Source organism: Larimichthys crocea, chromosome XIII (assembly GCF_000972845.2).
Source record: "Larimichthys crocea isolate SSNF chromosome XIII, L_crocea_2.0, whole genome shotgun sequence".
Taxonomy (NCBI): Eukaryota; Metazoa; Chordata; class Actinopteri; family Sciaenidae; genus Larimichthys; species Larimichthys crocea.
Genome location: NC_040023.1, coordinates 2103953 through 2175840, shown reverse-complemented (window position 1 = coordinate 2175840; position 71888 = coordinate 2103953). Strand labels below are relative to the sequence as shown.

Genomic DNA, 71888 nt, shown 5'->3' with positions numbered 1-71888 from the left:
AAATCATCCTTCATGGACAGCAGTGCTAACTCTCTCTACAAATGAGATGAAACATTACTCCAGTTTAAGTGTATGATTACACTCTCAGGAGCCTTCACAGCTGATATTAAAGGCTTGAGGCAAGTCAAACAAGTAATTTTCTACATTCCTACTCATGTGTCTTGTCTTCTATTTCTATTTCTGTATTTAAAACATAGATGAAGTAAATGATATGGAAGCTAATTTGTCAGATTTGACTATTAAAGGAATCCTGTTAGGGTGAAAAGTTTGATTTATGGTGACCGGACATCAAGTTTTGCTTGACACAGCTCAGCATTTCGACCTTTTGTCCTGCTCCCAGTGTACAGACTGAGACAATGCCACAACATTCTGCACTAGCGACTTTAATTAGTTGTAATTTAACATGGTCAACAGTAAAAATATTGCCAGAAGCACATTGTGGCCCTGAACCTTCGAGCATGTGAACACACAGCCTTGTTTTGAAGTTTTCACTCCTCCGTGTGTTGGATTTCACTTTGGCCGGGATTTCTTCGAATGGCTGTGTAGTACACTAAGTCACTAGCTCGCCATTGGTCAGGTTATGTGAAACCTGTCATTCACAGCGGCTGAGCTGTCTATCAAGCGCTGGAAGTTGGAACCAACAGTCACCCACAGACTGAACAAGCAACCAAACTAGGGTGAAAGGGTCTCTGGAGCAGGCAGATGGCAGTCTTTTAACCTGACCCAGCTCTTAAAAGCTAATGCACACTGCTAGTCAGAGGGGTGGTCTGCACTAGAAGGACAGAGATCTCTCTAATTAAAACAGTTTTAGGTTACAGAAGTCCATGCCTTAGTTGGTCCGTTAAAACACAAGTGCAGTATGTGTGCCCATGTGTTTCTGTATATGTGTGTGTCCAAAGCCCTTTGGTCCTATGTGCGTCCCACCCCAACACCACACACAGGATTCCTGACATTCCTGTAGGAAGAAATTACAGCACTCTGGGAACGTTCACCAGCCTGTTCATGGCATATGGTGGCCAAATGATCAGGACAAAGTAGGGCACCAAAACACACACAGAAAAGCCAAGGACACCATGTACGCTATGCAGCACTGATGAGCATGTGTATGTAATTATACAGGAGAATTAAAAGAAAAAGCACATTGTGCTGCTGCATGCATGCGCGCGCACACACACACACACACACACACACACACACAGAGCCTACTGAGTGAGAAAGAAGCTGATGTACTAAATGCAGCAGGAGTTGGACGTCTGATCCCAATTTACAAAGAGGTATGGCATGACACACATAGGCACACATAAAGGACAGTCTGGGACACAAGCTCATGTGATGCCAGGGTTCATGAGTGGGACAGGGTTCAGGGTGACATAGAGGGGGGAGACACACACAGTTGGAAAAGACCAAGCTGCAATATATTGTAAGCCTTTTTTCCCAGCAGACATTTTGACTCAACATACTGTAGTAGGAAAAGCACAGGTGCTACATAACACGACACTTAACACTAACCATGGCTCTCTGTAACAATGTGAGTGAGCCAGCAAGGACAATAACAGAAACCAGGACAGATAAATAAAATCCAGCCATCATTCACTGTATCATTTACATCTGTGTTTTCTTACTGTAGCAAGTTGAAATGCTTTACTGATGGCCACAGGTGGATAATTTTAACTTTACAACATGTAGAAATGTGACATGTGTGTCTGAGTAATTATACTTTCAGTTATGATTTAAAAAAAAAAAATGTGGAATGATAAAAACCAGATTCAGAGGAGCTATTGAAAGTTGGCAAACACATTATAGCCATGCTAGCGGCACAGTTGTAGGGATGACAATTCACCACTTTGGTCCAGACTGAAACATCTTAACAAATACTCTAAGGATTTCTATGGAAGTTTATATGGACTTTCATAGGATAAATCCCACTGACAGCATAAATGTCACCCCGTAGGTTCCTGAAGAGCCATTTTCAAGCTCAGTGTGGTGGTTCTGGTCACCACCATCTTGACAGTCTTCCCTCTTCCACCTCCCGGCTAATTTTTGAAAATCGGCAACGTGCATTAAATTAGCTAGAGCAACCAAAACTGTTTTTGTTCCAGGCTGTAAATAAGTTTTTTTCTGCTGTGAAGTTGGACATTTTAACACTTATGGAGACCGATTCATTCTATAGCCAGCCTCAAGTGGATGTTTGAGGAACTGCATTATTTTGTCTTCACTTTACAGCCACGGAGGTCGCCACTTCTTAAACCCTAATGGCTTTGGCGATCCTCTTCTAGTGCCACCAACAGGCTGAGATTTGTTGTTTTGATTGAAATACGCCATGAAATTTGGCAGACTCCAACTTTAGGATTAATTGCGATAAGTGTTGCTTAACTTTTCCTTTGAAGCCATCATTAGATCAGAACTACAGTACATTGGTTTATAATTAAATAAGAAATAAACTAATGACATTTCCATCAGGCTAACCTGTTCCTCATATTTATTATTAATAACCAAATGTAACCATGCCAACGTGCCAAACTAACACCTACGTACACCTGCCAATCATCAGCAAGTTAAAACTGTGTCTATAACCTCACAGAGGCGCTAGCATGGCTACAGACTCTTAATCATGTTCACCTCTTCAGCACTTGGCTCTAAGCAGAGGAAGTAGTGAAGAATCATTGGTTCAGCTGTCAATGGCAAGTCTGGCTCTTTCTGGACGGGTTGCAAATTTCCAATTAGTGAGTTTCTATGCTATGATTTACTTCAAGTGGTTTTACTTAAAACCAATATTTCATCAAAGCCAAAAATATCCTCTATCCTCTTAATTTTGGGGAATAGGAAGGTTTTGTCTCTTGTGATTAAGGCTGATAAGCCGGCTGGAGTTTTACATAAAAACGTAGCCTAGTGCAGCTTTAAGAGGATAATGATGGTATCATTGGCATTCCTCTCCCTCCTCCCGTTGCTGGCTTGGCCCACACTGCACTGCTGGCTTCAGTCAGAGAAGCCAGAGGACATATAGCATGAAAATGTTTTCTCCTCCCTCTCTTCTACCAACTGTGACTTTGAATGTAGATGAACTGCTGCAGTACTCTGGCTAGCATCTAACGACAAAACCCACCATACAACCGTGGCCAATTCATTCCTGTAAGATCCCAGAATACACTGAATGAGTGCTCTCTGTCCCTGGCCACGACAACCTGCAATCATCGATCTCTGACAGCCGTCTAGAGGTCAGAGAAGAGAGCTGGATGTTCAGGTTTTCAAGGGCAAAGTGCAATCCTTCATACGCTGTAAACACACTATAGTTATATTTACCAGAAAAACACACATTTTGCACAATTATCTTTTTGCTATGGTTTTACGCAATGTATGAGCCACGACATATGCTTTTTATACAGACCTGGGACCATTTCTTGCAGGAAGCAAGTGTTTTTCTTTTGGACAATAGTAGTGAGGTCTTGGATTTCAATTCCCAAGATAGAAACGAATGAGTAATCCTCTGTTAACAATCATTACTGAGGTGCAAGTTACTAAACTTTAAATAATAACCAACTCAATGAATTAACTGAAGCAAATGAGGGCACACAATAAAATTCCTAATAAAGATTGTGAGCAAAGCATTAAATCTGGTACAGTATATTAGCTAGTGTACATGCAATCAACACCATGCTATGCATTGTAGTCATCAGATCATAAAAAAGAAAGGGCTGGCATAAATGAAGGGCATGAAATCGGAGCCAGGCCGTATACAGCACGTCCCGCACATCTGTAGTGCACAATGAGAATGAAACAGTAGCCGGGTGTATTTGCCACTTGCTTTTTTCACTCAAGTAATCAATCAGACGTCTTTTCGTTCTCGTTTATACTGTTCAGTAAAATAGATGCTTTTTTCCCCGACACAGCTCTCATAAGTCTCATCTTGCATGTAAATTAACACAATGGAGTGCTATTAAGTGATGCATGATATGATATCAACATGGCGTCAAACCTACAGACACTGGCATTTGCTAAAAAGGTCAGTAACTACATTACATTTACGTCTCTCACAACTTGGAGATAAAATTGTTCAAGGTGAGGATTCGTTCGTATAGTGATAGTAATGCTTGTAAAAAGTTTTCAGCATTGCTTTCTGGTATATTAAGTCTGCAGTCATTGTGACAAATTGGTATCTCTTCCACGTTAATATAAGAAACAATGATTGTGAAATGACAGTTAGCTATTCAAAAAAAACTTTTGCACTTGTTAGTGTTTGTACCACAGATGTTTTGGACCACCGGGAAGATGGGGTTTTCAGTCCTGAGGCGCTGGGGTGAATGCTGATGAGGAGCAAAGCTGGGCAAGCGGGCGATAAGACCAAAAGGGGATGTTGACGGAAGAAACTAAGATAAGAAAATGCCAAGAAGCCGTCGGACAGAAGTAAATCTGGGACTGACTTTTAGTTGCTGGCGAGAGCCTCGTGAAATGAACAGCTGAAAGACAGACGCCAAGCTTGGTTTCTTCTTGTTGCACTAGCATAGTAGCTGGCTGTCATGTCTTATTTGTTGCACTTGCCTGATGTTTGGCTGTTAGCAAAAGTTGTTGACTAGCTAATTTCTGATTATAAGTAATATAATCATAACAAATACACGCGCACAGCTGTCCACTCTGAAATTTGTGGTGCTAAATTGCAAAAATACTAGTGACTACGCAATGTTGTTTTAACAAAAAGAATGTGAAGGATCTACCACAATCTGTCGAAAACCTCCTCTAATCACTTAGGGACCGTCTGTAGTGTCACTGCCTGTATGAACCTGCAACTCTTCTTCTACTATCTGCACCCCTTCTCCAAAGACCTATGGCTTACTTACTATAAATAAAACCATAAACTAACCTCTGCCTGCCAGTGGCCTGACCTACAGGCATATATAAACACCCCATTCACGTGAGGCAATATTTAATACTCTCACCACCACACATCAACAGACAACTAAACTACCAACCAAAGAGAGAAAAAAGTAAAGAGGCCAGAGAGAGAGAGCAAGAATTTACAACCTCTCCTCTCCTCAAGCTGGCAGCTTTCCAAAAGGATACCCAAGATTTTCCACGACGGCTGAAGGGATTTCTGGGAATATATTGAGAGCAAGCTAACACATGTGTGTGTAGGTAAAGGGAGGCGGGGTGGGCTGGTAGAAAAGTGCTGAGCAGTGCTAAAAAAAAGGAGGTGGGGGTGGTGCTTTTAACACTTGTCTATAACCTCTCCATCTGGAGAGCAGAGCCTGCAGTGATGAAGGGAGAAAATGTCCTAAATGTTGATGGAGAACTGGGCCTGCAAATACATATTGGCAGTCCAAAGATTTCATAAAGAAAGGCATAAAAACATGTTAAATGTGGATTGAACCTTGCCATCCATAACATAAGGAGTCCATAAAGAGATCTGGCAATTCTTTCATACAAATCCCTGAATACATGTGACATAGGTTGAATGAGGAGAAGAGAGGAAAGTTACCATGGTGATGTGGCAAATTTTGACTGGCCGGGCGCTGAAAGCCTGGGACAATCAGTTCCTCGCGAGTGGAAGTGCGGTCCATGCTTTCCTGTCAAAAGCAGAGAAAAGAAAGACTTTTTAAAAAAAAAAAAAAAAAAGGGGGGTGAAGACCATCCAGTAAAAACCACAAAGTGGGTTTAAGACGCCAGATATGTTAATGAGGGTTTATTTTCACAGAGTTCAGAGGGTTGGACAAAGGGTGGGCTCGTGTCTCTGCTCTCGAGGAACGTCAAGCCTCAAGTTCAGAGACCCGTGACACTTTGACGTCTGTGGCACTGTGAATTTATGACCCGCTGCCCTTGGTGTCTCACTGTGTCTGTGTGTGTGTGTGTGTGTGTGTGTGTGTTAGCCTCTCTCTCACTCTCTCACACACCAAAAACCACAAACTTGCACACATAGAGATGGCTAAAGTACACACATTCTTTACACAAGTATGAATACTTGTACTACAGAGACGACTCAGACGAACTGATTCTACTTCTTTACTTAAATAGAAGACAGGCTCTACAATGTACACAAAGTATAAAAGTAAAAAGTTACTCTCTTGGTTTCTTTGAAAAAGCTTTCCCTGAGCTTTTGTTGTCATGTTATGTCATGTGTGATATGCAATAAAATCCAAATAGTTGTGTAAAAATATTGGGTGTAAAAGTGAAAAGTTAAATAAAGTACAGAAACCTGAAAAAACAACATAACTACGGTAACAAAGTATCTATACTTGAATACTTTCCACTTTCAAGCTCTCACTTATGAAACGCACATCAGGTACTGATTTTTGTAAAAACATATCAGTCATTAAGAGCAAAAACATACCAGCTCAGGCACACTTATACAATCTCACACGTCTGGAGATACACACACAAGCTGCCAAGTTCCTCACACATTGTCTAATTTGAAGCAGCCTTGAGGCAGGAAAGCTGCAGAGGAGAAAGACAGGGAAAAAAGCCAAAGAAATTTTTAATCTTCCCTTTTCTAGGAAAAAGAAGAACGCGGAAGCATTTCTTCCAGGAACTGCTCGTGGCCAGGGGTCCTGTTGTGCATGTATGCACATACACACACGTTCAGCAGCTCCCTTCAGTGCTTCGAAAACATCCATAAATGCCCAGAGTAAGATTTATAGCTCTGAGAAGAAGCAGCCAAAAGCTTTCCAAGGAAGGCAACTTGGCTGCAGGGCCTGTGGGCTGACAAAGAAATGCTGCAGGCTTCAGCTAGAGCTAACCAGCTAGAGATACAACTTCACTAAAACACTCTCTAATGTACAGTTTATCTTGCAGAGCATGTAAGAGAAATCTAAGCATGCAAGAACAATTAGCTTTACTTATTACTCCTCCTCAAACAGATGAGAACTTCTTAAACCCTGCTGCATCCACTGGTAGGTCCCTTTAAGCACTGTTCAGATCCAGAAACCTACTCAGATGACCTACACTCAATACTAAATGCATCCTGTCTAGATACAGACAGAGCACTCAAGCTGCTTCTGCTGCTCTGCTGACGTCTCGCATATAGAGTGTTGGATGAGAAGATCAATAACACCCTCATATCTGTCTATTGAGTGCGAACACTACAGTCAGCACCAGGAGCACAGAAACTGGAAACAGGGAGAAGCAGCTAGTCTGACAGTGCAAAAATAAATTTAAATAAGCAAAAAGATGTTTGGACACATCTTCTCATACAAATCATTTTAATTAGGTTTAGGTCAGGTGATTGTGGATGCCAGGTCATCTGATGCAGCAATCCATCACTTTCCCTCTGGGTGAAATAGCTCTTACATAACCTGGGGGTGTATTTGGGGTCATTGTCATGTTGAAAAACAAATGATGATCCCACTAAGCTCAAAACAGATGGGATGGCATGTCGATGCAGAATGCTTGTGCTAGCAATGTTGGTCAAGTGTGCCTTGAATTTTGAATAAATCACCAACAGTGTCACCAGCAAAGCACCTCCACATCATCACATGTCCTCCTCCATGCTTCAAGGTGGGAACCACACATGTAGGTACCGTCTGTTCACCTTCTCTCAAAAAGATATGGCCATCTGAACCAAAAATCTCAAATCTGGCACATCAGACCAAAGTACAGACTTCCACTGGTCCAATGTCCATTCCTTGTGTTTCTTGTTCCAAGAAGGTCTTTTCTTCTTCTTGGTTTCTTTGCAGTAATCCGACCATGAAGGCCTGATTCATGCAGTCATCTTTGAACAGTTGATGTTGACTTGTGTCTGCTAGTCGAACTCTGTGAAGCATTTATGTGGACTCTGAGAGGTATCTTCTTCATAATAGAAGTTACTACTTATACTTATATTTAATGTACGCCATAAAGATACAGAAAGAGCAACTTCAGTGAAGAGTTGGTACAAGCACAGAGAGAATAAGTATGAGCTTAGTTTCTGCATTTCAAGAAACTTAAGAACAAAATTCCTCATTTAAGTGGTAAAATGTTACTTTTGGTCAACATTACGGCCATAAAATCTGTGTCTGTCATTCTTCTTTCAGCACTGTCAGCACTGGTTTTGGATTGCCTTTTTTTTGGACATAAGAGTGTAACTGTGTAGACTGTGTGTGAGTTGGAGGCAGTACAGTGTCCTACTTCTAGTAACAGATATCAGTAGCAGCAGTGTTAATATATAGCTACAAGTAAACCCAGGGAAAATCCCCCTCCCCTCAGCAGCACTTGTGCAGTAAAAGAGTCAGCTTTAACGGCTACATTCCCCATAAAAACCTCATTGTGAATTCCCGATAATGCACTTTCCCTGACTCTATAATCTGAAGAGAGTGTGCTGATGGTGCCTCAATGGTCAACCAGGTCCTGAAGTGACAAATGTGGAAGACATAACTCACTTTCTTAAAAGTTACTTAAAAGTAGGCATTGGTTTCTCAGGAAAAACTTTTTCCAGATGTGGGTTGTTTTGTGCAATGAGTCAATAATTGGAAACTGCATTCTTGACATTACTAGTCTAAAGGGTGCAGGACATAAAGGTAGTTTGCTTGTAGTTGTATGACCTCCAGTCAGTCATTGAGTCTTGTGTTTTAATTTTCACATCAGCATCATTCAACCAATCTTGCTAAATGAATTTCTACGACACCTTGAACTTGTTGGTTTCATTAAAGTTCATTAAGGTCACAGAACATTTTAAGATTCAAAGGACTGTATTTAAGTGGAGTGAGGTCAATATACACCTGATAGTCATGTATCTCCATTAGCAATGAAGTCTCCTCCTGCTTACTCTTTTCTTCTGGACAATTGCTTTCTTTGAATCTCTGTCCTCCTGTAGTGATGTGATCATTCCCATAATGAATGAAGAGTCGTCTCCTGTGCTTTTCTTGGATTTGAGTGAGCTATTTCTCGTCCTGGAGTCCAATACTATGCTGCTTGGAGTCAGCAGCATTTGTAGTAGGAAATGTTAGGCCTGGAGTTTTCAGCTTGACAGACTATGATTGCTCTCATCCATGGATAGTCATGACTACTTTTGACATGTCTTTCATCATGGGCAAACGTCTCCCCTTTCGCCCTCGCAGCCCACAGCATTAACATCTAGGCATTTCAGAATACTTTCTCTCCGAGCATTATAGGCTACGGTTCCTCGAAAGCACAAGCACGAAACTGAGCATGCCAATTGACGTGGCGACCGCTGCGTGCAGCTGCTGAACCCTTACCCCTCTGAACATAAGAAATAAGTGTAGCCCATGTTTTCAGGCAAGACAGACATGTTCAGGGCTGCAGGTATAAATACTGACGTTCAGTATGCTGTTAAACGATTCATTCATTCCACTTTCCTGACTGACGGGTTAAACTCAGCTGAATCTGTGGCTTCTTAGTGCTCTGCAGTTCATGTGTGTGCACTTACATACATACATACTCAAGGAGATGGACGGGGGGAAAAGAGAGAAAGAAGACTTGCTGGCTGTTTTCTCTGAGACATCTCTGGCACAGATCCAAAGTTCTCACTGAGATAGACAGACGTGCAGGCGTGCACGCGCACACACACACACACACACACACACACACACACACACACACACACACACACACACACACACACACACACACACAGGGCTGGAACGCCGCCCAGATTTCCAAACATCCCTGCCGTTATGTATAGCGTTATGTAAGTATGCCGAAAAGAGGGCTCATTTGCACCCTATCTATGCACACTAAACCTACAGTCACTGCCTACAGAGAGACTCCATGGGGTGTATGTGTGTATGTGCCATGCTGTGTCATGTCAACTGCCAAGCTTTACATAACACACGCACACACACACAGAGCGCAATGTTGTAACCCACTTCTCTCCCTCTAACTATCAAACTCTGTTTTTTCTCCGCTAGATGCAGGGTGGAGGAATGTTGTTTTCTATGGGGATTCAATTCACTATTCACTGCAGTCTTACTGGTGCAAAACCCTTTCCTGGAAGCTAACATGAACCAATCCAACTTCATGTCAGCTCAACAGGGGCTCAGCGGTCCCACGGTTGGGTTAGCATGGAGCTGCATTTTTCTACCTCCACTAAGACGAATAAGGCAGCTGAGGCTACGTCACCTACATCGTCCCATCGGTCCCAGTAAGACGTCATACCATCAATCCCATGCTTTCAGGCCTGTCACACAACAAAGCCCACAGTTTGTTATTGTTGTTTGTTTAGCGCTCTATTTATAGACCTCCACGATGCACTTTAGCCAAATTCTTTAGGTTACTGGAGGGTTGGAGAGGAGAAAATCCAAGCTGAGAAACAAAGGGCTCATTCTGCAGGAGCTGGACAGTGGAAGTGGGTCTGTTGTGTTGCAGAGACGCCATATTTCACCTAACTAGGCTGGGAGTCATTCACTGTGAAGCAAATAGACTCAGAGCCACTGTACACATGATGATACACAGAGAAGTTTAATAACTAAACTTGTTAGAAATTATGTCTAACTACAGTCTTTCCCCAACCCATAACCCAAACCTAAAGATAATGAAGCTGTACTAATTGATATTTTTAAAATAAACTTAATGAATAAGTGCAACATGAACAGTTTTAAACTAAAATATCATCAGCTCTTCAGTTCTCTTCCACGCTATAAAGCTTTTTTTGCACCTTTTAGCTCATAGTTTTGGTGTTTCAGCCCACAAATGTAACGTTTCGCACTGCTCAGCAGGAAGCTGAGGGGTTTTTTGGCAGAAAATCTCTGATAATACTGCAATATATACTATAAGTCCAGTACAGATAAAGTTAGTAGCTAGCTTGTAAAGACAGGAGAGCATTTAGGACCAGATGATGTTCTTAGAGGAGCTGGAGGAAGCCAAAACAGAGCAAAAAGATGGAGAATATTGTTTTTTCAGGTTGTTCTACCTCTTTTTTTAACAACACAAATCTTATTTTTAAGCTAAGATAGTCAACAGCTAAGTTTGACAACAGCTAACTTACAGCTAAGTTATTAAACAGCTAAGTTAGTCAACAGCTAAGTTAGTCAACAGCTAAGTTAGTCAACAGCTAACTTACAGCTAAGTTAGTCAACAGCTAAGTTTGTCAACAGCTAATTTACAGGTAAGTTATTAAACAGCTAAGTTTGTCAACAGCTAAGTTTGTCAACAGCTAAGTTAGTCAACAGCTAACTTACAGCTAAGTTAGTCAACAGCTAAGTAGCATGTAGCATCACAGAGACCAGAACCATAACCGGAGTCTGAACCAGAATACTAAAATATCAAAATACCTCACCTGGTAGTTTGAGTGACGTAAGAAGTAGTCAGGACATCCCGCTAAGGCCATGGTGTTCCTTCAGTGTTCCCTCTGTAGGGAATTACACCTTCTAGTCTCACCAGCACCCTGCACATGAAGGAAGGACACAACAACACAGAAAACACACTAAATGAAACAAACTGAACGATAAAGAGAAAAGTAACGAGGTAAATCAACAAAATTGACAAGGTGAGTGTTGTGATCCGTGCTGGCGCCACGCAACCACTTTGTAAAATAGGCATCTATTTAGTACGTCTAAAGACAAAAACCCAACAGGCCTCTGTCTTTGCCCAAGAGAGAAAAGCAAAGCCTGCATGTGCGAATGAATGTGCACGCATGGATGAACATGTGCACACCGAATCCAATGTAAACACTGCCATTGTGTACGACACACACACACACACACACACACACACACACACACACACACACACACACACACACACACACATAAGTCAGTTCCCAAACAAAGCCTGGGGCTTAAGACTAAATAAGAAACCCTTTCCAAGCTTGAAACACATGACTACTCACCACCTGCAGACTGCTGTGGAAGGCAGAAAGGGGGGTGAAGACAAGGGGGGGAGAGCCTTTCTGAAGGAACTTGAAATAGGAGTCAGCTATTGCCACTGCATTGTGCAGCATTATCTGCTGTGAGTACGCAGGAGGAAGTTGGGGATACACACACTGCAATACATTTCAAGCTGTTCAGCATTAAGTCTTGTGTCGCTCGGAGCATTAAAAACTACAGGATCTCTGTGCAATGTTGCAGAGAGGAACATTTCGGAAGAGCGTTAAACAACAATTATCTAACTTGTAGTTGTAGCTACACCCCAAGAATTCAATCTAACCACTTAAATATGAGGATACATGGATTCCCTGGCTTGGAATCATATTTCTATCTCTACTTGCTTCATTGTTTTGGCTAGAAAATCCTCTCCCTTGCCTGTTTGGTGTGGAAATCCCAGATCACCATCTAAAATCCAAATCGACTGTTCCTTCCCTTTAACAACTCCTATCTGCCCACCCAGTTTCATGGAAAGCTGTGATTTCATTTTAGAGATGCAGCTTGTAAAAAAAAAACAAAAAAAACATGTCAAGGAAAACACAAATGCCACACACACACACAAGCAGGAAGAAATTACTTGTTAAGATGGACATTTCTGCAGCCCACATACAAATTTTAGGGAAGTGCTGCAACCGATACTGCTTCCAACAAAGCTGAATCCACACACACACAGACACACACACTGAACTCTACATCTCTCTCACTAAATAGCTCCTCTCACTCTTTGACTCTGCTGGTTTCCCTTCACTTTCTCTCCCAGCATGTCTCCATTGTACAGGTCATTATATAACAGATATCAGATGGTTCAAACAATATCTCTTCCTCCTCCTACTCCTCCTCCTCCACCTCCTCCCTTCTGCCTCTGCCTCTCCCTCTCTTTTCACCCCACTAATTACTGTTTCCACTGGGGCTCTGCTATCTTTAGGTCGCTCTGCTGACTGAGAATCTGTGTCTAAATGTGTGTGTGTGTGCGTGTGTGTGCACAGTTGCACTAGCGTTGAAAAGACAGCCTCTCTCCGTTGCTGATAATTGTACACTTCTTTTTTTTTTTTTTTGCAGCCGGTTTTATATCTTCACACGTTCTTGCATAGGCTTATGTGTTTACAGCAATCAAACTGCTGGCCAAAAGGGCAAGCGGGGCTGATTGTATGTGTGGCTAATAAGCCTGAAAGCAAAGCCAAAGCTCCAACTGCTTGACATTTGCTGACATTTGTGGTTCCTCCTGCAGAGAAAGGGAGTAATTCAGCTTTACTGGTCATACAGAGAGATCTAGAGAATTAAATGGGGCAGGGAGCAACTTAATAATGTCACACGTGTGTGTGTGTGTGTGCGTGTGTGTGTGTGTGTGTGTGTGTGTGTGTGTGTGTGTGTGTCACTTCAAGTACAAATAAGCCAGTACTCTATGTCAGTAATCCGCTGACATAGAGTGGATTTCAGTAGCAGTTTTTTTTTTTTTGTTATTATTGACTCAATTTTCTCACTAAGAAAACACAAGTACTGGTATACGATCCATCTGCACCTGTACCTTACACACAGTAGTATAGTTCTGCCATCCAGAGCCTCTTAAAGGCCTTAATGTTACCTGATCCTAAACAGACCTATAGTCTTCCTTATGCACCAGGAAGGAAGAAGGAAGTCTAGCAGCGTGCAGAGCTTAGCCTACATTAAGTCAGAGCTAACGAAGCTTTATGACAGACCATCAGCACACACACACACATATATATATATCTATATATATATCTATATATATATATATATATATATATGTATATATATATATGCAGATATTCCTCTACGTGCTGTGGGTTCAGATAACTCCCTTACAAAGTAGCAATTAGTGGAAGAAACCCAAGTACAGTTACAGTGAGGAGATGAAACAGTCCCTGCAGATCAAGTCTTTAAAAACTCAAGCATGGCTGCAGGGATGTTAGAAATAGTTAGATGTTACAATAATCATAATGTCAACAACAACATGTATTCCTCCACAAATGCATGCTCAAATGTCAGTCTCTTCATTTGCAACATTACCTGACAGACTTCTACATCAGAAAAGTGACTTTGGAGCTCATTTCACGGCTTACAAGTATCACTTAAGTCAATGAAAGCGTTAGTAAATTAAGTTAAAGACGCCTCCTCTGCATCCCTGTGCATGAAGAATAAGATCCTAAAGTATCCTAAAGGAAGAATGTTTGACATCGAGTTAAACCATATGCGTGTCATGCTGTTTTTCCAAACAAATAACAGAAGCGCTTACGGCAATCAAAGGGCAGGACGCAGCTCAAGAATCGTGTCCAGGACGCACGACGGAGCAGCACCCGGCGCGCTTCGACTGTCCTCGTCTGGATCTCCACACAAACTGCTTTCCCCCAAAAAACTCTGTCCGCTGTTCTGTTGTCTTCACCTTGTCCCCCCCCCCTCACACACCCACCCACCCCTCAACACCAACACCACCACCTCCACCGCCACCCCCCAAAACCCCAACCCCAACCCACCCCTCCAAAGTGCTTTCCTTTGCACATGTACGCACACGTAAAAACGCACGCTCGCACACACACACAAACACACACACGTAAACACGCATGCACTGATCGCAACCCGCACTTTTTTTCGACCAGCTGACTCCTCTCGCTCACACACGCACACACACACACACACACACACACACACACACACACACACTGAAGGAAACCTCCTCTCTCCGCCCCGCCCTGTTCACATCAGCACACTGTAAAAAAAAAAAAACAATTTTTTGTGCAAGCTGCTGATCAATGCGCAAAAGCTACTGTTTAGTAAAAACTGTAAGAAAATAATAAACCATCGTCTCACTTTATGAGGCTGCCATCGTTTTATTTGGAAAAGATTTCCCCTTTTTTAAGACGTAAAATAACTTTGAAGGTTGACATTTTTTGCAGTGTGTTCAAGACCTGTGTTTAACCCCTTCAAGTTAAAAAAAAAAAAAAGCAGGCCTCCCTCTCCTGAGCTAAAGTGACACAGTCATTAGTGTCATCCATCCATCTGGTGTCACTGCTGCAGGTGTACAGTATGTACGCGCACCGTAGAGCCCGCAGCATATGTCCTTTATGTCAAAGAAGTGTGAAAAACAACCAAACCCAGAGACAGCCGAATAAAAAATGAAGTGCGATAAGGTCATGACAGGGTACCATAAACAGACTGTAATGGGATTTTTTTTTAAACTATGACGCACTATAAACAAACAGAAGCCAACAGATAATGGCATTTGGCCTTCAGGCATAAAGGTAAAAGTTTAATGAAAAACTACCACTGATGAGTGACTTTGTGTCCTGCCTAGACCTCGAGAAGATATGCTACTTAGAAGGTGTGCAGACCTTTCCTGAAGGTCAAATTAAACAACCTGTTCCTCTCAGTCCATAGCAGCCAATCTAAATTTAACGTTATATACTTTTTTATCCTACAGTAAGAAAGTTTCCTACAGTACTCCAGGGACAACATACCTATGGCTTGTAAATGTGGCTAGTGGGAGGGGAGGGATGTGGGTGTTTTTATCACTCTGCAAAATTTGTGTATGTGTGATTAAAATTCAATAAAAATATCTGAGAGAAACCAACTACTAAACACTAGTACGGCATGAACAGACCACTGACTGAGTATAAAGAATGGACGGCATATGTGTGAAGCTGTATGTAGGCAGTCCAGCCTCTTCCGCCTACAGGCTAACCTAAAAATCAGCACAGACGTGGCCCTGAGGCATGCCAAATGATGCCCGGGTGCAGAAACAAACCAAATTTAACGGCACCAACCTGTCAAACAAAGCGCACGCTGTTATTATGCATAACTTTACGCCTTGATGTTATTTGAATGAGTGAGTTATATAAAAATTCAGACTCAGTACAGTTGTCATGAACAGGTAAATTAGTTATAGAGACTGTTTTCTTGTAACACCCTGTAAACATGTTTATTTCTTCTGTGAAGTTCGACATTTTAACATGGGGGCTTATGAAGATTGCCTCATTCTGCAGCCAGCCTCAAGTGGACGTTTGTGGAACTGCAGTTTTTGGTACCATTGGCTTCATCTACAGAAGTTGGCGCTTGCATAGATGTCTAAACTTTATTTAATAGCTTTCTTTGCCCTGCCAAGAGAAAAATATAATGAGAAACATTCAATAATTTATTTAATTATTTATTCATTTACTGGCCTAAAAATAGAAGAATTTATAGAGCATTTAAAAGTACAAAAATACTGGAATGAGCCCATAAAATATATTAGTGTTTAACCAGCAGCAATAAAAACAATAAAAGATTTATTCATTGATTTACTGGCAGAAACTGTGTCTAAATCAAGCAGCAACCTCTGTAGATGTGAAGTGAAGCCAAACTGGATGTGCCATAAAACTGCAGTTCCTCAAACGTCCACTTGAGGCTGGCTACAGAACGAGAAAATCTCCATAAGCCCCCATGTTAAAATGCCCAACTTCACAGCAGAATAATATGTTTACAGCCTGGTACAAAAAACTGTTTTGGTCTCTATAGCTAATTTCCATCCTCAAGACAACTATACCAAGTCTGATTTTTTATATAACTCAGCTGTTAAGTGTTCACTTTGATTGACAAGTAAGTGTCATTACGGATGGCTTGTTTGAGCACCCAGGCATTATTCAGCCCGTCTCAGGTCCACCGATAATCTACGTCTCTGACGATTTATAGATTAGCCGAGAGGCGTAAGAGGCAGTACTGTTAAGACACCGATGGTCCGAGCCACAGCTCTTCAAAAACCTACGTGTAATGTATTTTACTGGTCATTCTGAATTCTCTTGTTTGAATTTAAATGTTATGTATATTTGGCCTGAACATTATGCAATACCATAAACTCCTGAAAGTGAAAAATGTTAAAGCAGCGCGCGTACAGTTTCATAGTGTCCACCAACACTATGCAGGTATGTTGGTTCTAATGCAGTTTATTTTATGGCCTGCAGTTTACAGGCCATAAATTGTATACACTATGTCAGATAATCCTTGACACCTCCTCCCCTTTCACCTATCCATCGTCCAGCGGTCATTCACAAACTCAGGTTTCACCCACTCACAGGTTAACTAAACCCTTCACATTATCTACTTTCAGGCCCACAGTATGTAGACACATGTTGGGGCTGACAGCAGATAAGAAGGAGGCCTCATCCAGTAAGCAGAGAGGATACTTTATTTGAACTCAGCTAGACATTTCAAGGTTAGATGTTTTTAAAGGTCCTCTGCCACGCAGATAGCCCAGCAACAGTCAGGATGGAGCAATATCTAACCAACTGTTTCGGTCTAGGTCCCGCAAACACCCCCCTCTCCTTCTGATACATGTGTAAGCCTGCCAAAATCACACATTAGCCTGCACATACATGAGCCCAAGGCTACATGTATGCAAGGCTTCTACAGTTTCCAAGGAAAAAGTCTGCTCTGTAAATAGGTCAAAGGTACAGGCTATTTCCAGAATCGGCGCTCCACGTAGGCCTTTGTTTACAAAACCAACACCAGGAGGTACACTAGAAAAACACATGGAGCATCGAACCCCTTAAGCATCACATGGGAGTGTTTATACTCAGTTACAGAACTTGGCAGAGCTTCGCTGACATCTGTAGCACTTCTGTAGCGTTTGTACTCATTAAAGTACTGACTGTGATTACACATCCGATTGAACATTTAAATCAGTGTGTGATTCGTCTTTTTAGGTTCAATTGCACTTGCAGTAGCTTGGTGTTTACGGCAGCTGGAGCAGACAGTATCTTCACGTCAGTCCAGTGAAGTCTCAAAGCAACTGGTTATGAGAAAGCCTTAAAGTCGAACACAGAGCTTTAGCATTGCAAGGATGTGTATTGTTATGGATCATACAGTACAAGAACTCAAGACTTTTTGTCCATCGTCTTTGAAAGTACCAAGACAAGAGGATAATATGGACATTGTGTACTTTTCAAACATGTCGTCTTTGTATTTCTACATCAGTGCCTACATCCAGATGCACACAAGGAGGGTAAGAGCATGCCACCGAGAAACAGTCCCTCCTTTTGCCACATTTTATTTCACCCAGGCTCTCTCGCTGCCTTTGTGCCTGCCTCATCTTCCCACCTGTTCCACCTCCTCAACTGCATCTCATTCCCTAATCAGCAACAAACTACATGTGCCAGCCCAAATTCTTTGTTCCTTGGAAGTTGGTTCTGGTTGGACTGGTAAGTAATATAAGCTGGCTGATTTGTCTTGCAGTGTTGCTCTTGCTTGATGTTTGGCTGTTAGCAAACTTACTGACTTGGCTCTGGTTGGTTCTTCCTTGTGTTTCTTTGTTCTCGACCATCTGTCAGCCGAACTTGGACCTGACATTTCCTGTGAGCCGTTTTGCCTGTCATTCTGCTGAATGCTCATTAAACTACCCGTTCTGTCTTTGTCTCTGTCTGTCAGCATTTAAGTCCTGCTGCAGTTATAGAAACACTATGTAGAAATTGTTTTTTTTTGCAATTAAGAAAAACATCAAGTTGCAACAACACAGGACATTAGCAGCCAGCTAATATTACTTACTATTCCAACAGCAAGAAGCCCAGTTTAACATCTCTCTTTAGATTTTTACGAAGCTCTCGCCAACGACTAAAAGTCAGTCCCAGATCGAATCTCGTCCAGTGGCCTATTACTTGGTCACTCCCTCCTTTTCTCTTCCTGGCTTCCTCTGTCATTGTCCCCTTGAAATTTCTCACCTCTGTCATTATGTCCATAGACACTGCTGATCCCAGTTACAATGCCTACTTGCCCAGCTCAGGTTCTGGCACAAAACTGAGCTGAGCTAACATTAGCTCATCAGCTATAGGTTGCAGCAGTATACAGTATCCATCATCGTACCTGGAGCACAAAGTAAGGTTTACAGGGCACAAAGTATGAATGACGGAGTTTCCATTCACCTGATTATATATAATAGCATCTAAATTGTTTTACAGTCAGCACTGGGATTCATTGCAACTGTTTTCAACTCTATAAAATCAAGCTGCTGATCTCCATCAGTGAAGAAAATGCTACCTTTCAAGTTTACAAAATGAGTAAAACTAAATAACTCCCCTACATGGACACAATCCTGTACCGATTTCCTCTTATTCCCAGCAACATTAAACTACTCGACCACACATGTTGCAATTATTTGGAAGAGGTCAAGAAGTCAACCAGACCCTTTTAAATATGCGAAACAAAGTGCAGATTGCTACAATTTCCATCTTAAATGATTTACTTTGGGTATGAGTCATCTCAAGGACAAACCGCTGTATATTTCTGCCAAGAAGGTTTTGGGAGTTTCACTGCAGCGTCACCTGTTTGCATAAATATCCAGTGTCAGTATCATGAAGAGCAGTTGAAAGTATCCAGCTGAACTGGCAGATCTTTTAACTTTGTCCGAGTAGATTTTATGAATGTCTGAAGTCTCAAAGATTCAAACTTAAAACCCTGTGTGTTAGTCGATACCGGTGCACAAGCTTTTAAGATATGAGAACCTCCAACACTTCAAAGCACAGTCACTTCTAAGAAAGCCAACAAACTTTAAAGGCTCAGGCCTGGTTTGGTCCGATGACCGGCGAGTCCCACTGCTCTGTTTGTTTGCATTCATAGGCTAAGTGTAATAGAGTTACGCAATCAGCAACAGAAACAGCTTGACGCTTCCCACTGAAATGGGTCAGACGCACAAACACACGGACTAGCACAGTGTTTTGAAAACACAGGAGAAGCGTGGCTGTTACATAAAAATTCCACTGACCCTTGTTGGGAAATAGTTAGGCATCCCAGATGTGGTGGAGTCTGTCGAGGCCTTCGGAGGTCAACGACATACACGCAACACCACCGCCACCACCGTGGGCTAAATTGTCTTCAGTTGTAAATACAGTGTACAGTATGCTTACATGGGATGCATAACAGGATAGGAGTGACATCAAAGCCTTGCTCTGTCTGAGTGTGTTTTTTGATGTGTGAGACAATTAAAATGCCGTGAATGGTTGGGTCACAAACTCGGGTGTGTTGTGACCGTTTTGAAACCTCAGAGAGCTCCGAAGTAAACAAAACCGAGTCCAGCCACACAGAACTAGGTCACCCTGACATTGTGTGTCCGTGTGTCATCTCTTCCACGGTACGACATGTGTGCTCAGTGCATGTTTTGTAGGTTATTCATTGTGTTTGTGGGCGTGGACAAAGTGTCTGTGGTTGGGTGGTCCGAGAGCTGTTGTTGACAACCTACTGTTTTTTTATTGATGTTCACGTCTGCGCTGGAATGCTGCTACTTTTCCAAGTATAATATCACACAGAGGTGGGGTTTAGTCCAGAGAGATGGAAGAAGTGAATGATAGAACAAAGACCTGCATGAGGTAAGATGATTAGTTGCTTTTTAGCTGCGCTAGTGGTGCTGCTCTAGGCACGGCAAAGCAGTCTGTCAGTCCAGACAGAAATATCTCAACAACTACTGGACAGATTGGCTTGAAATTTTCACGTCCCTCTCTGGGTGAATTGTAATAACTCTGGCAATTCCATTTACTTAACATAATTTATTTTGTGGGGCATTTTATGCCTTTATTAGGTAGTGATAAGTTGAGAGAGTACACTTCAAATAAAGTACACTGTGTACACTAAGTACACTATGTACATAGTGAGCTTATTTCAGTAGGGTAATGTCTCAGTTTGCGTACAGCGGTTGCACTTACCAGAAATGACGAACATTTTACAGCTTTTTCTTTTTTGCCAAATTGCCAGGTGGTGCATTAGCAACAGCATTTGATCACCAAAATATAAAACATGTGTACAGCTTACATTTGTATATTGTGATCTTCACCACAACTGCTTCAGATCCAACAGCTTCCTCTCTTTCCCTTACATTGTGTAGCCAAATTGGCGACCATTGAGGGCGGAAAGCGTCCAGCTGCACCATCCTCCAGGTACTCACAGTACACCGCATTTTGCTATAATTGATGTATGCAAATTGAGACACAGCACATCTGGATGCTGGAACTTGACCCCAGGTCAAAATTTTTATTTGTTCAATACATTAATACTTCAGACACACAGAAATAATTCCCATCAGCCTCATTCGTACTTTATCTTCAGCTCTTATTAGCCAATGTTAGCATGCCAACATGGTGTTTTTATTAAGAATCTTTTCAACCAGGCCAATTTGGGTGCTAGACTAGATCAGACTTAGCAGCTAGACTAAATACTTTTGCTCCAGCACATAGAATTAATTAAAGACCAAAAGTCCTGATATCAAGGAGTGTTGATCAATTATTTTTTCTTGTAGTGGACTGCCTGGGTAGGAAGAAAAGCAAATTTTCACCTAGCAACATCAACACATGCTCACCCCAAATAGCAAATGACTGCACATACTTTATCTGTAAAGTAGTTAGCAAACTCAACATGAACTTTTCCCTCTGTTATTTTATTTCTTTTTGTCTCTGTATGTTATGAAACAGATACATGAAGGCTGCATGTTTGTGATGCTCCAGGTAAATTTGCAAAAATTTTGTTCATCCATCATAAAGGCAATTCATATAACTTTGTTTTGGCTAGTAGTTATTTTAAGTCATGTATGCTATGCCAAAACACCTATGCAATATATTTTTTAAATGCCTATACTTGATTATTTTTATCGGACATTTCCAACGTTCTTTCAAAGTTTATGTTCAGAAAAGAGATACTGTGGGGTGTCGTTTAGCTCCGTTGGTAGCCGCCCCATGTACGAAGGCTCAGTCTTTGCCACGTCAGCCCAGAGTTTGAATCCGACCTGTGGCTCTTTCCCGCTCTCTCCCCACATTCCTGTCACTCTTCAGCATTTCAACAAAAAAAAGAAAGAAAGAGATATTGTATAGTGTAAATTTCCCTAAATTTAGCCAAATTTTGATCAGTTGATTGCTTCCCAAAACATAAATGGATTCCTCTGATCCAAACTTTTAAACTGTTTGTCTAAAAAATTCCAGCTCCCATTAATCCCTTCACACCTTGTTAATCGTTAAATCTAAATTAGTAACAAAATAATTTGTTTCTGTCTCTTGCCTCATGGGATTGGGATATAATTAGGCTTCTACATTACAAATTTAAATCTTATTAAGAGCTTGGAACACTGTGTCGGGATACAGAGATTGTTCGTGGTCGTGATAAGCCCTGAACTACTTGTACACACACACTGGCTGATTTCTTTTCTTTTTTTTTTTATTGTTGACTTGTTTCGAAAGACTTAATGACGTTTATAACCTAGATTATTGCATGTACACTCATGTACAGCATGTACACTCTGTGTATGTGTGTGTGTGTCTGAAATGTGCACTGGCCCCAACTCCCCTCCAAAGTCGCTTAGAGTGAGTTTGGAGATCAAAGTCGAAGCTGTAGATTAATCCACGTAACAGGAGCTTTTCCACTAATAACAGAACATTCTTTTCACTCTGGCTGCCTGGTACGTCAGTGCCACCGAGCCTCTACAGTCACGGCAACATGGCCCTCAAACCTGATCGCTGGAAGAGTACATTTAACCACAGCAACATAATACTGTACGTCCACACAATGGGGACTACCAAGTGTTATCAAGCACTGAAAACTCAACACTGTTTTCAGAGATCATTCACAAGCCTCACCTTTGTGCAACATGTAAATGATTTCATAAAGTTTACAATAGTTACAGCGATGTTTTGTCTGCTTTAAAAGTAAAATATAGCCTGCTATATTGCTTAAATCATGGTAAAATAGCCGATTGAATTCCCACTAGAATCATACGCATTTCAAGTACAACTTTTTGTGGATATTTTACTATTATGTTTAGTCATTTAGCTGACGCTTTTACCCAAAGCCAAGTCCAGTTGTTGGTAGTGTTGGAGATACATTAAAAATACATTCAGGGTTTTTTTTAAAGGTAGAGAGGGACGACCCTGATCTGTTAGGACCTGGTAGGAGGTTCCACCAACAGAGAACAACAGATGAGCAAAGTTTGGATTGCCCTGAGCGTACGGGTGGCAGAGCCAGGCATTGTTCATTGGAGGAGGTAACATATGCCTGTAGAAGGGTATCAGTGTGCAGGCTTGGAGGCCCATCGGGAAGGTGTTACAGTAATCGGGTCACAGGATGTCAAGGGTAGGGTAGCATGTTGAGTCAGGTAGGCCCTGATTGTCCAGAATGTCCTGTGCTTGATTCACAGGGCCAGAAAGTCCAGGGTCACCACTCCAGTAAATGGTCCTGATTCACTTTCCAAGTCAAAACCAACTGACTCAAAGTCATTAATCACCAAGTAGTTAGTATACTATATGTACAGAAGTAATGACGACATTGAAAAAGGTTATATTTAATATTTTATAATGAACTTTATATCAATTAAAGCAACATTAAATGAATTTATTGGCCTCTCCGGGGCAGTAAAAACAAACTGTAAGTACACAATGACATCATCTTTAATCTTAAATCATGTCTCCTAATTCACTCTTCTTCAGCTCCTGAGGCAAATATCTGTCTCTTAATGGTCCACTATGTTTACTAGCTTTTCAATAAATTAAAGCAGAATTTGCTAGTGATCGTAAAACCAAACAAGGTAAAAAGGCTAAAAAGCTTCGAGCTGGAGGTTGTTGGAGACGCGGGTTATAATTCTCTGTGGGTTTATCACTATCAGTGACCTATCTGATCCAGTGGTCTATGTGCCCTGGTATGTTATTCTGGTGACACAATTATAATCCTATGAAACTGATGATCTGTGTGCTTTGCGCATCGCAGCCCATTCTTTTGTTTACCACAGAGAGATAGAGAATAATTGATCTCGCTCAGAATGCTTAAAAGTTAACTGGGTGAGGCCTGGGTAAAGTGAAACATCCGCATTTACTACCACACTCACTTTGAGACCTGCATATTTCCAACCTAACATCTCTCTGCCGGAAGCAGTGTGCAGAAGTTATTCCCTATCAAACAGAGAAATCATTTGCAATGGTATCACACAGAGCAGGCCTGTGTTTTGTCTCAGTGAAATGCCTCGGCCGTTGCCAGGCAGATGTTTGGGTTGGATCGCCGTGTGGTGGAACGCCACCCTTCCATCTGGCTCACGCTCTGTAGGCTACAGGAATAGAGTACTGAAAAAGCAAGGGGACACAACTCCCCTTTCAATAGCGATAGCATGATAGAGGAATGTTCTTCCTGCACCTGCAAGTCTTTTCTTTTATGAGCGCACCAGAAGAAAAAAAAAGGAAAAAGACTTGAGCAATAATCATTTGAGGAATTTAATTTTGCCTCGGCTAAATCACTTGGAATGTTTGCATTGCACCTCAGAAACTGGGTCTGTCCCGCCACCGGGGATTTTCATTATGAGCAGGGCAAATGAATCCTGAGAGTGAGGCAGGCATGAAAAACCCGTCTTGATGAGTGAAAGAGAAATACAACAAACACTCAGCGAAGAGTGTAAATGAGATTTTAAGGGTGATAAACTAGCTGTATATTTCTATATTAATCCTCTGATCTAATCTAATTAGGCGCTCACATTCTTAGACAATGAATCTGCATTACAACAGATTGCTATCGTATCTAACTGCTCAATAGTCATTGATAAAGGATACAAATCAACAGTTTGACAGAGCGATACAATCATTTAACACTGTATACCCAGAGCCAGCTCCAACTGTGGATAAAACATGCCATGCCACTGGAAATGCTGCTGTGTAATTGCAGATTCCTGATATATTAAGCTGCTGTGAAACAGATTAAAGTATTCTTAGGTTATGCAAAGACTTTCCCCTGTGCACCAGGCAGGCAGGCAGTTCCCTCCCATCATGCCCTGTCTCCCTCTTTAAGTATCAGCTATCTGCTGCCAAAAGGCTGACTGGATATTAATAGCAACACTCACAGAATCTAAACCACATTTGTTTAGGTCAAGGCTGAGCTTCAGCGTCCATTAAACAATACAGAGAAACTCAAACGAGTCTGGCAGCGTAAAGAAGAGGAATGAGAGATAAACTAAACAGAACTCCGATGTTTCAACTGCTTCAGATGGAAAAGTCGATTGAGGAGGTTAATCGTTTAAACTTGGTGACGGTGAGTGCACTGTACAAACTTGACAGCAAACTTGGAGTCTGAGGCTGATGAACACCAGCCAAAGCCAGAGTCAGGGTTGCTTGCAGCAGGAAGATCAACTCGGAGAAGCCAAAACCTTTTTGAGCGATTGAATCTCCAGTGACCTCCGTTAGATCAGAGACATTTATCATTTTGTACCAGATTTAACAGCTTTTTCACGTCAGCTATTAGTTTCTAATCACGTCTCTGTTATCCAGCGTGCGGTCTTGCCAACAATAAGTGTATAAATATTTTTCATTATGCTGTAAAACTGACTGTTTATGCTGAAAGAGTTGTGACTGTAAACTTCAGAGCTATAAACCAAACTAAGAGATAGTTAGTGGGGTGATACATAGATGTAAAACAGTGACATCTAGTGCACAGGCCTTAGCCGACATGAAAAATGAATTTGTGCATATCAAATTTCAGCTACATCAACAATCTGAGTCAAGTCAGGTTGTGTGACAGTAACTCTCTTGATGTATTGAAGGAGCTGTTGTTTCTGTGAGGATATCTGAGCTAACTGCTGACCCAGAGCTGAGCATCTCATTGGGAAATGGCACATACCTTGACCACAAGGCGGTCATACAACCTTCGCAATGCAGCCCAACAGTCACCGCTTTGATTTTGTTACAGAGTAATTTCGAAGAGGGACTTTCCGTTTAAGGTGGCGTGGAAAGGTCAAACAGGAGCAATCTTGGAGAGCATGATGTAACATGTAAGACTGTGAGTTTATCCCAGCCAACCATGACTGGATGACCGGTACCGAACCCTGCTGACAAGGTCCAGAACATTCCCTTTTAAAAGTCAAGCCTCATTTTTCTCAGAACAGCGGGAACAAAATCCAACAGGAAGAGGGGGGAAGGAGGAGAGGAGTGGAGAGGTGTGTGTGTGTGTGTGTGTGTGTGTGTGTGTGTGTGTGTGTGTGTGTGTGTGTGTGTGTGTGTGTGTTCAAGTGTGTGCATGACAGAGAGTCTGTTCTGCAGGGCTGAGTCTGAACTTCTAGTATCTCTGGGACTGGCACTGGACCAAATTCTTACACATCTGTCCAGAATCTGAAGACAAAAAGAGAGGGAGGAGGGGAAGAGTGTGCAAAATAAATACAGATACAGTGTGTACGTGTGTGTTGAGGTGACTAGAGATAAATAAGTATCTAATAGCTTGAGACATCCTGATCCTGTGATGGCTCGTTTCACATAATAACATAGAAACACTGTACTGTACACAGCCCCCAAAGCAAGCAAAAGCTGCTTACATGCACACACACATCCACACGTGTTGAGTATCTGTGGTGAACAGGGTTAAGTAAACAGTAGAGTTGATAACCCTGAGGTTACCCCGGCCACTCTGATTGGCTTATCTCTTCATGATGGCTTCGAAAACCCTGGCTGTCAGCCAACAGAAACAGGGTGGAGAACACTCTGCCCCAATCAATGGCAAGAAAACATGTTGTGCTGAGACACAGGAAAGGAGTGAACCCGCGAGGAGTCTGACATCTTGAGGTCTCGGTTGCTGTATAGCAGGTATGAGCTGTCTGTCATGACTCAAACAAAAGGTAGACAGACAACGTTAGCACACTGACAACCTTATGAGGTTGTGTTTACTGCTTGTTGGTCGCCACAAATCAATCAGTGCAGCTGTGTTACATGCTACATTCGTTCAGCATAGGAGATTAATTCACATCACTTTCCTTATAAAAGGACAGCTGACAAAGGTTTAAGAGAGGTAAAACTAATTAAAGACTCAATTAAACGCAGTCTGTACACGCTGTAATCAACTAAAACAAGTGAAAACACCTTTGGGAGTATACTACAGGTGTATTAGACCTTTAAATATATCGCTACCTACTTATGTCAATTGACCTTTTTTATGGTTGCCATTTTGACCTGTCGTAGCAGGAGAAGCACAGGTGTAACTAATAACATTACTTTACTTTTAACTGTCCCATTAATCCATGATGGTGAGCCAGCATGCATGATACCAGGGCACATCTCAATGGATTTCAACCGTCATTAATGTTATTTATTACACCTGTGCTCTTCCTGCTACAGCATATTAAAATGTCTGTAATGAGAAAGGCCTGTTTCCCCGTGGAGATCGATTAATCATTATGTTATATGCTGTGCAATAGGTTCTCAAGTTTAAGTTTTATAAATGTGAACCCCTCCTGGGTTCTTTAGATACATTTTTTACAGCTGTCTTTATGGGCCCAGTGTGTAAGACCTACAGTATGCTGTGTCACAACTTGAATACTTCTGTTAGTACACTTCTATGTAGTACACTGTGTACACTATGTAGTCCCTGGCATAGTGCGCCAATTTCAGCAAGGTAGTGTTGTCTCAATTTGACAATTTTACTGCTTCTTGCAACTGGACAGAGCATTAGTACCAACGTTTGACTACCAAAATACAAATTTGTGTACGTGTGTGTCTGTTTATGTATGTATGTATGTATGTATATATATATATATATATATCACCAGAACCGCTTCGGCTTTCTTCAGTTGCCATTTTCACAATGGCAATTGTCCATCTCATTCCTCTAGGTAGCCAAAGTGATGACCATTGCACGAGAAGTATCCAGCCTGCCACACTCAGTTTTTTTGACTGTTACGAGTGCATCAGCCGGGTACTCACAGTACACTGCATTTTACAACAATTGACAGTGTGACCGCACATATGGTTTATACTGAGTTTATACTGAGTTTAACTGCGTGGCCCACAACTTTACTGTTTTGGTTCACTCTCATTGTCACTCGCATCCCTTTCTGACCTCAGTGGACAGCTGTTTCCAGTGAAAAGGCTCTAGAAACACTACCTCATCAGCACCAAACAGCAGACATACACAACTTCGCAACTATGGTAAACACTGCGCAAAATGTAGCAGCTGAAAAGCTGGATATTTCACTCATAAGTTTGGAGTATCTAACAATAGAGCTGCAAGGAGAGCGGTTATTGAACTTACATTCATCAGGTGGACAGAAACACAACTCCAAATGACTATAAATTGCTGTGATGATGTGTAAAAAAAGAAATTGTTTATAAGATCTAATGAAATTAAAGAGAAATCTAATGCGGGGATCAAGGTCTATTCTCGGGTTAGTCTGTGTGTAAATGCAGCCAACAGTAGTGTGGGTTACTTTTAGAGCACAGGAGGAGAGAGCCTTATTGCACCTCCTGTAAATGCATCAGCTGGCCTCAAACCCGAGTAAAAATCTAGTGAAAAGTCATTATTCTGCTGTCCAGGCCTGAGCTGTTTTTATTGGAGGTAAGGTCTTGGTAGCAAGCTCTGGTGTCGGTTTAATGAGTGGTGTGCTTCGGCCCGAGAATGTAGGGGAAAGGCCACAATGTCCCTTTACGGAAAGGTCAAATTTAAAACTGCGAGTGTATGTGTGTGTGAACACAACCATACCTCGAATCAGCGTACCCTCTCCTCTCTGTTTGATATGAACTGTTATGAGAAGTAAACATTATATTATATAGAATACGAGGACGGTTTTAAAGGGGACAAACATACAAATTAATCCCTTGCTGTAAAAATAAAATTACTCACACATCTTTTTATTTGACAGCACGCATCTCTGTTGCAGGGGGGGAAGTGGGGAACTGCACACATTAGTGCATTTGAAAGTGATTTTACTGGCAAAGCTGTCGTGGAGCTGCATAGCTCCGAGCAGCTCCATGTACGCTGCACACACACACCAAGCAATTTTGTCAAAGTGAGCCCCTAAATATAGCCACTGCACAGTGTTATTATCACAGCAGGGGTGGTGCTCTGTTATCTCTCACCCTTCACTCCCATTGTTTTACTACTTCAGCAGATGACAGCTTCACTAGGACCGGGGCCCATTTGCTCTGTATATGGTGTGTTATGTAAGACCTGCACTGACGCTGGTTAGTTTGCTGTATTTTCCACTTTATAAATTATTTCATGTCAGGTTTTATGTGCCAGAGAGTGAGAGAGAGAGAAAAAAAATCTGCTCCCACTTTGTGCTACAGCCACACTCATATGTCTCACATTGTTCTTTTTATTTGTGTTTATCCTGGTGACAAGAATAGAGTTGGCCCTGAAGGGCAGGCTGGCCAACCATGACGCATGAAAACAATAAGGGTTTTACACAGGAAACAAAACTCCTTCAGCGTCTCTGTGATGCCAAAGGGACTGAGCGTGAGAATGGACATGCATGTGGTACACATGCAAATACACGAGTGCAGTGCAGTGCTGAATACACAAGACACACATACAGTCTTCATTAGAGACCATAAAAGCAACAGCTGGACTCTGATTGGTGGGGATGTCCTGGATTGTCCTGGACACACACACACACACACACACACACACACACACACACACAGGGAGCATTGTGTTATTTCCCTTTCTTTGTTACAGTGCAGCGACATGAAAATGTCCATCAAGGGCCTGCTGAGTCACCTATTCAGTACTGGCCATAATGGGATGGGAAGTGCTGGTCTGATGGCATCGAAATCTCTCGAACCCCCCGCTGCACTGCTGCCTGGCCTGGGATTGCCTGACAGTCTGGATGAGTGGCTGCAGAAAGATGCAACAACATGGCACACATGCACACACACACACACAAATATTCATTCAGAAAAAGTTATTGTTAACAAACGCCGGATGTGTGTACCAAGCACTGGCCTGTTTCAGCATGTCCCAAAAACAAATAACTTAGTTTGATACTCTTTTTGTGACACACACACACACACACATGCACAAAACACAGTTCTCTGGTTCTCAGTGTTTACACCCAAACAAACATACTGTTGATTGGGTGGTCAGAGGGATTTGTACATACCAGGAAGAGCTTAGCATTAGAGCTACAAAAAGTACTGTACACAAAGAGTAGCAGACTACTGCTTCTGCACTGACCCACATACAGCACGGGATCTGAAGTCATGGCTTCCTTCACGGCAAAATACATTTTTATAAAAGGTTTTATTGTAATAACATCTCAGAAACGCAGTGCAATGGGTCACAGGGATAATAAAGTGTTTGGTTTGTGCTTGGGAAATACACTCATATGCTTTGTTGGCAAGATTTCTCTCGTGTATCTACCAGCCGTAGTTGGTTTGGTAGTTGACTGGAAACTGCAGTTAGCCCAGCAGAGATGGGAACAAAACCAGCACCTCTAAAGCTTATTATTCACATATCCCAGTTTTATCTTTATATGTAATCCATATAAACACTTGCACTTACATGCTGGCATACTACTCGGCTTGTAAAAGTGACTTCCTGGAGTCTTGTCGTCATTGGAGTAAAACAGTAAAGACACTTATTGCTCCTTCACTTGAGTACATGAATAACAAAATACATTTTTTCAATTAAATCTGCATCAAATTGTTACAACTTTAGCTACTGTTTGTAATAATATCATCACAGAAACATTATTATTGGCTATGCTTATGTACACTCAGAGAAAAAGTGTATATAGACAGCTCAGTTATGTGTTTATTTGATGTATGGCATTCAGGGTACCGTCAGCCTGTGATACCTGACTGCACGACTGATGCTATGGCCAGCGTTTGCAATGATGCTCGCTCACAGATAAACCAGAGAATTAGAAAGGAGAACAGATACAGAGTAAAAGTTCCTGTTACCAAATGACCAACAATGTAATGTCATTGTTTGTGCTAAAAGTTGCAAACATAGCTGCTAATTAATTTACCATAACTTATCTTGTTGGCATCTGTATGACTTCAATACAGAGAGCCCTCCTAGCAGCTTTCAAAGCTTTCATGGATCCGTTATTGTGTGTTGTAATGGTACATGCAATATGTGCACACATGTAGATAAGCAAAAGTGCATTCTGCAGGTCACCTGGTAGAGCGTGTACCATATATCAAGGCTGAGTCTTTATTGCAGTGGTGTGAACATGGCAACTGTCCTTTGCTGCATTAAGTTCTCTCCCCGTTTCTGTGTTCCTACTGTCACTGTGAAATAAAGCAAAATGCCAAAAAGGCATATTTTAAAAAGTGCATTTTGGGGTGCCCTGGTAGCTCACCTGGTAGAGGGTGCGCCCCATGTACAAAGGCCAAGGCATTGCTGCAGTTACGATGATTTGTTGCATGCCATCTCGCCTCTCTCTCTCTCCCTACTTTCCTATCTATCTTCAACTATCCTGTATAAATAAATGGCCAAATATTTCGTGCATAAACTGCATTTTCTAGCACTCAAACCACTCAAACATTAGCACACTAAAAGAGCAACAACGGATGTCGTGCTTTGTGGCATCTCATGTGGGATCAGTCTTGATTTCAGAGGTGCAACAAAAACTGAACATTATAACCTTTATGAGTTTATCGCACGACTGTTGTGTTAGATTTGTTTTAGCTGGGTGTACATAATGAACTGGCAACGGTCTCTTACACATTAAGAACTAAATGACCTCAAGAAAAAGTAGTTTTGTTGGGAGGATGAGACAATTAATCATACTGTAGCTACACCCTCATATATGAGTGTAGTGATGACGATGTGTGTTAATTATCTGAGCATCTGTTTCACTTACAAACGCGCTTTAATGCATTATAGGGTGATTAAACAAAGCCTACGTTAGATCAGAGATGATTTGTCAAACAAGCATGACTCAGATTTTCCAGACATGAAACACCAAGGGCAACCTCACTGAAAATATTACAGCCTAACTGCAACCATCTGTGCATGTTTGTGTGTGTGCACGCAAGTGTGATGCAGCATTCATCGTGTGTGTGCACACTGTATGTTTGAGAGACCTACTGAGGCTGGTTCTTATATTTCTGCCTGTTCAAACAAAGATTAGAGCTGTGAATTACATAAGGTTTAAAGAAAAATTAACATTCCACCTCCTGAACGTCACCAAGTGCCCGTGTTTTCATCAGATCAGGCTGAGAGGTCAGACAGGATTTCCCCCATCGGTAGCAGTTGGCTACACAAATATAGACCTGAAAACAAACATGTTATTGGAGAGAGGGTCACAGGAAAAGCTGGACAAAGCGTCTATGACGTAGCAGCTGAAAATAAATCGCATTTCTCATCACTCACCAGACGTTTCCTGAAGAATGGCATTTTGTTTGGTTCTCAAGACTTCTGATTCAGAAATGACCTTTCTCGGCAAAAATTAACAAACAAGTACAGACTGGCCTATGTAATGAGACACGAGTGTGATGAAATCTGGTGTTAATTAAGTGGTGGATATTAAACTAATCCAAATTTGTCCTGGTTGAGTTTTTGCCCTGACCACAGTCAGCCAGAAAGTATATTTCCACCAGGACTGACCGATGACAGATGAAGGTGAATTATTTTCTCTTCCTGTTGCACTATTATTCCAGTCTTTCCTTTAAAAGATGGGAAGTTATTCTGCAGACTGCAGCATGTTTCCTGTCTTTGTTTGGTTTGAAAGAAGCAGCCGGGTCTGTCAGAGGTGAACATGGAAGTAGAAGTCACCTATGAAGTGGAGTCGTAGGGTCACAACAAAACAACTAGTGCACAGTGTAGTCATAACTTATCTTAACATCCAGAGTGATGAGAAGATGGTGCTGTTATTGTCTTACATTCTTTGAACTCTACCACTGAAGACTGAAATTATTTTGATGATTTGGAGCTCATAGCTGAACTGAACATGCTTGTGCTGCCATCTAGTGTCGTTTCTTCACCACTGAGACAAACCCACTGGAGGAAAAATACAAGACGAAATCACCATAGAGACTAAACCCCTCATTAGATGTGTTTGGGAGAGAGATTTGAGTTATGTATTTGATGAACATGATAAGAAGATTAAATCTGCTGTTACTGTAATATAGTTCATATTGTTAATCTCACAGATGTTTTTGTTCTGTTCAGTACTTTTTATTTTAGGGATCTGTAAAGGGTTAGATGCTCTTGCCCTTTGCTCACTTCTAAGAAAGACACTTGTTTCTGTTCCTGTGTTTGGGTTTGGTCATGAAACTAATGAAGTTTGAAAATAGATTGTATCTATTTCTCTTCCTCTTTTATAGTGCTGATGTTATATTTTGAAAGCTAAAACTGTAAAATGTGAGAAACGACAACTGTGTCCTTACATTACATTTCATCCTAACTGTTGTACATCTGGATAAATGTGATCTGTTAATACATATTGAAATATGTACTTGCTGTGTAAACTTGATTGTTGTTAAGGACTGTGTCTGATCAGTCTCTGCAAAGTAAAAAGTAAATGAACTTCTTTTGAACTTTCTTCAACTTGATAGATGAGTACAGTTCTACTACATAGATGAAAGTCTTAAGTTCCTCTCTATAGCTACAATCCACCACTAACTTGTCTTTGTATTGGAGCTGCCACAAATGATATGTAGTAAAAAAAAATAAATAAATAAAGCTGAGTTTTAATCACCATCATTTTATTGTGAATAACATGATCAATACATCAACTTTTTTATCTTCTGCACGCTTCATTCAAACAGTTACACATTTGGCTTACAACTTTTGCCATGAATTCATTTGTATCTTGACTGAGATCAGTGTGGTCACTTTAAAATAAAGGACCAAGAATTGTATTGTTTTTAATATTTGTGCATTCCCTTTTCAAGATCAAACTTGCGGGGTGTAGAATTGTCTACCGTACTCACATCTGTCACTCAATTTTTCGCGCAGCATTCTTTCAGTCTCTTTCCAGACACTGTCTTCAGCTCTCCTCCTGTTCTGATCAGTGCATGTTTCAGATTTTTCTTTCACTTCTTTCTCATTTTTAAGCAAGTTGCTTAAACTTTCAGGTTCAGCACAGTTGCCATAGGGCCAAACTCTTGCTGAACTTGTTGTCAAACCAAACAAATTACTACATGATTTGCAAGGAGGCATTTCTGTCATTTCTTGACTGAAGCTAAATGCCTGGCACTTAACCTCATTTGGAAGTTTGATGGTTCCATCAAAATATGTCTTCTTCTGCTTGTTTGGATTGTAGGTCATCACTGCACCGGCTACATAACTATCCCAGTATCTAGATAGACAGGAAGCATTAACCATGATTCGGCCAGAATCTCGACCAGAAGTGGACATAGACACTCCGTAATACCTGGCCGTTTCTGGGCTTTCGTTGGGCTGAGAGACACAGATGGTGTTGGAGACCAGATGTTTTGTTTCACCCTCCTTCAGCCTATTGATGAGCTGCAGCAGCCTCTCAAATATTTCCTTGACCTCCTCTTGTCCAGTCATGCTGACAATCTGCAAGATTTAAATATTATCAGGCTGCTGTCATCCCCACTAATGCAGTAACATTTCATGCTTTGAGTTTGTGAAATGTGCATAAATCATAAACTCTAATATTTCAGAGATATTTAAATGAAGTAAACAAACAAACAAACAAAGAAGAATTGTAACATCTTTCGATAAACTATAATCTTACCATTTCTAGCACACAGGAAACTGGAGCCCGCTTCGGAAGTTGAGTGGAATAGCATTGAAAGGGTCTAGGGTAACGGCCCTTGTACTCGTTCAACTCGTTATACAAAATGTCTTCTGGGGTAAACTGTGGCTCGTTGATGTGTCCCAAAAACAAAATGCTGTGAAGAACCTGTTAAGTCAAAAAACATTCAAAGAGATTTTCATGTTATATGTAACCAAGAGGTTTTATGTGTACACCATGCACAATGCCACAGCGATGTATTAAGTCACAAAACAGAAAGTTTCAAAAGTTCATAACAATACCAATCAGACATACCTCATCAACTAACACTGAATGACACCCTTGACTTAGACTGTCCATTTCCTGGATAATCAACAAAGCATTTCTCCTGAAAAAATTTGCCTCTATCAGGAATTCTTCTCTCCTAAAACAACAAAAAAAAAAAAACATCATTTGCTGTCACCACTGTCACATCATTTGTTTAAAGGGAATTATAACAGCAGAATGCAGCAATAACTACTTGTGGTTCAGCAAATCAGCTGACTCACCTCGCTATCTCCGCTGCAGCCTGATCCAATTGGAAAGAATACACGACACATTACAACATTTAATGCGTAATAAAAATGAGCAATGTAGGATTGAATCATGGTGGTATAAAATATTAGCAAAAGAAACCGTGTAAAAGCAGCTACTCACCATCGTGAGGAATGAGGAGTGTGAAAAGTGAAACTGAAACGAAGAAAGAAGCCCTGCCCTCTGTTATTCATAAATCTACAACTCCTTATTTATTTCTTGGTTATTTAGACTTACAATACAGTGATTGCTCCCGTAAATAAATATAATGATAAAAGATTTATGATTAAGGTCAGTTTGTTCTGCTGGAATATTACAGCCCCACTGAACAGACAATGCTTCCTTGTACAGTTACATATTTACAGACAGATGTTCCAGTAAAAATGTTGCAGCTGCGCTGAAATGAAAGCATAAGCAGACACTCAGAAATAAACTTTGAGTTCTCCTTCACTCTACGTGTTTCATGGTTGTAACTCAGCATGTTATTATTGTTATTGTTTCTGGTCCCGATTATTCGTGGTGTCTGGATGTATCGTTCCCATGCGAACTCCTTTTAGTTATTCAAGCTCGTCACAAAGTCTAAAAATAACTTCCTCATACCTTTCCACCCTCCATTTTAGTTCTACAGTTGTTGTTTTTTCACAACCAAAAATGGGAAGACATTAAAAGTTCCAATACCACAAAGCAATAATATTATAATAATATCATCATAGGCAAGGCAAGGCAAGGCAAGTTTATTTGTATAGCACAATTCGTACACAAGGCAATTCATAGTGCTTTACAGAGGCAAGGAAAAACATTGGACATTAAGACAAGCAATAGAAATAAAAATAAATTAAAAAAATTTAATTAAAAACATCAGAATGTCATTTAAAATCATTAAAACAGCAAATTTGAAAACAATTTAAAACATTAAATGAATCACTGGATTATGATTAAAAATTCTTTAAAAGAGCTCAGCCATAAGCACGTGAAAAGAGAAAAGTTTTTAACCTGGATTTAAAAGTGCTAAGAGTTGGGGCTGATTTCAGTCCTGCTGGTAGTTTGTTCCAGTTGTGAGCAGCATAACTGCTAAATGCTGCTTTACCGTGTCAAAACCCCGCAGCACTGAGATCCAGCAGGACCAGAACTGATACTTTGCCTGAGTCAGTGTTCAACCTTATGTCATTTAACAATAACTCAACACATACTCAACCTATGTGAGTTTTTTTTGTTTTTGTTATCGCTCAGCTCTTTAGACCTTTGATTTTGTAGAAGAGTATCACTGCATATTTTGTTGTGGCAGGTGTTATAAAAATTAGGGTTACACAGCTAGTTGGATGTTTAAACTTATACAATGTTTGTTCTTACATTATATGTTCTTAGGGCACTTCCCTTTATTGATGTTTTACTCAGACTGGCAGGGTAAGGTAAAGTCCAGGTTAACGTATAAATAGAGGAATTTGAGAACAGAATGAGTCAGGGAGATGACATCAAGATTGGGGACATCCTGGCTACTCATTAGGTGATAAGTTGTTTAAAGGCATTATATGCAAATTGACTGTTAACAATTTACAGGGGTTGAGACAGCCCATCTTCAGGAAAATGTATAAGAACCAACTGTTAACGCTCCTCTGGGAGCCTTTTTCTCTGTAACCCCTTTAGTGTGTTGCACTGTGAAACGCTCCTCTTGTACAAGAATAATAAATTCAACTTAAACTTTGATGCTTTGAATTCGATCCTCCTTATTTAAGGGTTTTTCTTTAAAATTCCCGTAACAGCAGGATGTTCTGTCTTTGAGTTCAGCATTAATAAAAATGTACAAGTTCAGGTGGAGTTTTTCTTTGTCAACAAACAAGTGGTAAAAAAAATACATACAAATGAGGGAATCATTCCTGAGGTCGAAGCATATGATTCATTGTCATAAACCCATTCAATGACTCCCTTATTCTATAAAGTAACATTTATGACCCATAAACATACACTTTGTGCTTAGATTGATCACCATTGAGTCATTTTTTAATTCATCATGTTAAATCAGCAACAATGTGGTTTATTTATACACTTTTTACACTTATTGAACAACCATCAAGACGAATGGGACAAAAAACATCCGCTGCTGGCTCCTGGAGAGGAAACAGAGAGAAAAAAAGAAGAAACAAATTAGATTGAACAATAAAGAATGAATGAGTGTGTAGTAAAAAAAAAGAGTAATGTGCTAATATCCTACATGAATACATCCAGAAAAGCAGAAAATAAAAGTATGACTGGAATCTTTATCCTGCATGGAATGACAAAGATACCCACATGTCAATTTGAAATTCTTGAGATTGGACTTTCCTGTTGTCACCAGTTTATGATGCTCTTCGTCCAAACGCCTCCCCACGGCGCCGTTCCTCACTTTATCCCAGTCTTTGTCTTTCTACACACAACAAAAATAAAACTGTCAGTCATCAAAGCTCTGCACGTTCCCAGCTATGTAACTGTAACATCTCACCATATTTTTGAAGGCCTCCCCGTTGTAATAGCTCTTGGATGCTGGATACTCTATCCCCTCGTGAACTAGCTCATTCAGGCTTGCAGCCACGACATGCAGCTCTTCTCCATCATAGCCGTAAACTTTTGTGTCCTCACAGGTCATCAGAACAAGCTGGTCACACGGGCACGAGGTTCCCTCCACTACACCTATAACCTGCATGTTTACTATGTTAGGGAGGTAGAATTTTCCCCACCCATTCACCTCTCTAGGCTTCTCTTTGTATATGGTGTCATCCAGGTTTCCTATCGTCAGCGTGGCGCCAGCTGGACTCTTTAAGTGACGAGTCGAGCGTTTATGTTTGGATACAAACTTCAACATCTGTGCCAAGTAATCTGTACCTGCAACACATGCCAGGCAAGAGGAATTTGTTGGAATATGAAAAAATATATATATAAAGCAAGGAAAAGATGTGTGTAGTCTAGCTTTACCTACTTTTGTTGCATTCCAGGAAAGACTGTATCTCAAATCCAGTCCTGAAACGTAGGAAAGTGACAGAGTTTACAAAAATAGAGTTAAAAGAAGAGCTGATACTCACTGCAGCATAACACCAATATAAGATTATACTTCAGTGATGATGACGACTGGACAAAATGCAGGCTTCAAGTACAGGCTACAGACTGTAAGTGTCAAAATGGTAGCTAAGTATATGAAGAATCACCCTGCTGACAGACTCATAAATCTAAACTCATCTTCTTGCATTAACTTGCATTTATATTTGATTCTCATGATTACACACAGTATGTTACCATTAAACCTTCCAGTCTCCATGTACAGCGCCTATTATTTGTGATGTTGTGAGCATCTTGTAATTTCTTTGCATTTAAACTTCAAGTATGGAACAAGATACCTGAGAAGAAAGGTGTAACATATACAGCTTTCTTCCCATGCATTCTGTTGTATGTCATTACTCTGAACAGAACAGAAAAGCTGGTTCTTACGGAGCGAAACACGCTGCCATTCTGCCTCCGCGTCACCTGGAAAACAACATTTGTAGTGTTAGAAGAATCCTCAATGCAATAATAATAATAATCCATCCATCATTATCTGTGACTGCTTATCCTTATAGGGGTCACAGAGGGGCTGCAGCCTATCCCAGCTGACTTTAAGGCAAGAGGCAGGGTACACCCTGAACAAGTCACCAGACACACAACCATTTACACTCACATCGCGCCAATTTAGAGTCACCAATGAACCTATTGAGTGCATGTCAGTGACCACTGCACCACCACCAATAATAATAATGATAATAATAACAATAACAACAACAACAACAACAATAATAATAATAATCAACAATAAACTAATAAATAAACTGTATTGCTGGGGTGTCATGACGGTCTTAACTTTTATTTCATATATATTAAATATAATAAAACAATATGTATGGCACAAACTAACAACAAGTCGGCAAACTCAAAATCGAAAGTAAACTTACATGAGCCGTTATTCGTCCTAAACACCTCCCATGTGAAAACTATAATCACATGTAAGATTTTTTTTTACATTTGAAAACAATGTTTAGTCAGCTGCATGACACAAAAACAAAAACAGTGTGCGGCTTGTTTTCCCATAATAATTATTTAAACAAAGACAGCCTATTTTAGTCTAAAATAAATAAATAAATACATCCAAAGTGAGACAAACTCCTTATTTTTTATTAAACTAGCTCGAATAAGAGTAGTTACCTCAAGTGAAGTCGATGTCGTGCTCCAGGAAAGAGATGAGGAAACCAGCGATCACACGGTGAGTCTACTGCGACTACTGCCTCCGCCCCTGTGCTGCCTTCAAGTACTCATCAAATGTCGGAGCTACAATCTCTACGTTGTAAGTGAGGGCGTTTTATCAGTAATATATTAATTACCATTCCCAAAACAACACACGTAATTAACTTTTTTTTGTGTAAATGGTGACTGTCTTCATTGTGTTTACACTTTATGTGTGGAACTGATTCAACTTTTGTTTATTCCGATATTTCACAGCGTCAGTAAAGGCAACAACAGTTTGTGACGCAGTAGTTTGTATCTGGCAGTAACGGCTTATTTTATTTTATTTTTAATTTTTTACACGTATAAAATTAACTAATTTTTGTCAGTGGCATATTTTTTTATTTAATTAACGACTAATTGTTTAATTAAGAAGTTAACGTGACGGTTTAGAAACAAACTAACACCGCGCATGCGCACCGGTTAAACGGAAGCCGTATGTGCGCCGAGCGGAAGCTGTGACGTCCTTTCTGCTCCCGGACTGCCATCATGGTGAGTTCGCCATGAGAGTTTTTTAGCATTTCTAAGTCGATTTTCTTTTTATATACCTCCCTGTTACGGCACAACACGAGTAATACGTATCGCTAACACCCTCACACACATATTTATGAAACGTTTGACACGTCGATGTCGGTTTATTTCACGTTTTAACGTTAAATCTGTGAGACGTCGGCTACTGCTCGCAGTACAACGTGGTCCTCTAGGCTGGGAGGGCCGAGAGCTGCTCGGCTGAAGCAGACCGACTTTACATGCTTTAGCCCCATAACCTTAACTTATATTACTATATTACACCCTTTTCCGTGTATATACGTTTTATACGTACTGTTTAACGTCGTCCCGTTTTGTGAATGGCACGCAAACCGTTAGCAGGAGCGTTAACAAGCTCACGTTAGCCACTCTGAGCCATCTGTATCAGCTGTTGCTGCATGGTTAAATGCTACAAGCCGGGTAGTTCCTCAGCCTCCACGCTGATCTGTTTGTTTTAGAGAGATGTCTCTTGTGTTGTATGTCTACGGTTGTATTTAGTAGGCTGGTGCAGTGTTTTACGACAGCCTCCTCTGCAGATTTAGACATATCTGATGTGCAAACCTCTCTCTCAGGTGTTCAAACGCTTCGTTGAGATCGGCCGTGTCGCCTATGTCTCTTTCGGACCCCATGCTGGCAAGCTGGTGGCCATCGTAGATGTCATCGACCAAAATAGGGTGAGTGCTCTGAAAGGGAAAGGGTTGATTGATCAGTCTTTGTCTTACCTTTCAACTCATTGATATTGATTGTTTTGTGTTTTTTTTGTTTTGTTTTGTTTTCTCCAGGCTCTTGTTGATGGTCCCTGCACAGGCGTGAAGAGGCAATCCATGCCCTTCAAGTGCATGCAGCTCACAGACTACGTCATCAAAGTACCTCACAGGTGAGTGGGAGCGCAGGTCACATCGTTGCGACTAAAAATCCTGTTAGATTTGATGAGATCGTCACCTAAGTCCAAATGAATATACCAAACGATGCATGTGTTATGGAATATTTGCAAAGATGGTTGTGTACTCCCTACTTCCATCATCCACGTGTCACAACTTGAATACTTCTGTTAGTACACTTCTGTGTATTACACTGTGTACACTATGTAGTCCCTGGCATAGTGTGCCAATTTTAGCAAGGTAGCGCTGTCTCAATTTGACAATTTTACTGCTTCTTCTTCACTGAATTGCAACTGGACAGAGCATTAGCACCAATGCTTGACTACCAAAATACAAATTTGTGTAATGGTTCACAGCGCCCGCCAGAAGTTTGTGAGGAGAGCCTGGGAGAAGGCTGAAGTCAACCAGAAGTGGGAACAAAGCAGCTGGGCCAAGAAGATCGAGGCAAGACAGAAGGTAAGAGGCTGTGTTTGTGTTTTCTAGTCACTCAGATATTAGGTTTAATATATGAGGACACGTGATAGACTCAGGAGGGCGGTAGTTTCATGGTTCTGCTTTTTTTTGGCTTCAGAGGCAAAGTATTCTTTAAGACATCAGAGCTGATTGAAAATGGCTAAAACATGTCCTTTAGAATTGGGTATGTTGGGGTTTTAGGTTTATTTCTGAGATTTGAGTGCAGTCTTGTACTGGATAGTTTCATTTTATTGGCATGCCAAACCAACACAATGCTATATGTGCTGCTTATGCATCAAGACACTAGACAATGGATACCAGGATTTATAAATTAGACTTCAGAGGTTCTTCCAGGAAAACTGGTCGATTTTTAAATTAAATGAAGTTCTTACAGAACTTGACGTGCATCCAGCTGGTATCTCTATCTGATGTTGTTGACAGCGGTGCCTTCATTCGTTGTTCCTCACATGCTCCCGGCAGATTACAAACCCCAACAGTGTGATATTATCATAAAGCAAATGTCTCCGTGATTCAGGTCAAACAGTCAACTACCGAGCCTGACCGATTCCCGTACTAGATAAAGTCATGAATCTCGTGACCTGCTTAAGGTTAAAATTGTAATTCACGCTTACCCCATACACATGTTAAATTCAAATGGCAAAGGGCGTGCACTGATGCTGCACTGCGACTTAACTAATGTTGGGTCTTGGCTAAAGTAATTCTTGAGGAAAAAAAAGTGAAGCACTCTGGCTGCATCCATGACTGTGTCTTATCTTTGCAGAGGGCCAAGATGTCTGACTTTGACCGCTACAAGGTGATGAAGGCCAAGAGGATGGTAAGTGCAACCGAGACACACATCACCTCATTTAGGCAGCTGTCAGTACTCTAAAACATCATCTGCTTAAATTTGAGTTCACTACAAACAAATGAAGCAACATTTAAACGTGAATGTAACTTGTGTTTTACCTCTTAACATGTTGAAATGTTGACTGGCATGTTTACTGATCTCAACTCATGTTGATTTATTCTAGATAATGTCCTTTTTAAGACTTAATCAGTTTCAACTCATCATTTCATTCACATAACGTGAAGTCGTGTAGTAAAGTTCAGTTTTAAGGGGGTCCACCTCTGAGATGAGTAAGCTGTTAATTTTGTGAGGGCAGCTCTCAAACATACCCTGACATGAGACGGCGCTTGTTGTTCTGCTGTGGGATGCAGCTGTGTTTAAATGTGATTGGAGCATTTTCACAGATGGCTGATGAACAGATGTAGATGATAAAATTAATGATGGGTCAGATTTGATTATGTCGACCAAGCTCTGACAAGTTGGTGTCATTGTCTATGCTCATTCCTTTGGCTGACAAATAAAAGGTGATCATTTTCTGAGCTGCAGCTTGATTTAACACCCAATGACTCCTCAGTTTATAGGGTCCATTAGTCTCAAGTGTAATGTTTGGTAATGTTAATTTTTAATTAATGCTTGTAATGTTTTTTGTTTCTGCAGAGGAACAAGATCATCAAGCATGAGGTGAAGAAGCTCCAGAAGGAGGCAGCAAAGAAGTGAACAGTTTTCACAAAATAAATCTCCTGTTCAGTTGTTCATCTGCGTCTCTTCTTTTTGTTCACCTGGCAAAAACATGTTGTGTATCCAATTAGATTGATTCACCTCTGGAATTATGAATAAACTTGAGGAACTGGTAAATGCCAACTTTCAAAGCGTTGCATTTTAATTAAAAACTCTGTATGTGAAAGGTGAAGGAAGTCAACTCTGATCTTTGAACCTAGCTGTATGCAGCGTGCTCAGTGTAGTCAGTTTTCATCCAAGAGCCTGATCTCTATTCAAATGGTTTTATTGAGTTTAACAATTATGAACCTGAATGATGTGTTGAAGGATCCACTGACATTGAGTTAAGTTTGTAAACACAGGAACATTACAGAAACTGGGGGGTGGAAGTAGTTTATATCCGTCATTTTAAAAACAAAGATTTATTCTTTTGACTCGTGATGAAGTGATTTATTTTAGTGTACTTTTAGAAACTAAGTTAAACCAATGTTTTTATTTTAAACCAAAAATAGTTAACAGACTATGACTTAATCTAACGAATCCATAATTTTTAGAGGCTTTGTCCAGTCAAACACATCATGGGTATTCTGTGTTGAGGTGGTACAAACAATATTAATATCTTCCCATTAGATTTCTCTTGTGTTCTTGCATAAAACATCAATACTGCATCACTGTTTCTCAAACTATGGTATGAGTACTACTGGTGATTCGTGACCTCCCTGTAGAAAAATTAAATTAGCTTAGAAACATGTACTATCAAAATCCAGTATTTCTAATAAATAAACTATGAGATCCCTGTAATGTTATTTTTAAATAGCATTTCCTGAATTGTTTGGTTTCAGTATCCTGCTACGTAGTCATGTTCTTACCTGTTGGATCCATACATGAGCTCAGGTGTGCCAAAAAAAAAAAAAAGTAAGCAGAGGGTGAAATAAGAGATTCAAAAACTCTGCAACTATGGCTCCAAACAGGAAAAATGTCCAACAAATTAGCTCTGCTTCTTGAACCAGGTTTCAAAGATTCAACAATAGATTAACAAAATTAACAAATAATCTTCCCCCCTTGTAAACTGCCTGCAGCTGAAAAGGGTCTGCTGTATTTTAACATTGATTATAATGGTGATGATTTGATAGCCTGGTATTTTCTGAGGTGGTACATGGTGTGAAAAGATGGAGAAAGACTGGACTACATCAAGAGAATAGTAATCAGTTTATATAATCTTACTTCACCTTATATTTTAATACAGTGGTAGGACAGTAGTTTTGTTGCAATGTGTGAGTTTTGATGAGCTTAAGACAGGTTCATTAATAAGTTCAGCCCTGGTAGCATTTTAAGTTACTGTCGTTTGATTTGAAATAGGTGTGAAATCAATGGATTTGTCCTAAGAACCCCTTTTCTCCACTAGATGTCAGTGTTAGCTCATAGTGGACCTCGACCCCTTTGTCTTTACGTTCACTTACCCAAAAAAAGCAGAAAAACAACCTCATCAGGTGCATGTTGAGTTTTTGCAAAGCTAGAGAGTCAACACTGAGAAAAACGCATATTTATCTAATTGAACTGGTGTCACTCAAACAGACCACCACACGGTTGCACCCTGCCACCAGCGGCCTTAACTTGAAAGAGGTTTAACTGATTAAAAAGTCTTTTTATAGAGCATACATGGAGCCTGAGATGAACCTGTCAACCAGCCAAACAGGTCCTACTTCATATCTCAGAGAGAAGCTTGTAAATATTATATAACTTATCATTATATAATATTATATATTAACTAACTTAATTATATAACGCACTTGAACATTGCCCAGCTGGTTCAATGTAGAGAGAAGGGACACACACACAGTTGATGCCAACACACTTTCCCACCAACACCAACACCACCAGGCGTTGGATTCCTCCCTGACAGCCCCAAGAAAAGAAACTGGAGGACGGGTGAGTGTTGAAGGAGTCCTGGGGTCTAACTCAGTGGTCTGAATGACAGCCTGTTTGGATTTTATATCGGTGTATAAAAGCTGATAATGACCCATTGTCTCTTTTGTATAGGCTGATTTACAGAGTATATAAACACCAGTTCAATTGAATGCCTTGATCCAGATCTGATCCCAGGTCCGCACAGACACAGGCCCAGGTGAAGGAGATAAGGATGAAGTACATTTTGTGAAATTGCCATGAGGCCTGATAAACACTCTGAGCGTAGTTCTGACGTCAGAGATGAATGGTACCGAGGCGCAGTGATGATAGATGTGTCATTCACAAATAACAACACCGGAAAGCAGGCCAATTCCCCGTTAAAACAAAAGCACGGCACCAAAAAAAAAAAAAAGTGAGGCTGATCTTGATGTTTTAAGGTAAATACCTGTATATTAAGGGAAATGCCTATGTTTACTCAATAGACTGACATTAAAAAAATATATAGGTGACTTTTCTATTTACAGTTTTATTGTTATTTCTTAGCTCTTCTTAGCTGTTCTAACCTTTAAACTAAAGATATTTATATATATACACATTTCCAAGTTTTTTTCTTCTGTGCCTCGGTGTAATCATCATATCATTATACTGTAAATAATATATAATAAATCCCTCTCTTGTTGTATATACAAAAATGTAGAAATGTATGCATGCAATTTATTTAATTTAAATGTAATTCCTTCCACTAAACTGCAGTTAATTTTCTGTGAGTTTCACCAGGTAATATGTGAAGGGAATATATATATATATAATAATATATATATATATATTATATATATATATATATATTATATATTAATATTATTTTAACTGTAATTTTAGCTTTTATATGCTTATATATATAGATATATATATATATATATATATATATATATATATAATAATAGTATATATACACACATATAGATTAATAATTTCCCCCTGGGATTATTAAAGTATTTCTCATTCTGATTCTGATCTGATTATATTCAAATCCTGCCAATGGGGCTCCTAAATCTTACACACTGGACTTTTAATAATCACCTGCTTTAAAAAAAAAAAAGAAAAAAAGAAAAAAGAAGTCACTTTTTTAATTTCTGAACCTTTTATTTTGAAAGCGCCACTTCCTGTATTTCCGCGCTGCTTGAGTGTGTTTGACGCAACGGACAGCAGCGCGAGGGAGAGGGGGGAATAGAACGAGGGAGGTTGGGTTGACAGTGTGACAGACTCACGCGGGGACTCACCGGATTAACCGTTGGCCGGCTCGTTGTTTAGTCGGTTACCGAGTGCTGAAACTCAACGACCGGAGCGGTACAACACCACCACCACCATCCCCAGCCCCCCGCAAGCTCACCGCCCAGGAGCCCCCGCACATTCCCCGCAGGTTTATTAAAGGGAACAGATAGGACGGCTGGCAGGCGCTCGCTTCACATTCCTCTGTGGTAAGTAGGACTGGCGGTGTAGCAGCATGCAGGCTCAAGGTGTGGGCCCAGGTAGTTGTAGTTACAGCCGGGGCTCCGTTTGGATTTTTAGCTCCCCTTTTTAAAAAAATGCGCATCCCTCCAGGCGCATTTTTTTAGCATGCTGTCCGTGTCTTCGCAGCTTTCATGTGTATATGTGCTGTTGGCGCAGACCGCTCTGCTCTGTCATGTTATTGTGGATGCAGCCAGCAGGCATGTTGACAGCACGGAGGGGACTGTGTGTGTGTGTGTGTGTGTGTGTGTGTGTGTGTGTCCCATATGGGCACATATACAGTGAAAATATAGCTGATGCTCAGCACAGCTTGAACACAACAGTGCTTTGATATTCCAGTTAGTTGGCAGTGTAGTTTATTTATCACACATATGATGCTATTATTGCTTTTATTACACCCAACAAGGGACTTAAATCCATCCTGTGGCTCTGTGCAGTGACTTTACATTGACGGTGTATTTATTATAGTACTTATATAGTATGTTTTAGCTGAAGTAATGTGTTGTGGATCACTTATTATTTCTATATGGGCCATATCTATGCAGCATGCACAATTTCATGTCATATTTGTGTTGTATTCTAGTTGGCAGTAGGTAGCAAGATCCCCCTGTGAGTGTAGTTATGAGGGGTTGTGACATTATTAGGACAGGACGAGACAGAAAGAGAAAGAATGAGAGTCGACTTATGTTTCAGGCTTTCCCCTAATCTTGTTTTTGTGCTGTAATTTCAGGCTTTTTGTTGCAAAAATCTGTAACTCTGTGGTTCTGTGTAGTGATTTTACAACGATGTATAGTGCTACATTAACCCCATACGTACATACACTGGATCACTATATTGTTGTGCATTATTTCTACAGGGACCATATCTACGTAGCGTGCTGTGGTGTTACACTATTTTATGTCACATTTGCGTTAGCAATGGGTATCAAGATCCCTGAAACTTTTAAGTTATGAGCGTACGTGAGATTATTAGGACCGGACAGCAGAGGAAGAACAAGAAATGAGAGTCTATAAGTGTTTCTGTGTAGTGAATTTACAGTTATGTTATATTTATTATAGTGCCACATTAACCCCTTACACACAATATAATGTAGTGTATGTTTCTTTTATTAAGACCATATCTATGTAGCACTTTATGTTCCCACCATAACTGCTGTGGTGTCACACTACTTTATGTTGTATTTGTATTGTGTTCTAGTCGGCAGTGGCTTCCTAACCCGAGTAGCAAGATCCCTGCAAGAATGAGATTATTAGGACAGGACAGCAGAGGAAGAGAAATAAGTAATCTTTGTTTTTTTATGGTATAATTTCAGGCTTTTTATATTAAAATCTGTAAGTCCTTTGTTGACTGTTTGATTGTGGTTGTTTCTGTGGTTCTGCGTAGTGAATCTACACGGATGGATTATGTCATGTTAGTATTGTATTATGTCATATTAGTATTGTATTATGTCATGTTAGTATTGTATTCCTAAATTGAGCACATGATTATTAGGACAGGACAGCAAGTCTGAAACAGAAAGAGAAAGAAATAAGTGTCAACTTATAAATGTTCCAGGCTTTCCTCTAATCTTTGTTTTTTTATGACTTTTATGATTTCAGACTTATGTAATAAAATCTGTAGAGTCTTTTAAAAGTAAGTTACAAGGGGTCACGAGATTATTAGGACAGGGCAGCAGAAAAAAAGCAGATTTCTGCTACTCAAGTGTGAATTAAATGAACATAAAAGTCAACTTATGTTCAGTTTTTCATGCTTTTTTTTAATGGTGTAATTTCAGGCTTACATAATAAAACCTTTGGTTTTATCTGAAGCTCGTGAGCTGACTATCTCTCACTCGTTGATATCACAATCAAATGTACCAGGAAACTGATTTCTTGTTAAGAACCCGATATCTCACAGGTTGTGAGAGTGGTACAAGCTATTGTAACAGGTCCTTGAACTCTTACGTGTGTGTGTGTGTGTGTGTGTGTGTGTGTGTGTGTGTGTGTGCACACAAGCACTGGTAAATCAACAGGCCGCCAGCACCTTGAACAGTTATGCAACACGACTGGGACACTACTGTACTGTGCGTTGACATGTCAGAAAGACTGGAGGGCTGGCTTTAAAAATAGATGAGAACAAAACTTGTGATTTCACCTATCGCCTCTTTTTAAAGCGATCAAGTAATTACACACACTCTTGACGTAAATAAGAGGTTGATTAAGGCTAGCAGATCCAGATCCACCACACAGCCCACGTCGATCTCGCCTAACCTGCCCTGTCAGCCTGACTAGTGTGCCAGAGCTTTTGGTGTGTGTGAGAGAGTCTGTGATTATGTGTGTGTCTTCTTTCATGGCTTCATATTTTTTGAAACATCAACACCTACATGTTGTCAGTGTCGGGCGAAGAGCTCAGCAGTGTTAAGATTACTTTTGCGTCTGTGTGTGTGTGAGAGAGCGAGCGAGCGAGACAGAGCAGAGACAGATTGAGATGTCAGCCTCCTATTATAAGAAAAATTACTCACTCTTTTCTCACAGGTACAATCCTCCAACTGAGGATCACTTAAAAACCCCCAAAGAGCTTTTTTGGATTTTCATAGTTTCGTTTTAGCAACCTCAGATGAAGGTGCGTCTGAGGCGTTTTTCTCTTCTCCATTATCTCACTGGATCTGGTTATGTCGATAGGCGTGTTCCCTGGCAACTGTTATTATGATTTCCTGTTGTCTGTTTTGAATCCAGGTGAGTGGGGCACACCTAGACAAGGATCACCTCCCAGGAATGTTCTTTGCTTGTACATTGTGTGGGTTTTTTTTTTTGCTGTCTCTGTGCTCTTGGCACGCAGGTAGATTACCGGAAGAGGAATGCTGTGCCTCCCCTCGGGGCTTTGTTTCAAAATCAGGAAAGTGAAGCAACATATAGTGTGACGACAGTCGCTTCTGATGAGCAGAGTAAAGGTTCAGACGTGTGAGCATGGTGGTGTTTGAGATGAAGTGGTTTAGAAAAGAAGAAGAACACTGATTATGAAACAGTTTAAATATAGCAGTTGGACAATGATGCAAAATGCTAACTATAGATGAGAAAAGGTGATTCATTAATGAGTAGAATGATCGAAAATGACAATTTTAGTTTTAAAATGTGAAAAATCCAAAATATTTCCTGGTTCCTTTTCTTTGTTTGATATTGTTGTTAATTGAATATCTGACAGAACAATACATTTCATGGGTTTTTAAATAACTTTTTTGTCCACTTTTTACTAAACAAATAAATGTCTAATTATTGTAACTCGGAGACAAACTCTAATCAAATGCCAGTGATTGTCCTCAAATATCCATGTAGATAATTGAATCATCAGCATATTATGTGATTTAGGCCACATGTTGGGTTTTACATGTCTTAGGGCTAAAGTCTTTGTCACAATTATATATAATTTATAGATAATATGTACCCAGATTTTGTGATGCTAGCACCATGACTCAAATCAAGTCAATCAATTGATCTACCATTTTGGTAATAATTGTGAAACTTTTGTACGTTCGTTCATGATCTCATCTGGATACATTATAACAATTTTGGTGATCCACAGATGTTTTTTCCTTTTAGCCCCACAATCAGGTTACAAATTTTGTTAAAAATTTTGGTTTATAACCAAATACCTACAAAATTAGCTACCTTCCCACCAGCCTCACCTGTACATTTGTTTAGTGCTACTTATCAGAGGTGAACGTGATCATCTTCTCAAAGTACACCCTCACAGAGCTAGCGTGGCTGTTGATTCTTACTTTTGTTGTTTGTAAATTAATTACATAATCTGTAACTAATGTTGAATGACATGCTAGCATGCAGAGAATTCAGTGTTGCGGGTGACAGACGCATCCACGACTCAACATTTAGCAGGAATTCCTCCAATGCGGTGACTCAGCTTATTGTACTGATCAATTGAAGTGTTATATTGTCAGTCAGTATGAACAGCTGAATTCTGATTCCCTCTCTCTCTTTTGTTGTATCATTTTCGCCCGCAGATAACGAGAACACCACATTGCATTGACAACACAGCGGGGCAAACCTCGCAGGGAATCTTAATCTTGACCTCCTCACCCCCTGAAACTACCTCAAAAAGACCCCCAGCTGGTCTAGAATCAACCAAACCTACAACCTACACTACAAACCTCACCTAACTTCACTCAGGAGGAGATGGAGAACTGACCGGAGCGCAGCAGGCAACAGAAGGCAGTTACTCCCGTCCGCGTCTACCAGCAGCCATGGCGGGACTCAAACGTCATCATGATGGGAAGATCGCGGGGCTGTATGACCTGGACAAGACGCTGGGACGTGGACACTTTGCTGTGGTCAAATTGGCCCGACATGTTTTCACTGGGGAAAAGGTAGGCTTCCTCAAGTCTGCACATGGATGTGCAACGTTTGATGCCAGTTATTGAATTGCATCATTCAGTTTTAAATAGTTTCCAGCCTCACCCTTCAGAGACAGACATACCAAAGATGGGTGCCTGCTGACATGTGTAGAGATGTGATAAATCTCTCCTGAGATTAGATAATAGGTGGATTGATTTGCCAACATATTGTTTTGATAGAGGTGTTTCCAAACGAGGCCAAATACTTGTAATGTTTTGTTTGATAGTCATCACTATATCGACGCTACACATCAGCAATTAGCTGCTTCAGTCCACGAGTATTCGTATGTAGACAGTTTTTCTCATCATGCTGCTCTTTTAGGTCGCAGTGAAGGTGATAGATAAGACTAAGCTGGACCCGGTGGCGAGGGGGCACCTTTTCCAGGAGGTGCGATGCATGAAAATGGTGCAGCACCCCAACGTGGTGCGCCTCTACGAGGTCATCGACACGGCCACCAAGCTCTACCTCATCCTGGAGCTGGGAGACGGAGGAGACATGTACGACTGCATCATGAAGCATGACGGAGGCCTCACTGAAGAGGTGAGAGAGGAAGTATCTGCAGAAGTCTCCTTGATTCAGGGAGTCTGCGGGAAATCAATGAAGTATCATTTTAATATGAAACCTCCTGTGAATGGATGAAAATCCCTGAAGTTAAAATATCCAGGGGACACAGTTTAAATTTTTTAGCGGAAATGCAGTGAAGGACAGTTCAGAGGTAGTTAGACGCTCACCAATGCATTGCGCATACAAATTCTTTAAAGTTAATAAATTCCAGACACCAGGAGGCAACTGTGTGACATTGTAACAAATCAAGCAGGGAAAAGTGGGGAGACATTCTCAAAGTGAGCAATGACAACAGAGACTTTTTATTCACCTTTTATGTGCACTGCATGTTGAAGAGACATTTGACATTATTTCTTGTTCAGAGTTAGATTAGATGATCGATGACTCTTTTCTGTCTGTCGGTACAGAGCTAGATAGAAGCTTTCTAAGGTTTCTGTCTCGTCTTTCCCAGGTGGCCAAGTGTTACTTCGCTCAAATCGTCCACGCCATCTCCTACTGTCACCGGCTACACGTGGTCCACAGGGACCTGAAGCCAGAGAACGTGGTGTTCTTCGAGAAGCAGGGCGTCGTCAAGCTCACAGACTTCGGCTTCAGCAACCGGTTTCAGCCTGGGAAAAAACTCAACACCTCCTGCGGCTCGCTGGCCTACTCTGCTCCTGAAATACTGCTGGGGGATGAGTACGACGCTCCCGCTGTGGGTAAGTCTAAAGAACTGACAGAAAGGGGAAGATATCGGTGCTGATTTATCAAAGTCAGGTAGTGATTACAGCTTTTACTTTTACTGGAATGGGACACTGTCTCAGTCCACAGTCCACAGTGTGTGTTCCCAGCAGCAGAACATAGTACAGGCTGACCTCTACTGTATATCAGCCTGGTTCGCTGATGCTTTCACATTCACACACTCTCTATCTACTGATGTAACCTTCTGATAGTGCTGCATACACTTTGACCACGGTTTATGACCTGCAGTACTTTGGATGTACCCTGCAGACAACTTGGCAGCTTTACCAGCGAGCTGATAGAAAGGAGCGGAGCCGGAATTGCCATCCTACCGTAAACCTTACTTTACTTGTGTCTGCAGTTTGCGTTCATTGACAGTCACAGCCTTCCTGTGTAATAATATATCTGATATCAGATCAGGCTGAAATTGGTTTTCCTCTGACTTCTCAGCGCTCTCTTCTTCTGTGGTTGCACGTCAAGCAGCCTCACCATCGTCCTCTCCCATCGATAGCTGTACCAATCGCCGCTGAGCCACAGCTTAGATATTAAATTAAATTGTAATGGAAAAGAAATGAAACAGAGGCGTGCAGATTCAGGGAGGGGGGAAAAAAAGGACAAGAGAAAATAGAAGAGTGAGGAAAAGCATCAGTGGTGCCTCCGTCTTCCCAGAGGCCACTGCGTCAGAGCAGGAGAATCATTTTCTATTTTTCTGACTGAGTGGATTCGCAGTGGCTATTTTCTTCTGTCTGCCTTTGCTCCATCTCAGTCTCCTTTGTGCCAAACAGATGCTCTCAAAAAAATGAAAGTGGAGTGACGATAACTCTCTGTTGTTTGGCTGCATGTGTGGCCTTCGATGAAGCTGAATATGTGAGGTCAGCCGTCTGAGCACTTGACCCAGATGATAAATCAGATGTTTGTGGACGTTTCCATACAGCCTGCTCGCTATCGTTCCTTCAGCTGAGATGATGATGTTTTGATTGCGAGGATTATCCACCCAGCCGGGATGTAATGTTGTGCGATCCTATCTGTGGTGCAGTTTGATGTGGAAGAGGGCTCAACAGAGGCCAGCAGTCCTGACGTTGGGGGTGGGGGCTTTGCAGTAACCTGCCCTGGGATTACGTCGCTGCCAGGGTACCTGCTGACAGTCTGTAGGGTGCTGAGCTGTGCTGGTGACACGCCAGGTGGCGGCGAGCCCAGTTTGTCGCAGAGATAAAGAGGCTGTCCTCAGCTCGGCTCTCTCTCTCTCTCTCTCTCTTTCCAGTCGGGCCTGTTTTTGTAGTTTGTTTGCCCTTTTGAGGAAGTGCTGAAAATAATTTGAGAAGAAAAGTGATCCAAAATAGAAAGGAGGGGAATGTTGCACCAGTCGTCATGAGCCAATTAGCAGGAGCCAAACGCTCCAAATCCAAGGTGTCAAGTGCTTTTACCAGCAGAAAAGCTTGACTTGACCACCATTCTCTCACATTAAGCATCAGGACTAGGGCTGCAAATGAAAACATATTTCATTATCGATTCATCTGTTCATAAAATGAAAAGAAAAAAGTGAAAAATAGCCGTCGTGTTGTCCCAGCTACCACGGTGACATCTACAAATAGCTTGTTTTGTCCAAACTCAAGCATATGAGGGATAGAAAATGGTTAAAGACAAACAGTCAGACAAATCAACAAAAATAAGTAAAATTTTAGTCTCATGCAGAACATTTGAAGTGAGTGAAGGGTTTAACACAGTACAAGCATGTTTTGGGAGCAGCTGATGGACTAGTAAATGCTATGAAAAGATGCTTGCCTCCCTTTGCCTTCTGATGTTATGCAATGTGTGGGCTCTAGCTGCTTTCTGTCTTCAGTAAATGGAAATTTAAATATAGATTTCTGCTTCCTATTCAAGAAGCACAAGCTGCACTTCAACCACAACAAAAAAAAACATTAGCTTACCTAATAAGAATTACAAAGAACATATCCTGGGCTGGGCACATGCATAATTCATAGCATATCTGTACAAAATGAACACGCACACACGTGGGAGCTTTTTTTTTTCCCTTAGAAAAATGATGTTGCATAATGATCGGCAGGACAGGATGCGGAAATTGGCCCGCTCAGCCTTGAGGGTTAACAGTGTAAAGACACAAGGGAGCGCTTGTTGGTTATCTCAGGGAAGCAGTTGGTGTGAAAATGCAATGCAGGACAGCAGAAAGGGATGTTTACATTCCCAGCTGTCGCCAATAAGTAGCCGGCGTCGTTACCTTGAGTGATGCTAATGTGCAGTGACGTGAACGGCGTTACCCAGAGATGTGTCAGCCATCTGGTTTATAAATAAAGTTATCGAGGAAAAGGAAGGAAGTTTGGCGGGCCGCTGACGCAAGTAATGAGGGAGCAGGGTCACGGTTGCTAGGATACGTTGGCTAGGGGTAAGATGGTGGTGGGGACTGCAACAGCGCTCGCTCCCTCCATCAGCAGTATGAGACGCTCCTTCACAGCCTCAGAGCAATAAATACTCGCCACCCACAGTAAACTGGCACGTTTGCTTTACCAGACTGAAATCTCCAGCGGATCTGAGCAAACTGCGATGATATGAAGAAATGTGGAGACACATCACCGGGGGTGTTGAGGAGGATAAACCCTCCTCCTAGTTTTAAAGTCTTTAATATATCAAACTGATGCAAGCTGCACAAGCGCAGGCTCTGTCCAGGCAGTCACTGATGTGTCTTTGGAAGAAAAAGTCATCTGCTTCACAAGAAGTGTCACATTTCTGGTTGGTTTTAATGTAAAGAGAGAGAAGTTACTTCATTTGATCAAATAATCATGTACATGGTTCCAAATCCAGAAAAGAAACGCCACAGAGAATTTACCAGCAAGGAAAACACACTCAACAGAAGTGTTGACTTTTGGTTTTATGGAAAAATGGAAAGATGGTAAACAAAGCTCGGGTCTTGTACTTCTGGATACGGCTGGGTTGTGGAGAGCTTCGGTGGGGAATCCGCTGTCGCGCCCGGGTAGAGTAAGAAGTAGAACAAACAGAATCTATAGGGGACGCAGAATACGACATGATTAGGAGAGTATTTATAGTTTATGCCAGCAGAGGCACGATGGAGGTGTGTTCCTGCTCCTGAAACTCTTTTTTAGCATCCTTGAGCTCATCGTTTTGTTTTTTTTATCGCCAGCGACGTTCACTCTCACGGCTCTCATCAATCTCCAGCCTCAGCAGGAAGCTGCTCGCTGATAAATCAGCCCCCATGCACACTAAGATAAGCAAACAGCTAGCCAAGAAACACAACTCTGAATCAATACTAATGCTGCTGTGTTTGCTGGCTGGTATTTAAACAGGCAACTGTTTGATAGCATGTTGGCTACAAGTTTATAAGGTGATACGTCTGTTCCTGAATCAAATGACTTCTGCTGATCAAGCAGAAGCTTTTGTTTTATTTCACTCCACGTAAAGACCAAAATCTTGCACTTAATGTTCCAAAGCGGTTGTGGCAAAGGCGTCAACGTGCTGACAGGGAAACAGTATGCTTTTATGTTACCGTCTCTCTGCTCGTAGTCGTTTTATAAGACTGCAGAATGTGTGTCAGTGGACCATCCTTCTGACCCGAGCGGCAGAGAATGCCCAGAGCAAAAAAAAAAGAAAGAAACCTTGCTCTTTTAAAATGAATAATCGGACTAAAGGAAATGTTCCATGAAATTAGCATTCATATAAAGCTCTGAGCGATGAACATGTTAACCCACTTTCCTTCGGCTGTGTGTTTGTGTGGGAGTGCGCACATGCGTGTGTGTGTGTGTTGGAGCATGACAGCGTGCACAGCCTCATCCTTGGTTAGGCAGATGTGTCCTAACCCCGTACATATTTATGGAAATGGCTGTGATCAAATATGATTCACGCTTCATTTAAACTCACAAGGCTCTTGTTTTTTTTTTTTTTTAATCTAGGTCACTAAGCAAAAAGTATGTGTGCTTGACTTTTTTGGTCTATCATTGTTATTTATTTTTCATTTCTGTGGCCTTCCTCCTGAAATATTCACACTGTGTTCTCATGTTATGTGCCACATAAGGTGTTTTGACACCATTCCCTCTTTTTCTCTGCAGATATCTGGAGCCTGGGGGTTATCCTCTTCATGCTGGTCTGTGGTCAGCCCCCCTTCCAGGAGGCTAACGACAGTGAGACGCTCACTATGATCATGGACTGTAAATACACGGTGCCTCCACACATCTCCCATGCATGCAGAGAGTGAGTAACACGCACATGCACATATACCTCACACAAATGGACAGAGTACTCTGCAGGTGCTGCATATTTCATGTTTGTAGATGTGTGAAGAAAAAGAAGAGCGGCCCCTCTTCTTCGTCTTGCTGCTGCTGCTGCTGCTGCTTCCTCGTTGTTCTGCTTTTCACACGGTGCTGCAGTCAGCTGCTCCACCGGAGATGCGGCTCGCTCCGCGTTAAGTGTATCTAATGCACCTTTTAAAATCGGCCCTCTATTTTTAACATTGTGAGGGTTTAACGATGCGTCAGGGCAGAGCGACGCAAAAAATAGCTGCAGAATACATTTTTTTGAACGGCTGTAGCTTTGAACACAACGTTTTTGAACGTGACTTTGTTAGTTTATGTTGCTTACAGTACAACAAATATTGGCGCATGTCCTGAACCGTGTTGTTTGTCTGAGCCTTGAGTAAACACCACAAGTTAGTTATGTCATCTATCTTAGCTGGAAGGTGGACAGTTTGTTTACATGATTATCTCCATGTTATTATAAGATTATTCTGCTTATTCCAACTTAGGTCTGAAGTTTTGGCCACATTTGTGGAGCATAGATTTGCAGTTGTAGTTCAAGCAAAGCTCAGAAGTTGTGCTTGCATCAGCTAATCGTCTTCCAGCTGCTTCATTCATGCTTCACGATCACTGCCATCATCAGCCTTTCCTTTGAATGTTTTAGGCATTTTGAGATCGCTGTTCTAATTATATTAACGTTGTATTCAACGATGGGGATTGGGCAAGAAACATGAGCATCTACACGATTAGACAGGCTGTAAACAACTGAGAGTGAGAGCATCAAGATGTTGCTAACAGTCCCCATTCTCAGGGGAAAGCTATTTACAACTACAGCAAGTACAGTAGGTCAGTAGGTCAAGTACAGTGCGGCTGTGGGTCGTCCACTAATCAGACGATCGGTGGTTCAATCCCTGACTCCTCCGGTCTGCATGCCGATGTGTCCTTGAGCTCCTGGAGGCTGCGCACTTGGTGTGTGAATGAATGGTTAGCTCCCATGTCGGCTCACATATTATGGACCTTGCATGGCAGCTAATGCCATCAGTGCATGAGATATGTAGTGTAAAAGAGGAAGATTAGACAGGGGCTATGGAAGTACAGTCCATTTATCCATGTCTAACCTAATTATCACAGTTACTATGGTAATATTATCTAAACACAGCTCAAGTCTGCCCAGATGTTTCTGTAGCTCCTCCATAACCTCGTTCCCCTCCGTGACTCCCTCTAGTCTAATAGCCCATATGCTCCAGAGGGACCCCAAGAAACGAGCGACCTTAGATGAGATCCAGGCCCACCAATGGCTTCAAGGCGTCGACCCCTCCCCGGCCACCAAGCTGTCCACCCCTCTGGTGTCCCATCGCAGCCTGTCGGAGGAGGAGCACGGCTCCATCATCCAGCGCATGGTGCTGGGAGGCATCGCGGACCGAGACACTATAACTGAGTACGTATCCCTCCATCGCACACACATGCAGAAATTAACACGCTGCTACTCTTTGCTGCTACTAATCTCCAAAAATTCAGCACAGTCCCGTAGTCCAACCGAAGCTTAATTGAGTGTCATCAACAGTTTAATTGCCATTAACAACCAGCTGGCAGTAAATCCTGAGCTGTTGCCATGTCAAATTAAATCTCCACCCCCGTCACTTCCTTTTGACTCACGGTCAGGGTTTGGTGTTGATCTGCGTGTTGATGTGTGTGAGTTTGTGTGTGTGTGAGTTTGTGTGTGTTTTGGAATTCAAATTGATTTCTCTGTCTGTCTTTTCAGGGCTTTGGAGTCGAATCAGTACAACCACATCACAGCTACATACTTCCTGCTGGCTGAGAGGATGCTGAGGGAGAGGCAAGAAAAAGAGCAGCACAGCCAGACACGATCACCAAGCCCCAGCAAGGCCCAGTTCAGGTACACACACACACACGTTTCTGGAGACAGAGTGCTGCCTCTGCAATGCTGTGTACTGTCAGTACTGGCAAGTCTGACAGCAGATGGACAGACATTTCATTTTATATTCAGTGAACGCATCCTGACTCTTACAGCAGCTAGATATCTGGTTAGTGTTTAGCCTCTGTTCATAGAAGCTAAGTAGGCGAAATGCTAACCAGATAGCCGTGTACTCTGCAGCACAGATCTGTGCAAGACTGCCCATCTGTAATTACCCAAGCACTCGCTATTATGTTGTCTATCTCAACTGATTAAGTGTGTTTGCAATATGCAAATTACACAACAGATGCAAACCCCTCTCCCCGCGTCCATCCTCTCTGCATTTGGTTTAAAATCTTTAGAATATAAACATGCGATGTGACTATTCCATTAATGTGAAGTTGGTTGTAATAAAAGATGCATCCTAAATGCAACCTATTAAACTTAATTCAGTGTTTTCTCTTTAGTTTTTTATTATTTTCTACACTGTAGATTAACACTGAAGACATCAAAACTATGAAATAAGACACATGGAATTATGTGGTGAACAAAACCAGATTATGTTTTATATTTTAGATCCTTCAAAGTAGCCACCTTTTTGCTGTGAGGACAGCTTTGCACACTTTGAATTCTCTTAATCGGACTCAGGAAGTTGTCACCTCGAATGCTTTTCCAACAGTCTTGAAGGAGTTCCCATATATGCTGAGCACTTGTTGGCTGCTTTTCCTTCACTCTGCAGTCCAACTCATCCCAAATCATCTTAATTAAGTTAAGGTCAGGTCATCTGACACAGCACTCCATCACTTTCCTTCCTCATCAAATAGCTCTTACATAACCTGGAAGTGTGTCATGTTGAAAAACAAATGATGATCCCACTAAGCTCAAATGCTTGTGGTAGCCGTGTTGGTTAAGTGTAGCTTGAATCAGATGTCACCAGAAAAACACCCCCACACTATTACATCTGCTCCTCCATGCTTCAAGGTGGGAACCACACATGTAGATACCATCCGTTCACCTTTTCTGAGTCTCACAAAGACACAGCAGAACCATACATTTGGACTCATCAGACCAAAGTTCAGTTTTCCACTGGTCCAATGTCCACTATTTGTGTTCCTTGGCCCAGTCTTACCTTTTGACTGGTACTTTATTTAAATAGAGAAAACTATCTGTTAAGGGAATAGTTCAACATCAATATCAACAATATATTTTTACTCTTTCTAAACTCATCTATCAGAGAGTTAGATAAAAAGATTGATACCACTCTCATAACGACAGTACTGCTAATTCAGCCCACTAAACCTTGTGTTCTGTGTGTTTAACCTTCACAGGCAGTCCTGGCCCACCAGAGTGGATGTTCACCAGGATGTCAGTGATGGCTTGGGTGGTCCGGGTATCTCCCACCCTGGGGGGCCACAGTCTCCTGCCCGCAGTGCTGAGAGCCTCCACAAAGGCCCTAGGCCCAAAACAGCTCTGCTGGACCTCAGCCAGCGTCAGGAGAACCACAGCCTAACATCCAGCCAGCAGCAACCTCCGCGACAGAACCCGGAGAGGGGGCTCAGGCCTCTGGTAAAGCCCCACTCCAACCCCCTCAGGCTGGGCTCTTTGACCTCAGTGGGCCCTTGCAAACCTCGTAGTCCCAGTCTTTTTAGTGTGGAGGAGGATGAGGAAGAAGAGGGGGAGGAAGACAAACGCTTATCTCCTTCTGCCCTACCTACTCAGGTGGTGCTTCGTTGCAAAACCTCTTCATCATCTATGTCTTCTGGTAATCGCCTGACGTCCCGTATGAGTGCTCCGGTTCTCAACCAGATCCACGAGGCGGACACAGAGGACGAGGAAGAGGAGGAGAGGAGGGAGCTGCATGGACTCGGCCCGCCCAAACCTAGCCTCAGCCTCAATCTGAACTCTAGAATACCATCACCTTCATCGCTTATGTCATCGCCTAAAACTGTTGGTGTAACAGCACCAGTTGCCGCTTTCACCCCGAGCTCAGAGACGAGTGACGATGAGACGGAAAGTCACCATAAACCAGATCTAGCGAGCGTAGGTGGACGAGGGGATGAGAGAAAAGCTAGGAAAGAGGATAGAGAGAAAAGCGGGTCAGGCCAGGCCAGTCCATCCAACTGTGCCAGTCCTGGATCAGGTTCAGGCCAAGGAAAGGGAACAGCCAAAGCTGCCAGCGGCCTGGTGGAGAGCTTAAAGCTCATGAGCCTGTGCCTGAGCTCTCAGTTTCACAACCTAACGGGGGGAGGAGGAGGAGGAGGTGGCGGTGGCAGCGCCGGCATCGTTGGCGGGGACGCCCAGGACCGCCCCATGTGGAGGATGTGCATGGGCGGCTCCACTGGTAGTCTGGATAAAGTCTCACTCCTGGGCGGTCCTTCACCCCGAGGGAACATGTACCACCACCAGCCCCCGCTGGGTGACGCGTTAGCGGACCCGCTGCTTGAGGGCACCTGCACAGGCACGCTGAGGCTGGGAGAGCTGGACCTAGCCAGGGAGAACCACAGGAACATGAAGAACCGTGTGCTGCAGATGCCTCTGAGCGACAAGACTCTGTCTGTCAACATCCACCGGAGCCCCAAGGAGGGTCTGCTCTGTACCCCGACCCCACACAGCTGCTGCCAGGTCATTTAGAGCTGCACACTCCTCCACTCTCATCTCTACATCATCTCACTTTTGTTTCAGTCTCACATTTTTTATTATTTAACACGTAACGGTGGATTACTGGGAGAAAGTCCAGATGCCAACCTTGCACATTTAGAGACGCAAAAAGTCTCCGTGGAGGAGGCTGGGTGCCATGCCAAGTATGTGAAGCACTTTCAGCAGATTAAACGGGACACTAAAGGGACATTTTAACCCGCTGGTGTGTTTTTAAAGTAAGAGACATTAAGTATGGAAACAGATACAGGAGGTGCTCACATCCTTGCACACTTTACACTGTATGTACACATTTTACACACACACCTATATCACTCTGACAGGCTGATAAGCTGGTGAGTTTTAGTGTCATGTTACATCATATTTTGTTGTGTTTTGTTTTAAGTATGATTTTTTAAATTATGTTTTTTGAGACAATCATTTTATTTTTTATTTTTTATTCTGACTGAAAGTGGAAGTTGTGACAGTGTTTTCCTTCGAGTGAGGACAAATGAACAGGGTGAAAAATGCAGCACTTATATATGACGGTGGCACGCACACAGTATTTTGTAGTCTATCACTATTTTATTTTTCTATCTCGAACATGCTCTGCAGACTCGCACACTCACTCGTCAAGCCTCTGCGCGGTTACACAGCAGAGTTTGTGTACATATGTGAATAACCTCCTGTAGTATTGACGGTAAAGTTGTATCGCAGTAGAAACCTGAGTACTAGATCCTTACACACTATTATTCATCACTCCCTACGGGATATTCAAGGTTTTTGGTTGAACCCAGAGCCAGAAATGTTTTGACGGCTGATTTAAAAAATCTCCCCTGAAATACTAAACTAGAGGAAATGATCACACGTGTAACGGCAGCTCTTTAAAATTCAAAAGTGAACGACCCGCTGGGTGGAACCTAAACCGTGTACATCTCGTAGCTTTCCAGGATCACAGTAGCCACTGTTGTAGCGTATTCCAAGACAAAAAACAACAAAACGGGGGTTTAAATAGAACATAACAACGCCGCCCCGCTCAAATATCGGTCTGTGTAACTGGATGTGTGACCCACCCCTAAGTGGAATATATAACTTGACAGTGCATGTGTTTTGCTGTAGCAACCTTATTCTTACCCACTGAGGTCAATCCACCTGCTGTATCTACCGAAGTAAAAGATTCAAACGGTCACTTTACTGTAGCCTCACAGCAATACCAGCGACTGCAAAATGTACAACAAAAATGGATGTGCCATAAAATCTGTCTTGAGCATATTGTACTGTATGTATATGATAGAGATCTATTAAAACGATGTGAATGATGTCTAAATGCATGTTTCTTTCCTTTGGTGGAGACCCTTGGTATTTTTACACTGAACATGTACATATGCAAATGTACAGAAAGGTATTAAAGCCAATCTTTATTGTGGGCTGTGACTCTCAGCCCTCCATCTTCACCTACAGACGTGTATATATATACCCTGATATATGTACATATATCTACCTGTACTTCTACAGTAGATATCATCTTCAGCTTTCTTACATATGTCCATCTCACGTTACTACAACTACAATAAAAACAATGGTGCTTACATTTCTAATATTCACATCAGGGAGAGGAGAGTAACATGAAATGTCAGTGTAGTCGATATATAAATTAAAATATATATATATAAATTCCACATTTGGTAGAATTAGTCTTTCTGTACCCTCGTAGAAGAAGTCCACTGTTCCCTTTTGAATCTTCCAGTGTACAGTTGTGGCCAAAAAGTTTTGAGAATGACTCGGTTTTTATGATGGCAATTTGCATATACTCCAGGATGTTATGAAGATCTTTGCCATGAAGATGAACTTAATCCCAAAAAAGCATTTCCACTGCATTTCAGCCCTGCCAGAAAAGGACCAGCTGACATTATGTCAGCGATTCTTTTGTAAACACAGTTGATAGTGTTGATGAGGACAAGGCCTGAGATCACTCTGTCACGCTGATTAAGTTAGAATAACAGACTGGAAGCTTTAATAGGAGGGTGGTGCTTGTAATCATTGCTTCAGAAGGCTTCAGGGACCCCAAGAAAGTCCAGCAAGTGCCAGGACCGTCTCCTAAAGTTGACTCAACTGCAGTATAGTGTGAGTGCATCTGCATGCACATTGAGGCGAAGACTTTTTGAGGATGGCCCGGTGTCAAGAAGGGCAGCAAAGAAGCCATGTCTCTCCAGGAAAAACATCAGGGACAGACTGATATTTTGCAAAAAAAAAGTACAGGGACTGGACTGCTAGGGACTGGGGCGGGGGGGTCATTTTCTCCGATGAATCCCCTTTCCAATTGTTTGGGGCAAACCCGGAAAAAAGCTTGTCCAGAGAAGAAAAGACGAGCGTTACCATAAGTCCTGTGTCATGCCAACAGTAACATATCCTGAAACTATTCATGTGTGGGGTTACTTCTCAGCCAAGGGAGTGGGCTCACTCACAATTTTGCTTCAGAACACAGCCATGAATAACGAATGGTACCAAAACATCGCCTGAGAGCAACTTCTCCCAACCATCCAACAACAATTTGGTGACAAACAATGCCTTTTCCAGCATGATGGAGCACTTAGCCATAAGGCAAAAGTGATTTCCAGCATGATGGAGCACTTAGCCATAAGGCAAAAGTGATAACTAAGTGGCTTGGGGAACAAATTATCAAAACTTTGGGTCCATGGCCAGGAAACTCTCCAGACCTTACATTATATTAAATTCTCAAAACTTTTGGCCACGACTGTACGTGATACTGGACTATGATCTTTTTTTTTACTTTAGCAGCTTTGTATCTTTCTTCTGTTTCAAAAACAAAATGTCTTTAAATAGAGAATAAGACTCAGAGATAAAGACTCCAGGATCAGTGCTATCTGAGCTTTGAATACTGTGCTCAAGGCTTTGTGTATGCCAATCCAATACAAACTCAGTTTGGGGCAGATCCAGAATGTGTGCTAATGATTTGCCTCAGTTGAACCACATTATCTCCAAACTCATTTATCTGTATTTCTCCTGGTATGGGGGAATTAGTTGAGGACCTTTGAAAGATTGCAAATTTTCACTCTGGAGTCAATTTTTTTTTAACTAATCCACATTTTATCTGTGTGTTTAGAGACAGTAGTGTTTGAGTTCATCAAACATGAGGCTTTTTGAAGAGTAAAGGAAGAAATACTCACTGTAGTGTTGCCAAAGAAGACAAATAAAGTATAGTTTTTAGTATTCTACGCCAAGATTACATTCCTGACAGTACAGAGGAGACTTTGAAAAAAGAAAAAAACATTATAGGGATAAAATGTACAGAAATTAGAATCGAAAAGGAAAATTAATAAATAAAAACAAACATTTTGTGATTTTTATAAATACCGTCCATAATTTATAGGGGATATCTGAACTCACAGCGTGACTACAGCCATGTAAGCATAGACACCATGAGTGATATTGAGGCATTTCTTTCATCATTTATATCATTACTTTATATATTTTTAGTAGCATACACCACATTGAGTGATGATGTATAGTGAAATCTATAGAATTAGACAATTTAAAGTCATTTAAAAACACTGATTTATGTGAACCTGTCATTAAAAGTACTACACAGACTGCGAAAAACAGTTGCATCATGTAAAATAATAAAATAATGTCTGTCAAAGGGGGCCTGACAAAAAGACATTGGAAAAATAGAGCTCACCACATACAGACTAAAGATCAGGATGTTTCTGCCTCTGCTGCCTCAATTTCATTTGTTCTTCTCAGTCACTTGTGAGTCAACTTTATGGTAGTTTAATACAAAATGTGTGTGGGGGAATTAAACAATAGAGGAACACTTGAAAGAACAACTGTTTTAAATCTTGGCTTGGATTGTTTACTTTGACTGCACACGGAGAAAGTAGTCCCTTATAAACTTCATGTTACTTTGTGTTCCAAATCTGTAAACACGGATTATCTCTACGGACGAGACTGGATATAGCAGAATGGGCCTTTGTGCACTACAAATTCTCCCATTGTGTTTATTTTCCTGAATGGTCTCAAAGCACCTCCTCACCACCACCAAACACTGTGGGGAGTTGTAATCTCTGCAACATCTGGGCTACTGTTCCACATCAGCCAGCTGGGCGGAAATCAGATCAGACCAGATGAGATCTAGGGTCGACCATAAACCCATGTGACCCAGAGGCTTGCACACACACACACGTATGAAATACACACAAACGAGCTGAGGCACATAAGCCACGTAGGATAACATGTATATTAATGAGCAGGTGACAAGGTGTGATGTGGGTTTTAAAAGGATAGTGAGTCAGAGAGAGGATGTCATGTGTGCACCGAGGCACGTGCTGGACCTCTCTCTGTACATCTACCTTCACAATTTATACAAAATATTGAGAATATATTGAATATGTCAAGGATTAAGCGACCCCGTGAGTCCAGTTAGTCTCTGTGGTTTGTGCGGTGGATGCTGTGTGGTGTGCAGGGGCTAAATCTGGACGACTGGCAGGGAAACATCATCCACAGACACTATGCTCACAGCAGATTATCTGATTCTGGCAGGTCACTGTGCATTAACAGAACATTAACCCTTTACTGACATTTGTACTAATAAAAAACTGGATACATTTTCCTGTTAAATCTGTAGAAATTGTTGAAGCTGCATAGTAGTCCAAACAAGCCAACACAGCCACCACCATCACATCCTAATATGTTGGCAAACTGCCATCCAGCTGAGGCAGAACATCATTTTTATTATCATTATTATTTATTTCAGTTTCAGTTTTCACTCTCCTGTTTGCTCTCCATCAACAAAATATGTGTCGCGAGCTAGAGACCGAGTGAGACTCAATTATACAGTTAATGTTTTGGCCACGTTTTGTGACTTTTCTGCCTCAAAATAACAACTTCACTATCTTTTTGATGCCACACTGACTTGTAATCAGATGAATATTACCCTGCTGCGAACTATAGCTGCTGTTAATGTTAATGTTAATGTTAGCTCAGGTACAGTATATTTACCTGCATAATTAACAGCGTGGCTTCAAGACGACTCTTCAGAAACCTGTGTGACATATGCTATCCATTCTTTTTTAGTGTCAGTGGTCAACACAGGTGTTTCCAATGATACTAATTAAGGTTTCGGGACCTTAATTAGTATCACTGGTAACACCTGTGTTTACCTACTATTTCATGTAAATAGAAACAGTTCATTGTATGTATCTCCCCGATTTTATATTGTATTGGTCTCTGGTTGGTTAAAGATGGTGGCTGTCTGTCAGCAGAGCATTTAATATCTGACTCAGTCATTGTCACTGTCAGTGGAGCTGAATGTTAAGGCTGAACTCCTGCCACCAAGCTGTCAGTAGAGCTGCTGATAAAACTGTTTTAAGGAACAAAGCGCCTCCCAAACACACACACACACACACACACACACACACACACACACACACACACACACACACACAGCAAGCTAGACAGATCCCACACCACTTAGATTAATACGGCCTGCTGAGACACGACACTCTTCCGTTATTTTAAAACTTTGTGTCTTTGTGACTATGCCTAACCGACACACACACACACACACACACACACACACACACACACACACACAGACACTGTTTGACCATCTGATGGAGCTTTTTTTAAATCTGACATTGTGTGTGTGTGTGTGTACATTGCATTTCACTGTAGGCTTGATCAGCGTGTCACTGAAACAGTGTGTTTGCCCATCTCGCACAATGTGAAACCAAGGACTGCCAGAGAGAGCAGGCGACAGAGACAGAGACAGAGAGAGAGAGAGTGTCAATTAAAGACAAATTTTCATTAGCTGTGACAGCCTGGGAAAAGGCAAACAGGAGAGAGAGGGTATCAGAAAAAGAGCAGTTATTACACGGAAGACAGCAAGACGCTGTGGCAATTTAACGACAAATAACCCTGCGAGACTCAAATTATATGACCAAGAATAAAAAGAGAAAACAGCAGCGGGGCTAAAACAAGGAGATGGATGTGAAAAAAAAAAAAAAAAAAACACTTTCATGGTGTGAAAAAAGGCAGGACACAGCTGGACAGCACTGAACATCAAAGCTTGTAACAAGCAGCCACAACAATGCTGCTAAACAGGAAATCATGAAACAGCACGGAGGCAAAGACGACTGCAGGTTAGCTTTAAGGTTGCAGCTTGAATATGAGAATTCTTCAGATCAATGAAAGCAGAGATCAAATCAGACAGTTTTAGGATATTGTGCTCACTTCCAGAGTGATATGAATTGTAGCGTGGGGAAGCATAAATGAAGCTGGATTGACAGTACAGGTTGCAAGGACATCATCAGTGGGGATGGCAGACTTCCTCCCAAGTCACATCCTGCCGATTCTGAAGGACACCTGCTTTTAATGATCCTAAATACAAGAAGGCCTTTTGGATGTTACCCAAACTCATTTTGATAAAAACCCACAGAGGCTTCTCAACCGTGAGGCAGAGAAATCTGGCAAGAAAGCCCTTTTGTTTCTAAAGTAATGAACAATTGTAGCCTGCAGTCTTTTTCCAAATAAGGTGAAATAGCCTGGAGGGTGACAATAAACATTCATTGTTTGCTTTTTAAAAGGATCACTTCATTGATTTTACATGCCAAAGTCAATTTACTAGTCACGGAAAGCACTGAGCCTCTGCAAACAGTTGTATCATGTCTGCTGTTGTTCTTAATAGACATTGGTCAAGTCTGAGGAGATTACTCAAGTGATGTTTCAGCCCCAGGACTGTTATATAACGGTCTTACTAAAGATACTATGCTATAAGTTGCATGGTTAGGCGTAGGATCCAGTATTTTTGGCAACTTTAGCCACTTGAGGCACTGGAAACAAACTGTGCATTTAACAGTGAGTCATTTTGACGCCACCTGGCGAATGTACGTCCAATGTTCACACTCTTTTAGCTCTGGTTTTTGGTCTCCACCAGCCTTCTGGAACTTTAGCTGCAAAGCTAGTTACTAACTATTTTAGTTGGTCCCAGGACTGTTACATGAAGGTCTAACAAAAGGATCTTATGCTATCTTAAGCGTAGGATCTAGTATTTTTGGAGTTTAAACCAAATCTGCTACGACTTGAGGGTAATTGCAAACTTGATAGCACCAGTTGCTTATTTATAATTCCTTATTCATATGGACATCACCTGGTGAATGTGCGTCCAATATTCACGCTCTTTTAGCTCTGGTTTTGGTCTCTACCAACCTCTGAGGGGAATATCTGGCTCTATAGTCACTAAGCCAGTTGTTAACTCCGATATTTGGTGCTTGACAGGTACTGTATAGTGGGTGAAAACGAATTCTTCCTCCTTGATGATGACACTGACAGCAACAAATGAACCAAAACAAAAGTAAAGTTGTGGGCCATAAAAACAAAACGATTACCTGAAAGGTGCTAAAATGCTCCGTAGAGCTGAGGGGAACTGCCAAATTGGTATTGGCTTTATCACTACGAGTGGCTATTTCCACGTTCACATAGGCTTGCGATCCATTGTAATACAAAAATATTGATTATAGCTGCTTTAAAGAGCTACATTTCTTCATCTCTGCTGGATCAATTTTCCAAAATTTTAGTCTCTCAAATTCAATACTAAATCAACTCAAGTCAGTTTTATTTGTATAGCCTATAGCATTATATAACCTATAGCCCTGTAATACAGGTACTATTATACTATGGAGCAATATGAGGCCCAGCAAATTTGGAGGAATATGAGAGCCAGGAAAATGTCATGCAACTTCCAGGAGATCATTGGAGTACTTTAAAGATCTGTTCAGCATGAGGTCACGAATGATAGATCTTGAAATTAGCCATCTGAATAAGGAATGATAATGATAATGGAATAATATGTGCAAATATGTATGTGTATGGCCCAGCTGTACTTTTAAATCGATGTAAACAAAACAGTTGGAACAAGCGTTGAATTTTGCCTGGTGACAGGCTGTGTCTCAGAGACCAGATTTAGTTCTGCAGAGTCAATAGCTTCAGTGAAAAGAGAGAAATTAGCCGCTTTATGGGATTTTATGAATCAGCAGCACTCCAGTATCACTCCCAGTGATCACTGATGAGTCTCGCTTCAGCACAAGTCTCAATGTGAAAGTCTTAATGTCTTCTTTGGATCCATTTCATTCCTTCTGTGTGGGGGGTGAAGAGAAGTCATCACATCAACAGCTTTTCCTGTGCTGCGTCTGTAGAGAATAACCAACCAGCTGGCAAACTCCAGCTCTGGCTCTGTTAGTCTTTCCTGATGCACTCAGTCAGAATTGAAATGCTGTGATCATTAGACTCAGACGCCTTCGGTGTAATGTGAGAGCTGTGAGGTGCTGTGAAGAGCTCTCACTGCATAAAGGCAGACAATTTTCGGAGTTGTGGGGGAAGTGACTGCACCTTAAAGATCATCGGTAGGATTCAAAATTAACTTTCTTCTTTCATAACACAAACACGAGGTCACTCAGTCACATTCAACGATACACATAGAGAATGTTAGGCACAGGATGGTACATAGGATGACATATTTATAATATCTTTCCATTGGCTCAAGGTGGGAGGTTCTCCAAGAAGTCAGCATCTAGTTATCTAGCATCTTTTTATGTGCTGTACGTCCATGTAAAGTAAGAATAAATAGGTGTTCTGAGTTTGTCAGACCAAAGAAGAAAGTGTCATTACATGACTAACTTTGAAACACTTTGAGTGAGATTAATTAATCTCTATTTCTCTGCCAGGGGTGCAGGGGTATGCTCAGCGTGGCCTGCTCAGCATGGCCTCAGCGTGTCATCGAGCCACCCTTTAGGACTCTAACTCCACATTTCAGTAATATATCCTTCAAAGTCTTTTTCACATGTTTTCAGCAACTATTTTCCAGCATATTGTGTTTTGAAAGAATCAGAATTGCCTTTGCACAGACTTTAATAAATATTTCACCCTGTATCCAGTTTCTTTTATATGTTTCCCATGCAGAAAGAGAGACAAGTAAACTCTATACCAAATCCCAGAATCCTCTTGGTGGTAGCGTGCACTTGAATCCAGAAGGGTTGCAAGACCAAAAAAATGTGAGTATGGTCTGCTATTAAGCATTCAGCATTGGTCCTTTTTTTTGTTGTTGTTGTGCAAATGTCAACCTGGCTGCCAACTGTGATAAAAATAAATCTCCGGACTGTAAATACCATCAGTCACTCACAAGCAGACAATAATTGTTTGGTTCAGACGAGAGAGGAGCGGAGCTGCCTGTTGGTGATACATGCATCTCATTGCACCTGTGACTGTCACATGAAAAATGAGGCTTCTTTCACTGACCTGCAGTATGAGGCAAAGGAAAGTGGTGCTGGTCCAGAATAGCCCTATATATACACTGCCCATCCAAAAAAAAACAACCTCCATTACCACCTGGATTTAACTAAGCAAATTGGTGAGAGCCCTTCATTGGATAACTACTGCAGTCATTAATATAAAGTTTTTTTTAACCCTAGCTGATGAGGTGAGTGGCTTCTCATTTCTTAAACGACCATCTCGGAGGACATATCCTGTGATCGTGGAGATGGTGTTAATCCATTTCAGAAGGGTCAAATTGTTGGCCTGCATGAAGCAAAGAAAAACAACTAAGGAGACTGCCGCAACTACTATAATTAAGAACTGTCCAACGCATTATTAGGAGATTTGGGGAAATCAACTGTACAACTCACAGCTATGATGAGTAGCGGAAATAAGAGCATTTCCACATGCACAATGTGAAGGGAACTCAAGGGATTAAAACTAAACAGCTGTGTAGCATTAAGAAAAGTGAGGCTAAAGGCTTCAATTTGCTAGGGAGCATAAAGAGCAATGGAAGAAGGTCATGTGGTCTGATGAATCCAGAGTGATGGGCGCATCAGGGTAAGAAGAGAGGCGAATGAAGTAATGCACCCATCAAGGTAAGTGCCTACTGTACAAGCCTGTGGGGGCAGTGTTATGATCTGGGGTTGTTGCAGTTGGTCAGGTCTAGGTTCAACAATGTTACGTCCTCAAAGAACGAGGTCAGCCGACTACCCAAATATACTGAATGACCAGGTCTTTCCATCAATGGCAGTGGCAGGGGCATATTCCAAGATGACAACTCCAGGCTTACATTGTGAACGGGTGGTTCAGAGAGCACGCATGGATTGGCCACCACAGAGTCCAGACGTCAGCCCCATTGAGAATCTTTGGGACGTGCTGGAGAAGACTTTGCGTGGTGGTGCGACTCTCCCATCATCAATGCAAGATCTTGGTGGAAAATGACTGAAATGACTGGATGGAAATAAATGTTCATTATAGAAGCTTATTGAAATGATGCCATGGAAAATGCGTCCTGTGCTCAAAGCTCCTATGAAATATGAGTGTACAACTTTTTTTTTGAATGGTTGGACATTTACCCCCAAATTCCACCAGGCGTGATGTGCCGTGGTGCAATAAAAATGGAAACAGACAAAAGCCAAACAAATTACAAACTACGTAGCATATTTACACATGTAGAAGCATATTTGGAAGCTCCTAAACTGAGGAAAATGACCAAATTTCAGCAAGTAAATAAAGTCTGGCAGGCTAAACGCTCTGCTTCTTAAACACTCCCAGTGGGGAGGTAAGTCGCGTTGAGGACGGATCAAAACAGCGTTGCGGCAGCGATGTGCCCGGTGGGCTTTTGGGGTTACACTTCTTATATCCCAAAGTTAGTACCCAAAATTAGTCCTAATAATCAGTGAAATATCAGATCAGTCTTGCATAATCAGGGAGAGACACAGAAGTGTTTTGAAACTGAGCTCCTGATGCTTTGGCTGTACAAACTGGTATGTGGTGGTGCTGATTAAAGACAAACTGAAAGTCTGCCAGCAGCAGTGCAAACAGTGTGTGTGTTCCTGTGTGCGTGCACACCTTTCATGTGCTGTTATTTTGGGCCTTCAAGCTTCAATTATATCCAAACTCAGTATGAAAGCTCTTGTCACTTTTCTCACTTTTCCTAATGAAATGATTTCGTGCCCATGTGACTGAGTGGGTGACACACAGAAAGAGAGATAGAGAGAGCGAGTTTATTAAGTGAGTGTCATGGACAGAGGCCTTGGCACATTGAGCATGCACGTTTCAAACCCCCAAGAGGCTGTGCACGTGTAGCTGAATCTTCCTCGCTGTCTTGACAAGCAGCCAGCCAGCGTCTTCAAGAAAACAAACAACCCATAATTACCCCGTCCAACTGTAGCATCACTTCCTGCAGGTCGGCGATCCAAAAGGCTCGGTCTCCGTGGCTACCCTGTTGCCGGGAGACAGTTGGGGTGGGCCCGGATTGATGTCTTAGAAATGACAGAGACAAGCAGAGGTAACAGATGGGTTTGCACCGGTAAAGGCCAGGGTGCTCAATGCTCCAAATTAATATATCTGAAGGTTATCAACTCTCTCCTCTGTTGTTAGTTTACTAAACTGCTGCCTTTCATAGCATCTTTCACCGTCTGAATCCTGCTGTTGGAGACATTCACTGGAAATACACAGTATTAAAAG

The 71888-nt window shown here is 41.5% G+C and overlaps 4 protein-coding genes across 6 annotated transcripts in view; 2 read left to right on the top strand and 2 right to left on the bottom strand.

Annotated features, from left to right (window-relative positions):
- LOC104937108 (growth factor receptor-bound protein 10) overlaps positions 1-14192 on the bottom strand; it is a 42005-nt gene extending 27813 nt beyond the window's left edge. The window contains exons 1-3 of one of the 2 annotated variants that reach the window (XM_010753260.3): positions 14038-14192; positions 11198-11305; positions 5471-5558 (exon numbers count right to left, since the gene is read on the bottom strand). In XM_010753260.3, coding sequence (XP_010751562.1) covers positions 5471-5558; positions 11198-11248 — 139 coding nt within the window. In that variant the 5' untranslated portion in view covers positions 11249-11305; positions 14038-14192. Of the gene's footprint in view, positions 1-5470; positions 5559-11197; positions 11306-14037 lie in introns of those variants that run through there. The other variant, XM_027286340.1, reaches the window with a different exon arrangement.
- An 18984-nt stretch (positions 14193-33176) lies between these two features.
- On the bottom strand, positions 33177-34982 carry LOC104937107 (uncharacterized). 2 transcript variants are annotated; one of them, XM_027286117.1, is made up of 5 exons: positions 34891-34982; positions 34743-34771; positions 34510-34618; positions 34195-34362; positions 33177-34013 (listed from the first exon to the last, which is right to left on the bottom strand). In XM_027286117.1, the coding sequence occupies exons 1-5, from the start codon at positions 34891-34893 to the stop codon at positions 33384-33386; spliced, it is 939 nt and encodes a 312-aa protein (XP_027141918.1). In that variant the 5' UTR covers positions 34894-34982; the 3' UTR covers positions 33177-33383. The 2 variants fall into 2 exon arrangements, with proteins under 2 accessions (XP_027141918.1, XP_010751561.2); XM_010753259.3 differs by having other exon boundaries at positions 34743-34762; positions 34891-34960.
- Positions 34983-39415: 4433 nt separating this feature from the next.
- Positions 39416-42512, top strand: rpl14 (ribosomal protein L14). The gene is made up of 6 exons (XM_010746888.3): positions 39416-39540; positions 40149-40250; positions 40359-40453; positions 40814-40913; positions 41692-41745; positions 42415-42512. The coding sequence occupies exons 1-6, from the start codon at positions 39538-39540 to the stop codon at positions 42472-42474; spliced, it is 414 nt and encodes a 137-aa protein (XP_010745190.1). The 5' UTR covers positions 39416-39537; the 3' UTR covers positions 42475-42512.
- Positions 42513-45562: 3050 nt separating this feature from the next.
- Positions 45563-61689, top strand: LOC104931801 (SNF-related serine/threonine-protein kinase). The gene is made up of 8 exons (XM_010746889.3): positions 45563-45860; positions 49886-50248; positions 50598-50816; positions 51292-51538; positions 55637-55778; positions 57045-57257; positions 57582-57716; positions 59063-61689. Exons 2-8 carry the CDS (start codon positions 50126-50128, stop codon positions 60363-60365), a joined length of 2382 nt encoding a protein of 793 aa, XP_010745191.2. The 5' UTR covers positions 45563-45860; positions 49886-50125; the 3' UTR covers positions 60366-61689.
- Positions 61690-71888: the final 10199 nt, after the last annotated feature.

Excerpts from the sequence above, each read along its gene's own strand:
- LOC104937107 (XM_027286117.1), bottom strand. Across the intron at positions 34,619-34,742 it reads GCTGCAGCGGAGATAGCGAG|GAGAGAAGAATTCCTGATAG; the intron begins GTGAGTCAGCTG and ends TTGTTGTTTTAG. Across the intron at positions 34,363-34,509 it reads ATTCAGTGTTAGTTGATGAG|GTTCTTCACAGCATTTTGTT; the intron begins GTATGTCTGATT and ends TTGACTTAACAG.
- rpl14 (XM_010746888.3), top strand. Across the intron at positions 40,251-40,358 it reads ATGTCATCGACCAAAATAGG|GCTCTTGTTGATGGTCCCTG; the intron begins GTGAGTGCTCTG and ends TGTTTTCTCCAG. Across the intron at positions 40,454-40,813 it reads GTCATCAAAGTACCTCACAG|CGCCCGCCAGAAGTTTGTGA; the intron begins GTGAGTGGGAGC and ends AATGGTTCACAG.
- LOC104931801 (XM_010746889.3), top strand. The coding sequence starts at position 50,126 with ATGGCGGGACTCAAACGTCATCATGATGGGAAGATCGCGGGGCTGTAT. Across the intron at positions 50,249-50,597 it reads ATGTTTTCACTGGGGAAAAG|GTCGCAGTGAAGGTGATAGA; the intron begins GTAGGCTTCCTC and ends CTGCTCTTTTAG. Across the intron at positions 50,817-51,291 it reads ACGGAGGCCTCACTGAAGAG|GTGGCCAAGTGTTACTTCGC; the intron begins GTGAGAGAGGAA and ends CGTCTTTCCCAG.